We start from the raw sequence: 72,089 nt of genomic DNA, 5'->3' as shown, positions 1-72,089 counted from the left end.
ATTGATAATTGCTTCCAGAATAATCTGTGAGCAAAGTTGATCTCTAATTCTGTCAGTCGAAAGAAGTAAGCTTAGAGTTTAGTCCTTGATGTAAGCACATCGATATCCTCAGTTATCAGTATCAGATGAGTCAATAATTTAGTATCTCAATATTAGTAATGAGTTCAGTCTGCAGTAAAGCGGTATGCGAGTTTCAGTATCTAGAGTTGCGATAATTGTGTTCTGTTCTGTGCATTCATGTATGTGTTCTCATGCAGAATCTTTATGATTATTTAGTTTAGATATTATACATGCATGAGCCCTTGTATTACCTACCCCGTCTACATACTCGATACATTTTTATACTGACGCATTTGTGCTATGGTAGTATATTTGACACCATAGGTTCAGAGGCATATGATCCAATTTTTCCTCAGCAGTTTAACCCCAGTCAGCTGCAGTAGCAGTGAGTGTTCTTCCTTCAAGGATGAATTTCAGTGTACTTTTATTTCTTAAGACTTTGTTTATTTTCAATTGACGGAGTTAGTTGGGGACATGTCCCATCAACTCCACAGTTCAGACAGTTTAGAGGCTTTTCAGACGGATGTATTATTATTCAGTTTTCTGTATTATGAGTATTCATGGATGTGTTGAACCTTATGGCTAGTTTCCACATTTATTTTAGACATTGCGCAGTTACAGGTACAGTATCAGTAAAGGGTTAGTTTGTGGTCCTTCGGGGTCATAAGCATCGTGTGACATCTCGGGACGAGATCTCGGGGCGTTACACGTCACTTCTTCATTTCAAATCTCATGTACTACCTTAGCCTGATGGCATTCTTAACGGCTTATCAGAATTGTGATGACTTATCAGTGATGTCATCACACTTCTGCTCCAACTTTCTCACACTGTCTACAGTTGATGATGACTCTAATAACTTATCACAAATTTAATGACTTATCAGACAAGTCGTCAACTACACTTTCATGGCCACTTGTTCCAAGTTCACCTCTTTTGATCTTATTGTCTTTGGTTTTCTTGCATCTTTACTTTCCTTCAATATCAAAGTGGAAGCAATCAAAAATGGCAAAATTTGCTTAATACTTTACAATTATTTCTAGTTAAAAGCCTCAAATGTGTTAGCATTACCTCACACATCAGCCCGTGTTTGAGGAATGGCTCAGGAAATACATGTTCAAGTGGATGACTAGAAAACTTGGCCAATATGGAAAAGCAATGGTATGTGAGTTTTATGTTGTGTATCAGATGGAATTGAAAAGGAAAAATCCACAAGAAAACTTGTTGAGAGGTGCAAAGACGATATTAGACTTATTGATTCGAGATGTTTGGGTGAATATCTGAACTTATACAATCTCTCGAATATTACATGGGCCAGATTTTATACTTTTAGCAAACACCACAGAATTAGACTTTTGGGTAGAGGAGATTAATAAAGTGAAGGTGAAATAGATAAGTTCAGAAGATAAGCTTGTTCAATTCCGGCAATGGCTGGAATTATTTCTTTACTTTAGGAAAAGGCCCAAAGGGTAGTTGGTGGGGATGGAAATTCATCATCAATCAAGAAAAATAACCTGAACTTTTAGGCCAAGGCATGGTGGACCCTGGTTAGACACAGATTGAGCCTAAATTTTTCAAACAACATAGTGGGTCTAGATAAAGCGGGCCTGGTAACAGGCATAATGTTAGGCTACGAGATTGATATAGAAAAGTGGATAGCTCATGAGATCAGGGATGGGCCACTAGCACCGATACAGTATTGGCCTTCCCCTAGCTATTGACTTAGATATGCCTCAATGAATGAGTGCAAAAAATCTTAGATATCCATCAATTCTTGAGGTAAAAGTCCACTACATACTTGGGATTGATTCGAGATGTCACCAAACTAATCTCCAAGATGGACAAACTGGTAGATTTTACAGTTAATGATGCTTAAAGGGGCAAGGAGAAAAAGAAGACACTGAAAGAGGTGATACCCTTGCTAAGACTATCCAGTCTGAACCTCAGGCCTCAGATGTAGTAGGTATATCCAGTACTTCTAACCTACCATCTACTACGACACCACGACCATCCATAGCAAGGTCGGTTCTAGTCAGCTATGTAATGGTGTCACAATTATTTATGATTGAGAAAATGATGACGTTAAGTACTATGGAGACAAAATTAAGATTAATGGAAGAAGGAGTAAAATCATAGGTTGAGAGGAGGCTTGGAGAAGAATTAAGAATAATGCAAGATAGGTTTGATATATTCAAGCTGAGAATTACCCGGCAGCTTGAAAGGACCCAGTCCCTACTTCTAGCAGGTGTATAGGATGATTTAGTCGAGCTACAGAAATCAATAGAGAATTTTCATGAGAGTCCAATCCTCTCAATGCCGATTATTGATGAGATTTATAAAGAGACTATATTTGATAATATTTAGGCAGTTGATGATCCTACTACCATAAGTAATGTTTAAATTGAAGAGAGAGGTAGTAAGAAAAAAAGAACAAAATGAGAAAGAGAAGAACGAAAGATTAAGAGGTTGAGGCTTTGAAAAAGATGAGTGTGGAGAGCGAGTGGGTTAGAGAGATCAGGGCCCAAGAAATGGTGGAATAGGATGGTATTTGACATGACCCAAACTAAGGCATTGTCATAATGGGCATCCCAAGTCCAACAAGGACCGGAGACCACCCCCGATACCCAATCCAACCTCCAATCATATACCCTAAGCTGAATTAAATCTGAACATATAACAAGATAGAGTAATCATCAACTCTAATACTTTGGGATAGGTCAATGACCATGTCCAACCCAAAAAATTCTAACTAACAACCATAACCAAAACCAAAATAATAACCAAGTCCATATCCATAACATAATAAACTGGAAAAATCACAAATCAAAAATATTCATACGATATCAGCCTTAATACCAATACCAATGTCAAGGCTGACACCACTGCCGACACCAAGCATACCAACCCATAGTAGTCTCACAAAGCCTCTATCCAAAATCAAAACAACATCTGATTGGGACATGCCCCCGACCATAAGAAAACCAATGTCCAAGACTAATCAATGAAAACATAAGAAACTAAACCTAGAAATAGATACTTCCGATTGGGACATACCCCCGACCATAGACAAAACCAATGTCTAAGACTAATCAATGAAAACATAAAAAACTAAACCTAGAAATAGATACTTCCAAAATATAGAGGCTCAACACTTGAAGTCAACACAAGCTATTTCTAAAGTTTGATTTCTAAGTAAGAAGTGTAGTATGACCAACACCTACATCGCATGAGGATACATCATCGAATACACTTAGCGGTTGGAGCACCATTATGTAACTCAAGGATAAGGATAAATAGTTCCAACAAATCAATCAATGTATATACTAACGCAACATATACATGTACATATATTTATACCATGCCAGGATAGGGAAAAATATTAACATCAACTTTGAAATCATTAACCTGGGTTGTGTAGTATGGCAGTTTTAGAAAAAGGCACCCACGGGCTATATGGGCCTAGCTCTCCCCAAGCTGGAAGGCCCCTAATACGTGTAGCCACGCAAACCAAAGATTATCCAAATCTATATATGGCTATATAGGAGACTCGAACTTCCCAGTATAATCATGGTAACTTAAGCACTAATACATGTAGTAAGAGGGACTCAAACCTTCCTTTCATATGTTTATTTGGGGGACTCAAACAATCCGATCATAAGACACCTGCACCGGCTAGTGAGGTTTCCAATGTTAGTCCTTCGAACTCCACTTTCATAACCTGGCTACCCATCCCACTAACAAGCCTAATTTTAAAACTATCATTTCACATACACAACTACTAATCTAATTACTCAACCAAAGGTATTTCCCTGGCATCTTCATACAGCAACTACTTGCAAGTATACCACATACCATTACCATTATCTATCAACCATCTATTCATTAGACTTTACGACTCAAACCCATTATCTAACAAAGACACTTGTTCAATTCAAAGTTTAGGTAATCAAATCCATTGTCTAATAAAGACATAAATCAAGTTAATATTTAGGGATTCAAACCCATTTAACAATATAAACCACTAAGGTTACCATTTATATCATTACATATCCAAAAAGTCCATGGAAAAACTATTTACCAACCATTCATATTCATTAGTCTAATGCCTTAATTCAAAACATCATTAACGTGTGACTGGTTTATTCTTTTAGGCATTTTCACAAACACTTTGAGGGCATACTATTATCAAGGCCAAAATTAAGGTAAAAACCATCAAGTTTAGGGTAGCCCATGACCCATTTATTAAACCATCATTACCAAGAACCCACATGTGCAAACCATCGCAAAAAAAATTATATAAATACAAGTTAAACAAAGAGTAAACACTACTCAATCATATGCAACATAACCCTCAATTTTGGTTTTCAAAACCACCATTTAAGAATCATAGTCACACTTTAAAACATGAGATATTTGAGAACTAATAATGAGGGAAGAGTCACATGCCTTATTCAATAAGATTCATAAAAGAAACATGACTCTTAAGCCTCAAGATAAACACCTTTGAAGAACTATAGCTCCAATATTCAAGAGGGAGTTTAGAGAGTGTTTTGAAGTACTTGATCTTTCAATAGTGGATTATGATGGTCCAAAAAATATTTTAAGATGGGGGGACTTAAGGTTCTTAGGGTGGGAAATTTCTGAAATACCATCAGCTTAAAAGCTAAAAACTTGGCCGCAGGAGGGTACGAACCATCCCCCTAAATTGTACCCTAGGGTATGAGTGGTACCCTTATCTCATACCCTAGAGTCATATTGGACCTCCATACTAACAAACATACGACCACAATAGTCTAGTTTGTATCCTAATATATGAAAAGTACCCTCTAACACGTACCTTAGAAAGAATGCACTAAGCTAAGTTTAGCACATCATACGACCTCACCATGCACTAGGCTAAGTTTAGCACATCATACGACCTCACCATATACACCTCATACCCTAATATATGAGAGGTAAGATATTCATTCATACCTTGGGTAGAAACTAACAAAACCACACTGATTTACATATGAGAGGAGGGCCCTAACTCGTACAACATTATACTACTTGTATCCACAAGTCGTATGATATACAGAAGCTCAATGTTCAAGGATTTTCTAAGGTTCAAAACTAAGGTGTTTTAGTATGAAGAAACTGGCTAATATTGTTATGATAAGTAGTAGTACGTCACCACCACCTTAGCCATCTGTGAGTGTACTGGACAAAAATGGTGCCACTTTTGTTGAAAGAGTCTCGATGAATATTAGGACCATAGATGTTAAGTCCTGGACTCTATTTGAGGTCCTTCACACTGATTAGACTTGATTTTGCACCTAGCGCACCTAGGTATATTTTCTCCCCTTGTTTTGTATTTTTAGATGCACTGGGGATAGTTCTTAGGTATTTAGTTGGTGGTGGGGGTGTACCACATAGCCGCCATAACTTTTGGTATTCATGATTCTTTTCTCGTCAACTGCAGTTTGAATATTGAATCAGCATATTTTTGTGTTTTTATTGTGTTTTTGTGTTGTGTGATGCTCAATTAGAAAGAAATTTTGTACACAAGTCAGTAGACATGTTTTGAATAATTGTGATAAAGTTATTGAAGGTGTTTGAAAAAAGATTTGGACCCCTCCTAAAATTTTTTATGATGGTGTAATATGTGTATATGTTAGGGACTACTCTGTATCTGATAATGGCATTAGAATAGGGATGAAACAACTGCGACATATAATTGCATAACTGGATAAGTAGTAACTAGCAATGTGACCTTGTACAATATGTGTGTGAGTTGTTACTTAGTTCCCGGTGTATATGGAATCCAGAACTTGCCTAGTTGCTTTTTCATAGATTCTAGAGTGGTTGATTAGAAGATTATCATAGGCCATATTTTTTATTAGTCCACTTTAGACTAAATTGCCCAACCAAATGATATTTAAGTCCCTTGATCCTAATTTTTGATCCTTAATAGACCTATTTTTTGTTTACACTGATTCACCTTTGTATTTAGACTACAATGAACCTATTTTGGCCTTGGTCATCCTTGGACACTGTGCATCTCAACTCAGGTAAATTGCCTAAGTTGAGGGTTCATATAATAGGGATGCGTAGTATAAAGCAGGTATGAAGAAAATGTGTGAATAGAAAAGAAATTAAGTTTAGGTGTGGTAGAAAAAGAAAAGTGAGAAAACTATTAAAAATAGAAAAGATAAAGAAAAATAAAATTGTGAAAGAAAAATCCAAAAGAAAAGAATAAGAAACCATACCCAGTCCAAACAAGTAGAAAAAGGAATAAAAAGAGAGAAATAAGGGCGGAGTGAAGGAAAAGTGGAAAATAAGTGAACCGCAAAGTAATCATAGTGTCAAGGAAGATTAGTCACTAAAAAAATGCCAAAATATATCATATTAGAACCAAGACCTACGTTATAAGTCGAATAAATCCATATAAGTTATCCTAACCCTACTGTCAAAAAACTTAGGTAAAGAACATAAGGGCATACCTTTGTCACACGTATGGCAGGTTTGGTCACTACATTAAGGATTGTCTGATTCACCAGAAAGAATACAATAAATATGCTAGGCAAACCATTGATAAAGATAAAGGGAAGGGTCAAATTTAGAGACGGTTTAACAAGAAAGGTGAAGCAAATAGGATGGTAAGACAATTATTGGCAGCCTGCTGGGGTGATTCTTCTAGCGACTCAAATGATCTAGAACAAGTAGATGATGCTTACATGATGGTAATGGAAGTTAAAGTCTCAGTCATTGACTAACCGATTGCTATAATGGTTGATAGTGATGGTACGGGTGATAATCCTATTACTCTTCTTAACATTAAAGACAACCTAAAGGATTACTCTCTGACTAAATAGAGATCCCTTACATCTGTGTTGATTAACACTCTAAATAATCTAGACAAAGATAAAAAAATAAAGGATGCTATGGAAAATATGAGGAAAAGGTAATGCAGATGATCACTCTCAAGTGGATAAATTTACAAATGAGAAGGAAAGATTAAAGTAAGAATTGGTAAATAGTGAGGAAGAGATACTGGAACTGAGCATATAAGTGGCTGAGCAATAAGCCATTTGTTATACCCTTGCTAATGAAAATGATCAACTGAAGTAGAAAGTAGATGAGGCCTTAAAACAGGATGTCAAAGGTAAGGGTGAAGGAAGAAAAATTTAGTTTCAGTTGGAAGAAGAGATGAAAATTGTCAAGGATGATCTGTCAACCTCAATAGATAGAAATTTAGTTTTGAGGAAGAACTAACTGAGGTGAATACTAAACATGATAAAGCTTTCAAGTGTACTATCTATTCAAAATCCATGACTAATCCTCACAGCCAGAATGATGGTCCCAATTCCTTAGTAAAACTTGATAGGAGCAAGAATGTTGTTTCATATATAAAATATAGAGAGGAAGGCCACTCCAAATATAGGTGTTCTTCCAATAATGCAACCTTAAAGTATAAGAGAAGCTCCACAACACTTAAAAGAAGAAAGAAGAAACTGTAAAACTAGACAAAGAAAAGGTTAATCTCTTCTTTGTCACCTTTTTTGGAACACAGGATCAAATGTGTTCCCAAAGCTGACAAATGAGAAATGATAAAGGAAGGAGAATGAGGGAGCACCAACACAGTTGATCCTGATAGTTATTCAGAGCACACTAAAGAATAGTTGAAAATGCCTTTTGCTAAATAATCTTGGTGGAGACTTGCCTCCCCAATAATTAGATAAAAGATAAGAAGATTAGGTAACTGATTAGGTAATAATCAAAGGATATTTGGAATTTGCATGAATGTAGGAGACACTCATTACCCCACCTCTTCCACTTATGACTATCAATTGATAAGCAGGTATCTAGGTTGGATAATGTATTATGTGTCTAATTCAGTTTCATATCCTTTCAAATATACACCCATGACAAGTAGGAATAGTTATGAACAGAGTAGTGAGACAGCATAAGTCACAACCTTTAACATTGTCTTGGGACCAGATTCCTAATTATGTAACATTTTCAACTCTCAAATAATGACTATTTTAAATGTTTAATAATTGTACCGCATCATTCTCCTGCCCTCTCAAAAAGTTGTCACTAACCTTTAAACCCAATGGATGTGTCCATCTGATCAAGCATATCCCATTAGATTCTTTATATTGTTCGATCCTAACCATTCCGTTGTGCTATATCTTAAGTTTAAAATCAAATGAAATCTCTTCTTACCTTAAAACTCTCTCACTCTAAAAATCTCATTAATTCCATAATTGATCTACAACGTTTCTTCTCCCGTTTTTCTCTGACCTTCTTCATTTAAAAGAAAGGCATTTTGTATTTATTTTATCCCTAAGGAAAATGATAGGAGAACTAAGTCTCCCAAACCTAAGGACTGAGCTAACCAAATGAGAAACTTCCTTAGAAAGAAAAGATAGAGAGATAAAATTTATGTTTGAGGGAACTAGTGAATCTAATGATGAGTTACTTGAGTTGGACATTGTGAAACATTATATTAATACTACATTTTATGAAAGAAGAGCAGAGGATGAAGTCGAGACAAAAGGAATGGAGCTTTTGGTTATAAAAGCAAAACCAATACCCTCATCCATTGGTAAAAGAAAAAGATTATATCAAGTCATTGTCAAGAAATCAAGCTCTGGATCCTACTTGTCTAGAGAGGAAAAACTTGAGTTTCTCAACAATCAAGAAGTTCTAGGCGGCAAAACATTTGACCTTGTTGTGATTAATATGGAAAAAATGAGAGAATTTCTAAAGATGATGAAAATTCAAAATTGGGAACACTTATTCGCTTTTGGTATGTCTCATGTGTATAAGAAGGAAGTGAAGGTGGTTTATTATAAGTTGGAGATCTCTTCTGATGGCTTATACCTGAAATCATAGGTAAATAGTATGGATATAGCACTGAATGAAGCAACACTCTCAAAAATCCTCGGTGTTCCAACTATGGAATTAGGTCTGTCAATTCAGAAAAGGAATCTCTTGAGTTTTTAAAACTCTAAGGTGTTAAAGATAGCAATAATTGGACTCTTAAGGAAGATTTTTTGTTATTGCTTGATGTAATACCCCGTACTTCTACTTAGCTTGAAATCATCCCAAGTATGTTAGAAACTTAATTTGAAAGATGAATCCACTTTTATATGCATGGTATTTTTAATATTTTCACTTTTTGTCATGTGGAAAATCAAATTAGCTTTTCCACGATACCAATTTTGTCCAAATCCAGTATTAGGGTAGAAAGTTATGGCCGTTTTACAAAAAGCAGTAAAAACTACCTAGGTACGACGATGAGGGTCGACAAACTGTCGAGCTAGCGATAGACCGTCGTAGCGGAGGCAATGAGACCATATTCAACCAAAGGCCGATGGCACAGGCTGATGGACCATTGAGCTAGCGATAGACCATCGCCCAACTCATTGCAGCAGAGGCAGTGAACCCCTATTCTGCCTAGGTACGATGGTCAGGACCGACGGACCATCGACCCAGCGACGGACCATCACACCCACCATCGCATAGTTCATTCAGTTATTTTAAAGTCATTTTTAAAGGGTAATTATGTATTTTCCACTAGTTCTAACCACTGATTATTTATGACCAAGGCTCATAAGTTCTATATCCATCTACAACATCAAATTAGGGTTTTCTCTCAAAGATAATCCCCAAGAACAAGATCCAAATAATTCTTCAGGAAACTAACAAATTCCAAGTTCTTCAAGTCCAGGAACTTCTATAAACTCACAACCCAGGTATGTCATGTGTTGATTCATGGGTCCCTTTCACCCATGAAGCTCAAGAATCTCTTTTTAGATTCCAAGATTTGTGTATTTATGAATGTACATGATTTAAATTGAATTGAACTTCATATTCATGATGTTGTGGGGTTTCGATTCATGTTTGAAATTACATATTCCAATGATTAACCCTAGGATGTGGTGACTTGCATAATAATCATGATAAACCCATAAATTTGTATCCTTGATTATTATATGTGTCGATGATTGTATAACCAAAGCATGCTCCCCATGTGTTCGATTGAATGCCTATGGGGAGGAAAAGTGCCATACTAGTATAATAATATGAAATTCCCATTTATGTACAAGTTTATGCATGTCCAGTGTTTGATGAAATGTCTTAGTCAATAAGTTATGGATATATGTGTGGCCATTGTGGTGCTTTATAACTTGTACTTCATGAATTCTCCAACTTATTGTATTATGGATTGTGATGTTGGTCATGTATTCAAGAAAGTTATGCTTTATCATTTTCATGCTATCTAGTCCTGGGTGTACATGTACCCGACAATTAGCTGTGTACCTAGAGCGAGTGTCATGTTTTCAAGACTCTCAGTCGAGCAATGTTCATAGAAATTTAGTCAGTCATGTGACTCAGGAAAACTCAGTAAACTCAGTAATCTCAGAAACCTCAGAAATTTAGTAATCTCAATAGTGTTCCATCAGTCAACGAAACTCAGTTAACTCAGTCTAGTTAGTTTAGTTAATCATGTTTAGTTTCTCTCCAGATGGGAGTATAAATTAATACCAAGCGAATCTAAGGATGGGTACCCACCTATTATATGAGGGTATGATTCTTAAAAGCAATCCTTGTGTCCTAGAACTACATGACCAGCATAGGTTGAGACTATTGCATTGTAGTTTGATTCTTAAAAGCAATCCCACAATTGCAGTTTCACTATTAGGCTTCAAAATAGAACTCAGAAATCAGAACTGTCAGATACAGTCACCTATCTCAGTACGAAACTCAGATAGTTCCATAGATTCATGGACCACCCATTAGATAGGCCTAGTCTCTCATAAATTTAATCAGTATCAGTACTAATAGATCCAGAGATCACCCATCAGATAGGCCTGATCTCAGTCTCTAGTTCAGTTGATTATTCTCATTATCAGATTCAGAGATCTTCCGCTAGATAGGTCTGATGTCAAACATAATCATTTATTGTCATTGATAGTAGATACAGGGATCATCCATTAGAGAGGTTTGATCTCAGATTTAGTCAGTCAATTATAGCAAGCTCAGAACTCAGTTATTGATATGAGTAGATTCAGTTAATCAGCTTCAGTATCATTAATTTCTGAGAGCACTCCCTAGATAGGACTGTTCTCAACTTCAGTACTCAGTTATCAATATCAAAAGTTTTAGTTTTTCAGTATCTCAGTATTAGTAGTGAGTTCAGACATCAATAAAGCAGTACCCGAGTTTTAGTATTCAGATTCATGATGATTTCAGTTATGGTTTGTGCATTCATGCATATGTCCTCATTCAGTCTCTCATGATTATTTTGATAAGTACTTGTTCATACATAAGCCCTTGCATTTAGTCTTACCTCATCTTTCATACTCAGTACATTTCCACGTACTGACGCATTTGCGCTATGGTGTTTTACTTTACACCATAGGTTCAGAGGCATGAGATCCAGAGTACCCTTAGCATCTTTTTCCCAATTAATAGCAATAGACGTAGCAGTGAGTCCTCTTCATTTGAGGATGATCCTTATTTTATTATCATATCAGATCAGTTTATTTTCAGTAGACAGAGTTAGTTGGGGACATGTACCATCAACTCCACAGTTCAGACAGTCTAGAGGTTTTTTGGATAGATATATCAGTATTATGTTTTCAGTTTTGAGTAATTTAGATGTTTTGAAACTTATGGCAAGTTTTCCGTCAGTTTTCCACATTTATTATATTACGCAGAGCTTAGGTACAGATATCAGTAGAAGTTTAGCTTGTGGTCCTTCAGGATCATGAGCACCGTGTAACGACTAGGGGGTAGTCTCGAGTCATTACACCTGCACTAGGAGTAAACGCAGTCCCCTAATTCCATATGATCTTGAACTTGAGAGGACTTTCAGAAAGTGAAGAAAAATAATTAATGTAAGACATGATGGAGTTTATAATGAAGGAGTTTAGGATATTGTAGAGGAAGCTATTTCCCAAATGCTAGATAAAGAAAATCAAGGAAATAAAGTTTCTTGTCAGGCAGTTATTGTTATGCATGCTAGACAAGAAGAAGCAGATCATTTGGCTACTGATTAGGAACAAGCATGGTAAAGAAGGAATATGGGTCCCCAGCACCCCAAGCATTATATTCCCTAGTTTGATAATACAAATAATGATGTAGGTTTTGAGGATGTAGATGAAATAGGTTTTATTATTGTAACGCCCTGAGGCTACCTCCTAGTCGTCACACGGTGCTTAGGACCACAAGTAATCCCAAGCTAACCCTTGTACTGGCATAATTCATGAGCAACTGAATAAAATACATAAGTCTGAAAGAATAATGCGAAAGATAAATCTTTTCTGGATATGATTAATACAAAACTATATTGAAATGATTACAACTCTAATTCTATAAAATAAAACTGGAATTAAATATATTCAATCTACAGACTATCTATGAAGCCTCTACTAGTATTGATTATAGGTAGCCAGACCTAATGAATCCAATAGGATTTCTGCCTGTGAAAAATCCAAGTAGATCTGGGATTACTTAAGGACTGCTCATCAAGGTACTACTGATGTGAAATATTCTATATTAAACATGCTGACTACTCAGTATGAAACCTTCACCTTGAAAGAAGGAGAAACAATCAAAGAAATGTATACAAAATTCACTTCTTTCACAAATGAGCTTCTCTTCTTTGGAGAAGTGATTCTATTATATAAGCAAGTGAGAAAGATTTTAGTGTTCTATCTAAGTTCTAGGAAAGCAAAGTTGATGCTATAACTAAGGCAAGAAACATGAAGACCCTCACTATAGATGAACTGATTGGAAATCTAAAAAACCATAAGCTCAAGAAGCAGCAAGGGCTAGAGAAGAATAAAGAAAAAAAGAAAGAATCTCGAGCATTGAAGGCTTCAAAACAAAATTCAGAAGAAGAGGACACTGATGTTGAATATTTGGCAAAAAGAATTGTCAAAGCCATAAGGAAAAGTGGTCAGTTCCAAAGAAGAGGAGGCATTAGCAAAAAAGGAAGCAATGTTGAAGTGAGTCACAGATGTGGAAGTCCTGAGCATTTCATTAAGGACTGTCCTATCCAAAAAATAGATAACCAAGAATACCTCAAGACTAGAGGTGACAAAGAAAAAAATAGAGACCAGGTCCTTCAAAATTAAAGAAGGAGAGATGTAGCTGATTGTACAGTAAAGTAAGCTCTGGTAGTATTTGGAGATTCTTCTAATAAATTTGATATAGATAAAAAGTCTGGAGATATGTCTATGATAGCTTTCGAAGATAATCCAGTGATTACATATTTGCCTTCATGGAAAATACAGAAGCTTGATGAAAAATTAAAGGACTCCTAAAAGTATCTTATGATTGCACTTTAAAAGTATGAGGAGTTAGAAAGAGAACTGATCCATTTTAGGGAAGAACTTAAAAAGTCCCTACAATGGACTTCATCCTCATAGATCCTTTCTAACTTAACTGGTCAAGGAGTTAATAATCATAAAGTCCTTAGTGTCAGTATAAAACTCAATCACCTGGGTGTCAAGGCAAGGTTGTTCAATATGTTAGAAACAAAATCCACAAATCTTTATGCACTCACTGTAGAAAAGATGGACACAGAAAGGAAAACTATCAAAGTTGGAATAGAGAAAGAATGATCAATGTTAGATATATCCAGCAGGGGAATACCTATCATAAAGGTTTTACACCTTCAAATATTATGAAGAAGTTCTCATTACCTATATGGGCAAAGAAGGATTTGATCACACCTTTGTCCTCTTACTGGGAACTCAAACTCAAGTGGGTTCCTAAATCTTTCAAATTATTTTGTTTATAGGAAGGAGAAAGGGTTTGTAGTTAGAATTATGTTCTTAATATGTAATTGTTCAGGGCTATGACTTAAAGGTCTGATTGTATTCTCTCTCTTAAGACACTCTAAGGTGGAGTTGTCTTATATGGAAAAGGTAAAAAGAATCAAAAAAGTTATATGTGTGGGCTACACCTCAAACAGAAAGATGTTGATGAAGATGAGGGTCAAGGACAAATTTGATACAAAGGGGAGTTATGGCAGTTATAGTGATCCAAGAAATCGGTCACAAATATCAGCTCAAGTAGAAGAACCTCAAGAAGTCTCTAGTCAAGATTTCACAGGAACCTAATCCCAGTGGTATTAAACTTAGAAGGTCAAACTGGAAGCATATGTCTTCCTTTCCCCAAGACATTCTAACTTCACATTTAGAGATAAGAGTTCAAACAAGAGCCTAAGTGAGCTAAAAAGGGTGAAAAATACTTTGAGTGATGCTAGCTAGTTCAAAGTAATGTAGAAGGTACCTTGGATATTTAAAGGATGCTAAGTATGGGACCTGGTACTCATACCTTTTCATAGCAAATTTTGGTATGAAGTTGTGTATTGAAACTAAAAAGTTGCGTTTGAGATTGATCAAATTAATCAAACCTACTGGATGTATTAGTTTCTCTCCTCAAATTTGTCTATGATAAGAAGACAAGTATCCTTAGTAAAATAGATGCATATTGGTCTAACTCAGTATCATAGCTTAATAGGTATACACCCATGGGAAAAACTTTAGAGAAGAAAAATGTGACATCCATAAAGTTGAGGATTCACTCAAAAAAAGAGGGAACTAGTCCCATCTCTCAACTTAGTATCATGAATGTGTAATTTTTTTGTTCTGACAGAAAAAGCCACTTTCTCTCACTGTGCCAGAAATTTTTCTAATACTAAATGGAGGGACAAGTTGCCCTAAAAATTGAAATTTATAATATCTCATTCTCTCAAAACGTCTCTCACTATGCTTATCAGTCTCTAAAGTCCTGCTCTATAAAAAAACCTCTCTTATCAAAAACAAAAACAAAAAGAAATTTATCCTCAAGTAGTGCTTTTGTGTTAAGAATCTCCAAATGGACACAAATTGCCCATTCTCATCCTTTCCAAGGACTCTGATCTTAGTATAGATAAGAATCCTATCACAAATCTTATGGAAAACCAACTCTCATCAGCAACCCTTTCAAAGCCAAACACTTTCTTTACTCAACTTGTTGATGAAGATTCATCCCTTAAGACTTAAAATTTTTTTGGTAGAATGTAAATGGATGATGCCTGGGTTGCTAAAAATCTCATCTTGATGTCAAATAGACCTGTAAAGAGAAAAATTAGTCCTAAGGACAAAATGTCAGTAAGATAACTGGAATTTCAGGGAAAAGTTGGGAATTTTTACTGAGAACCAAGTTTCTAAAGGACCAGGTCCTAGAAAGAGGAAAAATACTAAAAAAGAACCCATTAGTATTTCTAAAAAAAATTAAACTAAAGAAATAAGGGAAGGTTATGTCTAAATAAGTGAAAACAGGTTTTTGAGAAATCAAAAGGTATTAACTGGAAGGATTTTAGACTCAAGACTATTAACAGAACCTGGTATGTTGAAATTAGTTGAGCGGGTAAAACATTAAGGTTGGATACATCTTATGGAAGGACCTATTCCCATAGTCTTTGATGAGGTAGTCAGGGAATTTTATTCCACACTGGAGTTTTCTAAAGGCAAAATGAAGATGACTAGTGTAGTTCAAGGGAAGAAGTTGAATATTAATGTTGCACTACTTAGGAGAATTCTGGATGTTTCCATATGTGGTGTGAGGACTATCTCAAGGAAACAACCATAAATAAAGTTTTTAGCTACTACATCAAAGGTTAAAGGTAGATCTATGGCTGCAGTGAATAAGAAATCACTCAAGAATGAGTTGCAACTGGTCTTTGATTTTGTAAACAAAGTAGTTTTTCCCAGATCACAAACAAGGTGCTTTAGCTACTAAATTATATGTCATGGAATGTCTTAGTAGTTTTGAGTTCATTAGTTTACCTATATTGATGATGGAACACATACACAAAGTTGTTCTTAGGAAAAAATGGCAAACATGGCATGCCTTATGGATACCAGTTAAATAAAGTGTTTGATCACTTTGGTATTGTCTATGAGAATAGAACTCCTGGAATTGTATTACAAATGGTTGGTATGAAGACGCTGGTCAAAACTGAGTGTGTGAAGAAGAAATCAAGTACCAAATATCACAAGGAGTTCAGCAAAAAGATAGAGGAGTTACCACTTAATATAGCTACTAAGGATGCAGGGATCAGCAAATTAAACTTAATAATTCAGCATCAAACTGATGAGGGTCCAAGTGTCACTGATGAGCTTAAAATTAAGAATACTAACCTAAGGAAAACAGTCTCTACCTTGACAGATGAAGTTCTTAGCTTGAATATCGAGATAAGGCATTTAACTAAGGAATTGTTGCACTATCATGAAACAAAATATAATAACCTAGCTCTACTTCTTTAAACCATCCTTCTAAGTCCCTCTCCTATTTAACCCTTCTTGTTTTCTTTGGCTTTTTCTTTGGAAAATTTAAATACAATGATACTTATCCTCTACATATGAATGAATCTATATTTATATGTTTCATGTATTTCCTTTTTCTATTAAAGTTGTTCTTCATGTTATTGTTGCCCCAGTGGCCATGAGTTAACTGAATTGTGCTTATTTTACTCTCGGTTTACTATTTTCACTTATTAATGATGCCAAAAGAGGGAATACTGATTTCATGTAGGATGTACTAGGTACCAAATGTGTAAATATTGAATTATAGATGTGTATGGCATATTGATAGGGGAAGTATATGATGTGCTAAATAGATGGTATGAAGGCATAGTAATAAGGGGAAATGAGTATAGTGACCATGTCCCTAAGTTGCATGATGATGAGAGCATGATAATTGAATGATATGGGAACATTCATCTTCAGTAGTGGTAATCACTCTGATTAAATGGGATAGATCTATGCAGATGCTCAAAAGAATTATGGTTTTTAACCATCGTCAAAAAGAAGGAAATTGTTATATCTTGTTTCGATGATGAGCAGCTTAAAATAAGGGAAAGGTACCTGTATCTTCAAGACTAAAGTACAGTTGGCACGTCTTTTTGGATAGTTTTGTCATCTAGTGTAATAAACTATGCAGGTATTCCTTGTACTATTTAGAACACCTACTCCAATTAAATTTTAACCCTAATCATTACTCTACTATAAGAGCTCAGTGATTCTAATCAATTGATAGTTTTTGAAAATCCTAAAAGTTGAAGAGTGAAAGAAGCAAAATCCCAACTTTCAACATTGCTCAAGTTCTAATTTCTTGTATGTGCTGAAATAGAGTGTGTTCTTTAGTCAATCTTGAGTATGTAACTGAATTACTCAGTTTATAAGAGTAATGTTCTTTATTTCTTTCTTTAAGAGTTCTTAGGTAGAGTTACCTAAGCTTAAAACTGGTTAAAATTAATTAGTGTTGAGGGAGTCTTGGTAGAGTTGTCAAGGTAAGGTTGTAGTAGACTTACTTTAAAAAGAAGGAGCCTAGAGTTAGGTTAAAGTTCCAGGCTGTAATCAAGAGATTAATTATACTGAACTTTTGAAGAGCTTGTGAGGGAAAGCCATGGTTTTTCCTCCCTTGAGCAAGGATGATTCCACATTAAATCTTTTGTACTTTAAGTTTCCTGGACTACTTTATGTTCTTGGTTAATTTACTATTTTATTTCCTGTGACTGATTTTGAGAGACTTGGCCCCTCACAGTGTGGTGCGACTCCCAAGGTTTAACATATAGAAATGGATTATATATTTTGTGTGGGTGTTGTGATCCTAAATAAAGTAATCCTAGGGTAGAGGATTTGCTCTCTAAAGTATTTCAGGGGGTGGATAGAACTTATGAAAGCCTTAAGGAGATCTGAGCAAATATTTCTAAGCTAAATTAGAAGGTGGAGTCATACTTTACCACTATTAAGCAACTTAAGAAGCATTTTGGCAAAATGTATATGGCATTAAATAAATGGCAGAAAGGTAATCTTACAAGTAATACTATCCAAAATCTAAAAAATAATAGTCATTGCATATTTGTGACTGCCAGAAGTAGAAAGATAATTACTGATCCACCTATACTCATAGGTTTTGATGATATGGTTAAGCCTGGGGTGATTGATGTTAAGAAAGTGTCTACATTTGAGAATTATTTAGTTGACGAGAATAAGTTGGAAAATCCATATCTAGTTGCTACAAAGAAGACTGTGGCTAAAAAGGGAAATACAAAGGAGGTCTCATATATTTTGGCTAACATTGAAAGACCTCTCCCACCTTTACCACAAAGGTTGAATAAGAAACCTAAAGAAGGGAAGGATAATAAGTTTTTTTTTATGTTGAAGCAATTTTCATAGAACATCTATTTGTTTGAGGCACTTGAGAAAATTCCTTGGTATGCCAAGTTTATGAAAGATCTTGTGAAGAAAAAAAGGAATGTTAGTTTTAATCCTATTGATAATTTGCACCACTATAATGCTTCCCGTTCTCTTGTGTAGAAAAAAATATCCTAGAGCTTTCATAATTCCATGACCATTGAAGTGTTTAATTTTGAAAAAGCATTGTATGACTTGGGAGCTAGCATTAATCTGATACTACTAGAAGTATTTAGACATTGGGGTTAGCAGCATCTAAATAAACTTTAATGAGACTTCTTATGGTGGAAAGCACTATAATGAATGTTGTGGGAGTTATATATAATGATTTAATGAGGGTTTAATCCTACATCTTTCCAATTAATTTTTTATCCTTTATTATGAAGTTGATTTTGAGATTCCATCAACTTAGGGAGACCATTCCTTGCAACCTAAGGATCTTTAGATGATATGGAAACTAGTTACTTGAAGTTTTAGTTTAATTTTTCGTAGATGTGTCCCAAAGATTAAGAGAATGGGTATTGTAATGACAAGACTTGATTGTATGACAAGACTTCATTCCATGGTTATTAGATTTTGTTAATTATTTGGTAAGTGGTGTAGTGCCTAAGGAGTTATCAATTTAATAGCAGAAGAATGTTATGCATGTTATACAAAAAATTTCCTAGATAAGGCATACTTTCTTAGGATTTGTATGGATGGGATGATTCGTAGATGTGTCCCAAAGATTAAGAGAATGGGTATTGTAATGACAAGACTTGATTGTATGACAAGACTCGATTCCATGGTTATTAGATTTTGTTAATTATTTGGTTAGTGGTCTAGTGCCTAAGGAGTTATCTTTTTAATAGCAAAAGAACGTTATTCATGTTGTGCAAAAAATTTCCTGGATAAGGCATACTTTCTTAGGATTTGTGTGTATGGGATGATTCGTAGATGTGTCCCAAAGATTAAGAGGATGAGTATTGTAATGGCATGTCATTCATCCCCAGTTTGAGTCATTATAGTGGTGTGTGAATAGCTCATAAGATTTTGAAATGTAGGTACTATTGGCCTATCATTCACCATGATGATAATGACTTTGAAAGATCTTATGACCAATTCCAAAGACAAATGAACATCTCATGAAGGCATGAGCTACCATTAACCCTGATTCTATAAGTTAAGCTATTTAACTTTTGGGGTATTGATTTCATAGGTCCATTTGTGAGCTCATATTGTATGAACTACATATTGGTTGTTTTTTATTATGTCTTAAAGTAGGTGAAGGCAGTTGCAATTCAAAACAATGAAGGGAAGAGTGTGACAATATTTCTAGAAAGGAATGTGTTTTCCAAATTCAGTATGCCAAGAGACATGACTTTTTATGGGAGTTCTCACTTTTGTAATCATCTATTCAAGGCCTTGGTTAAAAATATAGTGTGAATCATAAGGTGGAAATATTTTTCCATCCTTAATCAAGAGGGAAAGTTGATCTTTCCAATCGGGAGACCATGTCCATTTTAGCAAAGATTGTGAATGCCAATAGAATGGACTGGGTTAGAAAGTTAGATAATTTATTATGGGCTTAACAAACATCATTTAGGACTCCTATTGGTTCTTCTCCATATCAAATCCTGTATGGCAAAGCATGCCACTTGTAGTTGAACTTGAGCATAAAGCATTGTAGGCACTTAAAAGGTTAAATCTGGCATGGAGTGATGTGGCAAAGTTGAGGCTTGAGAAATGGAATAGGATGGATGAACTTCATCTTAAAGCATATGAAATTTTATACTTTTATAAAGAGAATATGAAATCAACATGAAAAAAATTAAGAAAAAAGAGTTTAATGCTAGCGATATGGTCTTTTTATTTGATTCTAAGCTTCTCTTATTTCCTGGAAAGTTGAAGTCAAAATGGAGGTGACCTTATATAGTTGTGACAGTGTTTCCTTATGGTACCATTGAGTTTGAAAATACTGAGGGCAAGAAGTTTAAAGTGGTTTGCCAATGATGAAATAGTATCCCGGTGATGTTGACAAGGTAAAGGTCAAGGTGATATGTTAGTTTTGTCTTGATGAAGTCTAAGTAATCAAGACACCTGAGTCAAAATCAAGAAAATTGAGTTATGTTGTGATGATAAATTAGCTGCTACATTAGAAGTAACCTATTGATTAGTTTGGTGAAGTCTGAGTAACCAAATTAGCCACATTATACCGCGATGTTAAAGGCGTTGCTTTAGATGTAATCAAAGGATTTTGTTTTTTAATTAAATTTTAGTGTATAGAACAAGTTAAAGTGTGATTAAGCGTGTAGGTGATTATGAACTCAAAAAAACAAGAAGAATTTATGGTGCACAGTCCTAACAGCCATCCCAATGAATCGTAGCCTATGGAAATTACTCATAAGATGATTCATAGCCACTGGGAGTAGAAATTACAATATTATAATCTTGCAGAATCCCAACCCCATGACTCTCAGAATAAGTGACAGTGATTTATTGGGTCTCATAATGGAACACCGCCTTAAGCCATAGGGATCGAAGAGGACAACCAAGGTAAGTATATTAACTTGTATGCTACTGGTTCATGGCATGGATCATAGCTAGTGGCAATGAGTTGTAGGGTCCGTCATAGTCATTAGGTAAAAGTTGGTTATAAATTTTTAATAATACAACCCAACCTGACCAATTATTCTATCTAAAATCTAACCATATCGATTCTACTATGATAGCACACCCAGGGGAAAAGAAACATGGCAACAGAAACCCTCGAAAGATAGTACAATCCCACCAATATAACAAACTTAGTGCAGTTAAGTTTTTACTATTTTGAAATTTATTTTCAAGTTTTAATGGACACCCCTCCTAAAAACCTCAGTTAGACTGTGTGTTGTATTTATGATTATCTACGGCCTTATTGGATCTCATTATAGATATAATAATTATGGCTTAAACAATGCATGAACTAGATAGGTAATGGCTGATGGTGTGACCCTGTTCTATATGAGTGTGAGAGGCTTACCTAGTTTGGTAGTATATGTTCAATCTAGAACGTGACCAGTTAGTATTGCCTAGGTTATAGGATAGTTGGTTAGGAAAGCATTATAGCCCATTTTTTAATAGGCCATTGTAGCCATAATGCACCACTTAAAAAAATTAAGCTGCCTTAATCCAAAGTTTGAGCCTAAATTGACCTATATCTTCTATTAGTCTATCCCCTTCTATTTCTACTTACAATGATCATGTTATGGCCCTAGTCCTTCCTCGGATAATCTGTACCTCTACTTAGTGAAACTGCCTAAATTAAGGATAGCTATCATACTGATGTACAGCATAAAATGGGTATGAAGAAGAAGTTGATACAAAAGAGAAAAATGATATGGGTATGGTAAGAAAAAACATGAAAAGGAAGTGAGGAATAAAAAAAAGAAATAAGGAATAAAAAGAAAAGCATATTTGAAATCTAAAGAAAAGCAAAGAATAATAAGGGAGAGAAAAATAAACAAAGTTGAAGTAGAGCCAAGAGAAGTGTAGTGCCAAGGAGGGTTACGTCACTGTATCCATAGTTACCATACCCATCCCCAAGCCTATATTATTTGCCGGTAAATATCCTATAGTGATCCTAATCCAATCGTTCAAAACACTAAGCCATAGAAAATAAAGGAAAGCCTATTGTATTTCGCGCACATTATTAGAACTTCATTGTGAGAGTAAGTTCCTTGATCTAATACCTATTTATATTTGTATATATATACTGTAAGCATGTAGAATTTCTTTGTTATAAGGGCACACGTGTTGTAATATTGGTTGCTATTTGTTTGGGTAATGTCATTTGCATATATACTTGATTTTTTGTTCATAATGTAATCACATCTATTTGTCCTTTTGTGCTATGGTAATGGGTTGCTTGTTTACACATAGTGGTTTTTGAGTTCTTGTGTAGGAGGGTCGTTGAAAATTTATGCTAAGAAGAATTGGATTGACTACGGTAGGTTGTACATGTTTCTCTTAGTTAAGCATCGATGTTGTTGTGTTATTTCATTTCCTTGAGGACCTGCAAGCATTCTAAGTTGAGGGTGTTTACATTCCATGGTTTTATGGAATTTTGATGATTAAAATAAGGAAAATATGTTAATCCTTAGGCTTATTTATACGTATATGATGTGTTTGTGATAGTTTTGTAGGGAAATAGATCTTAGGGGTAACTGAATGAAAAATAATATAAAATTAACCATGTAAAGGAAGTAAATCTTGCCCAAGACTTGTTGGTTCGTGATATAAGTTGTGGCCTGAATCGCTGCGCTAATAGTGAAGAACTTCTGGAAGTTTAAAGATTAAGTGTTGACTACAACTATGGGGTATGAGCCATTATAAGAGGCGATGGGACATAGGGTGACCCATGCTAATATCATGGTCTAAGATTTCCATAAAGGTGTAACCTCTTCCTAGTGGCAATGACTACTCCATATGAGTTGTTGCCTCAACTCGTCCTGACCACATTTCCTCAAAGTTCTAAAAATTGCAAAAGTTGACCCATATGGAAACGGATCACCCGAAGAGCTGTTGGGTGTTCATACAAGTACTAGAGATGTATCCAGCATTCATGAAGACTAGGCAATGAATTTTCATTAACACGTAATAAGGTGGAGTTAGACACTATGACTCATTGCCAAGTTGGTCACCACTGCCGACCTAGTTTTGTAATTTTATTTAGGTCATGATTTGTTTTGTATCTTTTTCTTAAATAATTTTTTTAATGAATGTTGTTACTAAGCCACCATTTATTATAAAATGGGACAAAAAAATACTTACGACCCAATTTTCTAGGCCCAATAGAAATATTAGGTAAACAAAAATCCAACTAAAGAAGTAAAAACCAACTAAAAACACCAAGAAAATCTAAAAAGGGAAAGAAAATTTACAATCCTCCACAAGTTTCCAAGTCAGATTCCAATTTCTCCACCCTCCAAGATCCAACTTGGAGTTGAGAGTTGTTGTTGATCAATTCCTATTGTGAAGATATGTTGGGCATCTTCTTACTGATGAACCATAGACGGCCTTCCTCAAGGTAATGTTGTGATGCCGATCTGATCTAAGAACAAGCAGGCATAGATTTAAGGCATTAAAAATCATATTTTGAGCAAAACCAACAGACCTAGGTCGATTACACCTAACACACCAAATTATTCTCACTAATATCGTGGAATTGAGTTTGGAGAAAACTTTTTTGACTTCTCATAGGTGTATTATCATTTCTGATCTCCATACCATTAAATTCATTAGAAATGTAGGAATATCAGAGTTACCTAACTTTCTACGTTAATCTATGACTATTGGAGTTACCTAACTTTATAAGTTAACCCCTAAGATATACGAATCTTCCTCAATAGGTTGATCCCCCACCAAAAGTTGATACCATTGTTTGAAGAAAATTTCATAAATCCGGGGACTTTAATTTTTAAGAAAAGGGGTAACTAATTTAACACTACACCCAACCATTCTATGATTAATTGCTTTCTTGTGTATCTTTAGTATCCCATCATTTTTATTGGCCCTGAAAACTTGTGATTACATTACATTTGTATATTGTTTGTATTACCACTTAGGGTTAATTTAGAATTTTGGTATTTCCTGGTTTTGACAGTAGGAGTTAATGATTTCTAGTAATAAAACCCTTCTTTCCTCACTTGCTAATTGGTGTATGCTTTGAAAACTTGTTGTACCTAAAAATGAACAGCTAGGTTAGTTAAAAAAATCTGCCATTTGGTTGATTTCTCTTTAAACATGCTCCACAGACACATTCTCATCCACTATTATATTTTTAATCCTTTGAATATCTAGAGAAATTCTCTAAGGAACCTTCAATATCCCATCTAAGACCTTCTTCATAAACAATGAGATGATTTATATAACAACAGGGACAAAAATTTTATCAGTGCAAAACTTTAGTCCTTTAATTGCCCTGACTTCAGCAAGCAGGCTAATTCCCTTATTAATTATTTTTGTTTATACATATCTCAAATAACCATTCCAATCTCAAATGCAAAAACCTATTGCACTATCTTTGGGGTTCCCTTTAGAAGCTCTACCGCAATTGCATTTAAAAGTACCAACTATTGGTTTCTCCTACTTCACCCCCTAGCACTTATCATAGGATAATAATTTCCTAGAAACTAACTAATAAATGCCACTACTTGAAGATGTTTAAGAATACCTTATTTTTTCAAAGTAATACATGTATTTATTAATCTCCATTATCCGTGTATTGTAGGACATCTTTTCCCCTCGGAATATAGCATTTCTCCTGATCCAAATGTTCCAAAGGATAAAAGCAGGTAGGGCATTATAAACTAACTTAGCCTTAGTAGAAATGTCCAACCTCCACTATTTTTTAATAACAAACATGAGTTGTAGCAATGGTATAGAGTTTTAGAGGGTAACATAAAAGTGTTTCATACCCTCACATCAGTAGGGTAGTTAAGAAAGAGATGGTTGTAAGTTTCTTGAACTCCTTGATTAAAGTAGTAGAAATTCATATATTCCACCCACCCACCCACCCCCAGTTTTTAATTGCCTAAAGTTTTCACCAAATCATTCTCTACTCTACTTAGACAAGGTTACCTTGGATTTCTTCTTCTTTTGTTTCAACCTAATAAACACATCTGATTCCTCCGATGTATTCTAGTGTTCCTATAAAACATTTAAGAAACCCTTATGCTCAATCCAAAACTTTAAAAATTTAAAAATTTTATATATTTTAGACTATTGTTCCCCATAAGATATCAATAAAGGAGCATAATTTGAGCCTTTTCTAGTAATTAGATCTACTTCTTGGTATCCAAACAAATCCTAAGAAGAATGATTTGAAATTATTTTGTCAAGTCTCTTTATAATACAGAAAGCATTCACTCTACCATTCCACTATGTAAAAGGATTCCCTTTAATGTTTATCTCTTGTAACTTACAGGAGTTCTAAAAAAAAAAAAAGCAAAGTCCTCATACTCAGAAGGGTAAGCAGGAAATCCTTCTAATTTCTCCTCATCATGCATAATAACATTGAAATCACCACCCACAAGCCATAGTAAGTTGATGTTATAAGCTGGGCCATAAATATTATCCCAAATCTATAATTTGTCCAAGAAAAAGCATTTAGCATACACAATAGTCACTAAAATTGTTTTGTTCAGGTCTGCTAGGTCCAACATCATAATAATTTTCTATTGATAATTTTCCATAATATTTATAGTAATTTCATTATTTACAAAGAGCCAAATTTTCCCATTTTGATTACAAGTACCATGCTTCACTTCAAGCCTTATTTTGAATTTTTGAATATGTCTTGATTGTTGAAAGGTTCCACCAAAGAAATAAAATAAAATTTATGGTAATTGTGGAGAATTTGAACTCTATGGAAGGTTTGTTGCGTATTAACTAACCTTATATTCCATACCAATGTTTTCAACATCATTTAACACTTTGTTTAGTTACCCTTATAAGGCACATTCTTGATGTTCAAGCCTCAAAAACCTTCCCTTTGGATCTTTTTCCTATGTTACTTGAGATATCTACTTCTCTGTATATTTGATCTAGGTTAGAGTTTTTTTTATCTCTTTCTTATCTTTCATAGCTAGAACATCTAAGATATCTTTATCTTTAGTTCTTTCCATCTTTGAGTTATTATCCCCTTTGTGAGAGACAATATCATGGAGCTTTTGGTGGGTAAAAATTTTTTGTCATAAGTGGCTAATGGTACAGATTCAACACTAACCACTAATGCTTTTTAATCCCTTTTTTGCTAGTAACCTGTTGAACTAGCACTTTTATAGGTTCCAAATCCTGACCAATGTATGCAATAATGTTATTATCATTGAGGCCTTATACTATAAGCCTTTTTCTTCATCACTATTGCCTTACCCTAAGTCTTCAGCTTTTTCTCTTCTATCTTTTAAAGTCACACATATTGTTGATTTAGCAGTTTTGAAAGTTGTATCTACCCATTCTCTTGTGAATACAGTTCTATAATTATGATATTCGGTATTATCATTCATGTCTACCTTGTTTGCATTAATTTTTTCCTACATTTTCTTTCCTTCTATTTCTATAGTTTCTTGTACTTTTTTACCACCTTGAGAATGACTTTTACTGTTCTATGTAGGATTATTTTGCTGGTCTAGCTTTTCCTTATTTGCTTGGGCATCCACACTAGGTTTCCTTGAAGGTATGTTCTTAACAGTATCATTTATTTGCTTACCATCCTCCTCAGAGACAACCTCGAAGGCTGAAATCTAATTATTAGATCATGCACCTCCATTTGTACTTTGAACATTCTTTCCAAATTTTGTTTTCCTTTTTTCTTTGCCATTTTAGTCTAATCATCTGGGTTACTAACAATATTACCACTTGTTAACCTCCTTGGAAAGCTACCAATTGTCTAATTTTGTTGTTGCTACTACGATTTTCCTTTCCTACCTGGTCCCTGCATCTTATTATTTGCTTTTACATTATGACCCTCTTTCTTCTTGTTATTCTCTTGCCTGATTATTTCTAATTCAGGATTAATTACTATGTACTCATATCTATTATTCCCTTGTAACTAAAAATCATTATAATACTTTATAGGATAATCATATTAAATGTTCACCTTAATTATTCTCACTACATTTGCAGCTTCATCTTCTACATCCATTCTAATAAGATCTGGAAACTTGTCCATCAAATAAACTAAAACTTTAACCTTGGAAAAACTAGGTCCAATTTTATTGATTGTTTCCATATCTATATGAATAGTGGTTCCTACAGCCGAAGCTAAAGATGATAAAACCTCTTTGTAAAGAAATTAGGTAACAGATTTAGGAAAGAAATTCAAGCCATTGCGGCTGTGGTTTATTCTTCAACTGTAAACTTGGAGTGATATGATTTGTTTTGCATTTATAATTACTTTTATTTGGTTTTATGTTTTAGTCTACATTCTATTACCACTTTTGAGTACATATACTTGTTCTTGAGAGTTGTAAATTTATATTTTGAGAGTTTTAATTCACAGTTAAGATTTGTTGTTTTCATCTTCTTCTTGTAAGTGCATAATAACCTTTTCTTACCAAAATTATTAGTATGTTCTTACAATTATGAGCGGATAAACCCCTACAACTGAATTTGTGGAAACCATGATGAATTAAGAAAGTAGGGCTTGAAGTACAAGGTGATTCTTGAAAGGTATTTCTGCGTGTTTATTGTTCTCTTCTGTTTGATTGTTTTTTAACACTGGACAACATTAGAAAATGCCTTATATTTATGTGCTTTGGAATAAGGGTTAATGTATGGAAAAAAGAAACAAAAAATCGAAACATTGAGGTATCAACCTTCACTTAATAGCTTGAGTTGTAGATGCGGAAAAGCTAATCTGGGATCCAAGATAAGGGTTATAGTTCAAAACTTATGAGACAATGTAGAAGCATAATTGAAGATAGTCATCTAATAGAGGCTTAAGGTCATTTAGATGAACTAAACATATTGATTCCTCATGCCAAACTGAAAGAGATAACTAATACAAAGAACCTATAAAGTTATGATGTTTTTGGGAACACGGTCCTAGTGTCTCTCATCTACTGATCACAAACTTGAAGAAATTTTCAATTGTTACTTGTTAAAAAAATAGTTTACAACCCCCTCCCCCAAAATACAAAAATACTTACAAATAGCTTAGATAACAGCATTGACCGAGCTTCTATCCTATTTTGAGTGTGATCGACCCAACTTTTGTTGAGTTCTATATTTGATATAGCAACTACTTTATACGTTCAAGCGACATCAAGATGCACTCAACTTTTATAATCAGATATGGGCCTTTAAGTGGGATACGTTGATGGAGCCATACTCTCTTCTATCGACTGGTTCAATCCTTAAACTACTATTTGTATTAGAGGGGAGAAGGTACAAGTGGATTCTACTACTATTAATAACAGATAGTGTCATAACCCGAACCAGGACTGTGATAACGCTCACCTATACTATTGAAATTGGTAGAGGATGGTCGTTGTCAATAGCTCAACTTATGTTGAGGTCAAATCCATGAGGAGTGAAATTAAATTAGACCCTCCCTAATCACCTAATACCTCAATTAGGCATCCCTATTTCTAGAAAGATTCCCAAGATATGGTTAATTCCCTAATCACCTCTATGTCTAAAACGGTGAGACATAGCAAACTACATCTATTATTGTCCCCTATTGCCTAGTCACCCATATCACTCTTTCAAGGATGATATGGGTTTCGAAAGTTCACCCATTCCCTCTTTCAAAGATGATGTGAGCTTTCAAGAAATTAGGGCTTTCTCCCACAGTTCTATTTTAGCCATTTGGGATTTTCACCCACAATCCCCAACCTATTTTATCCAGTAATAGTGAAGCCCATTATAAACAAACCAGAATCTACACAAATACATCACAACCCACACATAATTGCACCTTTGTTCAACCTAATCCCAATACAAGAAAATTTAGCTACTCATGAAGTAAAGTGAAAGAAATATACCAAAGGGTTCATTCAAAGCATCCATCCTTCAACTTCACTAAATTCAAAGAATGAAATTCAAATACAATTGTTTCCCATATTAAGGTTTGTAAACTTCAAATTCAATTGTTACCCAAAGTGTAGAATACCAAAATGAGAAAGGCTTTTAGCTTCATAAGGGAATTGAGGTCGGCAGTATAAAATTACAAAACTACCCTTGGGTATATTCTCATATTATTATGATCATTGAATCCTATCCGCAATTGCGGCTTTGACATAGCTTGACTAGCTGCGATCGCGGCCCTCAGACCGCGATCGCGGTAACTAAGGGTGATTTTCTACTTCAAGTCTTCCATCTGGTCTTCTCTTCTCTATTTTGATCTTTTTTTAGCTCAAATCTATATCTTTCCTTCTCTTCACTTGTATGCCTACAAAATATGGAAATTAGTGTATTAAACAACAAATTGTCTCATTCATATGTTTAAATCATAGTAGTGTACATGAATGTTGAGTACAAATAAGTGGTAAATTCACCACTCTTCAACACCCCCAACTTAAATCTTTCCTTATCCTCAAGCAACACTATCTCTTACTATGAGACAATGCACTTTTGTGCCCAATTTATATGACTCGATGATCACAATGACTTCAACTTGATTACTACGAAAAGTAGCTATTCAAACATGGGCAAAGCAATTCTCACGACACCCTTAACATAAAATACAATTTTCAAGGAAGCAAAAGACTTTAAAGAACAAAATGCAACAATCACTAACTCTCAAGAAGTGATCACCTTTTTTATCTCAACTCCACTATACTCAATTTGCTTTATTTTTTGAAAGGTGACAATATCACCCACCTTAATTAGTTCACATGCCTCCTCACAAGAATAAAAATCCCATACACCAAATTATCAAATATGTAACAAGGGATTTGAGTGCAAAACTCTCTATCACATAAGGACTCTTAATGCTAACAAGTAACATACCATAGGCTTGCCCCTATTTTCAATCACCACTACAATGAATACAGTTGGATGGAAATCTCGAAGGGCTTTTTGAGCTTGTAAGTTAGGTTTGGGGAAGGGTAGGATATCATTTAGGAACAAAGTGGGTTTACCCTCCTTGAACATCTACATCACACTATTCCATCCAATTTTTTACCATGGGATAGTTCTTTTGTTTACACATGTGCCTGCTTTTATTACTTTGATCTACCCAACTTTTGAAAGCATTTTCTTTTCATCACTTTTCCTTGAACAATTTATGCATTTCTTTCCTTTGTTGAGTCCTTTATTTTTCCTATTTATTTATTCTCATTACTTAGCTCTTAGGTACTCACAATTTTGTGGCCCAATTTTACTTCTTCCAATCTTTACCACTCCCAACTTGGGCTTTTAGCCTCAAGTTATATTTTCAAGTTCAAGGAGGGTAGGGTTCAAAAGAGAGACAAAAGTCAAATGGCTCACAACTTACATGTGGTTGCCAAATAAAGGTTCAAAGGCTCAAATTAGGTGACTAGGGATAACATTTATGCAAGGGTAGGCTTTTTAGCTAGAGTGGATTTCCAAGTACACAAAGCTGGCCTAGGATTATTTCACCAATCAATAATAATCAAAATTATCCTTGATAGACTAATGGGGCAAGTTCTAGATGGTACAAGTATACATGATATTTAGAAAAATAAGCTCACCGATCATGGCATGCAAATTCCCCAAGGGGGCTCAATTGCCCCTCCCTATAGAGACAAAAAATAGAGTATCTACCAATTTTTACAAGCCAAAATTTGGAGTCACAAAAAGAGTAAAAGTGACGCTACAAGGTTGCTCACGTTTGTACTCTTGATTTTTGAAAACTTTTGGATGAAGGGGGGTTTGCTTTGTATTTCCACCTTGCACAATTCGCTAATTATGGTACCAACCCAAGACTTTTACTTATATTTTGGATTTCATATGGGAAAACCATATGGCTACTAAGACTTCACCATCAATACAAGTGCGATCCCATATCAAATCCAAAATGCCACAGGTACTCAGACTTTATAGCCCTGATTCTATGGGTACTCAAACTTCCCTGGCATTCATGGCTCAAAACCCAATCATGAAGATTTTTCCGTAGTAATGTCATCACTCAATTTATCATAGAGAAAAGCTTGTCCAATATCACCACAAGTAAAATAAAGATAAAGTAAAAATCTAAAAACAAAAACAACTAATCCATGGAAATCTGGGCACCATTAGAGAGCCCAAATATTACAACCCAATGGAAAAAGTAAAAATCATCCAAAAGAACATAAAAACATCAATAATACATGACCAAATAAAATCAATGCAGAGACAAGCACCCCCAACTAAAAAGCTAGCAATGACTTCACTACATAAACAATCAAGCATAAAGAGAGATAAGGGTGCTCCATGAAATTGCATCAAGATCTACTCACGCTCTCAGACACTGCATCATTACTTGTATCCTCAGGATCAGACCACTCGGATGGGGCCTCATCATCACTTTCCACTTGGGAGAAAAGAAGTCTATCTTGGGGTTAGGACCTTCTAAGGCCCTTTACCCCTATCCATATTTTGCTAAAAAATTAATCTTTCTTCTTCTCCCTTCTTACCATCTTCTCATGTGAAACTCAGAGCTCTTGGTGAGACTCCACCAAGGATGAGTAGGCCCTCTCAATACTAGCAATGATAGCTCTCTATTTCTGGCTATCTTGCTGATACTTCTCATAATCAGAGCGGGACACATATGTGTGGAAAGTGGTGGAGGGCTCTCCCAGCCGTGGGGAAAAACCAAAGCGATCTCCCTAATAGATACAATATCAACACCAATATCCTCAAGAGGCCCGACTGCACAATTGCCTATAAGACTCAGGCTCCTAACATATCAATTTTCCTAAGTTGATCTTTCACTTCTTGGTTTTTCCTGGTGTGCACTCACCTCAAATTTTTAGAGGATAGATGGGGGTGCCAAGGTGCACCCAAGTATCTCTAGGGTACTCATCAACCCCAGCTCACGTACAAAACTAAGTAATCAAAGAGGGGAAAAGGAGGTGAATACCACCATAGTTCATGATTAATTTCATGTCTGAAACCTAAAGCTGACCGACACTCAAAGAAATGTCATCTAAAATGCAAGAAACCATCCGAGCTTGCAAATCTAGAACTATTGTCAAGTGGGTGCAAGGGGAAACTTGGCTATATATGTATTTAACCGAATTCGAGCCTCGACAGTGAAGCCATTCATAGATATTTTCCTCTTGATATTCACCCAAGAGACCTCATTTTATGGGCATAGTCTTTCTTCCAACTAGCTTCCCGACTTACACCCTTTTGCTTCGAACTAATCCATCCTTGCATTTGGGAGACCATAGATGTCATTAATTTGCTCTGCCCTAAAGTCTACCTCCTTTCCCCAAACCTGATAATCTTGATGGTTGAGTATGAGAAATATACTATACTAGGGTTAGCATAGAACTCCCAGACATAGTGCTTATTTTCCTTGGAAGGATCTAGGGCGAAGCACCGCTATCTATTGGCCATAAGTCCGTCATGAAATGCCAGATTCTTTTCCAACACTTTCTCCAAGCATATTCCTCTCTCTAGGAGTAGCTTTGTTCTCAAAAGAACACCATAATATAGTGTGTGGCACTCGGAGGCCATGAATTGGAATTAGTCTTAGTCTTTCATGATATGATGCTGAAAAACATGAGAACAACACAAAAACAATAAACATCGACATTTACATGCATAAGATATGCCATGTTATTCACTAAAGCTCATGGGATAGTTATTTGGTTGTGTTTGGAAAAGAATTTGAATTGCAGAATTTTTGGCCCAGGCTATATTTCAGCCTCAGATGTAGTTGTCAAGCCTTCTCCAGAATGTCCCTTTTTTGCCATGGCTTTGACAGTTTAAGCGACAGTCCATCAAGCCATTGACGGTCCATCAACATTCTCGACAACCTCCCTCAACTTTATCAAATTCTATTTTCCTGCATTTTTGTTCCTGCATACTTCAACAAACACATCAAATTGCACCAAAAAGGAACAAGCAACTCTAACTATACTTATGACAACACATTGTGGGTTGCCTCATACTAGCGCATGATTTACTATCGTGGCATGACTTAGTTATCTCGATTACTCATACTTCGTCAAGATAAACTATACCTAAGAATTTAACTGAGTCCATTGGACTAGTATATAGCTTGACTCATTGCCCGTTGACTTTGAAGACACTTCCATCTTCATTTTCAAGTTCGACTACTCCATATGAGTAGACCTGAGTAACTTTAAATTGTCCAAACTACTTAGACCTAAGTTTACCTGGGAAGAGCTTCAGTCTGGAGTTGAAGAGTAATAAACAATCACCTTTCTGGAAATCCTATTTTTTAATCCTCCGATTGTGGTTTTTCTTCATTCTTTCTTTGTACAGGTCTGCTCTTTCATATGACCTGAGATGGAATTCATCCATCTTATTCAGCTGCCCCAGTCTTAGTTCAGTTGTCTCCTTCCAATTCAGGTTTTACCGCTTGAGTGCCCACAAAGACTTATACTCTTGCTCAATTGGAAAATGACATGATTTTCCATAGACCAGCTGATACAAAGACATCCCAATGGGTGTCTTGAAAGCTGTTCGATATGCCCACAAGGTATAATAGAGCTTTTGTGACCAATCTTGTCTACTTGCATTCACCGTTTTGGCTAGAATTTCCTTTATCTCCCAGTTTGAAATCTCCACTTGCCCATTGGTCAGTGGGTGGTATGGGGTTGCTACTTTATACTATTTCACCCTATATTTTTCCAATGCATCTCGAAATACTTTTTCGTAGAAATGGGATCCTCCATCGCTTATAATAGTGTGTGGTACTCCAAAGTAAGAGAAGATATTCTTCTTAATAAAGGCAACCACTCTCTTGCCTTCATTGTCAGCAAAGGTGATGGCTTCCACCCATTTGGACACTACTCCAAAGTAAGAGAAGATATTCTTCTTAAGAAAGGTAACCACTCTCTTGCCTTTGTTATCAGCAAAGGCGATGGCTTTCACCCATTTGGACACATAGTGCATAGCAACCAGGACATACTTTAGCCCACAAAGGCGATGGCTTTCACCCATTTGGACACATAGTGCATAAAAACCAGGACATACTTTAGCCCACAAGATCTTACAAAGGGCCCCATGAAATCAATACCCTAGATGTTAAACAATTTGACCTCCATCATTTTTGTCATAGGCATATCATGGTGTTTCGAGATTGACCCTTGTCTCTGACACTTGTCGCATCTTCTTACGAACTCATATGCATCCTTGAATAAGGTTGGACAATAATAGCCACTCTGCAACACTTTCCTTGCAGTACAATCACCTGGGAAAGCATGGCAGTCTTCCAGAATATTCTTCATGCCAACTTCTGGGATGCATCTTCTGATGATATTATCAGTACAATGCCTAAATAGATATGGCTCATCCCAGAAGTACCTTTTGGCATCATGGAGGAACTTCCTTTTCTGATGAAAGGAAAGATCCTCAGGAATAAGATCACTTACCACATAGCTGGTAAAGTCTGCGTACCAAGGCACCCCTTCAAGCACAGTGGAAAGAATTTGGTCATCACTGAATGCATCATCAATTTCACATTTATCTGTGACTGCGTGATTTCCCTCTATCCTGGCTAGGTGGTCTGCAACCTAATTTTCATATCCTTTTCTGTCTTTGACCTCAAATTCAAACTCTTGCAGAAGCAGCACCCATCTGATTAACCTTGGTTTACCATCCTTCTTTGCTATCAAGTATCTCAAGAAAGCGTGATCTATATGAACCACTACCTTGGTTCCTAATAAGTAAGCATGGAACTTCCCAAATGTATAGATAACCGCGAGAAGTTCCTGCTCAGTAACAGTGTAATTCTTTTGTACCCCATTCAATGCCTTGCTCGCATAGTAGATGGGGTGAAATAATTTATCTTTCTTCTAGCCAAGCACAGCCCCAAGTTCCACTCCACTCACATCGTATATGATTTCAAATGGCATGGACCAGTCTGGAGCAACAATAACTGGGGCAGCTACCAGTTTCTCTTTAAGGCATTCAAATGCCTTCCTGTAATCATCATCAAATACAAACTTAGGCTTCATTTGTTTGCACTTAATAGAGGTCTAAATATGAATGGTTCAGACATCAGACCATTAAGTGCAATTGTTTTTTATTAAGATTTTAGCTCTTAATAGGTCTGAATAGGTCTTAATCATTCAGATCTAGAACCAAGTCTTAGTAGCTTTGAACAGATATTCTAGTGTTGGATAATATTCACCACTTTATTCATAATCAACAGTCACCACAACTAACATCTCTGCCACTGCCACCATTGTCAACCACCACCATCAACCACCTCTACCATCACAACCACCATCGACAACAAATATCGCTACCAACTACTATTGTCAACCACTACCATACCTACTACCCCAATTATTCTAGTTATATTCACCACCACCACCATTGTCATTAGTAACACCACCACTTTAACAACTACCATCGCTACAATTTATCTCTACTAACAACCATCTCCACCATCATAATAAACAACATCTTCAACTAGCACCAACACATCATTAACCATCATGAATTTATGTTTTGACCAATACAATCAACACCTCAAACTACTAACATCAAGCAATGTCACACCACCACCATCAATCATCACCATCATAAAAGTCACTACAATACCAACTATCACAACTATCTCCACCAATATTATTAATCACTAACATCAACCATTTTCACCGCAACCGTCATTATAAACCATCTTCACTATCACTAACAAACATAAATGTTTTTTCTCAATCAATAATAATTTTTTCTATTCAATTACATACTTTTCTAATATAATTAATTTTTTATTTGAATTATATTTTTTATTATATATATATAAATAAATAAATTTTACACATTCAGATGTTGAAAATAAATAGTCTTAATCATTCACTTTTCAGATCTAGAGATAATATCTTAATCATTCAGATATTTATTCAGATTCAGACATCTAAATCTTAAAAAAACAAGTGCACCCTTAGCCTCCCTCTCCAACAATTTGCATAGTGGATCTGCAATTTTGGAGAAGTCTTTAATAAATCAATGGTAGAATCCTGGATAACCCAGGAAACTATGCACTCCCTTTACTGAGATAGGATGAGTAATTTCTCTATCACCTCTACCTTCCTCGGTTAACCTCAATCCCATTTGATAAAATTCAATGTCCAGGCATAATGCCCTCCTTCAAGATGAAGTGGCATTTCTCCTAATTTAGCACGAGATTGAATTCCGCGTATCTCTTTAGCACTATGCTCAAATTCACCAAACATAACTCAAATGAATCACCCATTATAGAAAAATCATCCATGAATACCTCTAAGGTGTCCTCCACTATGTTGGAGAAGATAGACATCATGCACCGTCGGAATGTGGCGGGTGCATTACATAAATCAAACGGCATTCGCTTGAATGTAAATGTTCCATACGGGTATATAAATGTTGTTTTCTCCTGATCTTCCAGGGCAATGAAAATCTGATTATATCTCGAATGCCCATCTAAGAATCAATACCAACCCCTTCTTGCCAAGTGATCAAGCACTTGATCCATGAACGGCATTGGGAAGTGATCCTTCAATAACCACGAGTTTAACTTCCTATAGTACATACACACCTTCTATCCAGTCACTGGTCTAAGCAAAATCACTTTATTCTTCTCATTAGCAACTACAGTCATGCCTCTTTTTTTATGCACATATTTCACTGGACTCACCCACTTGTCGTCGGAGATAGGGTATGCTAACCCTGCGTCAAGACATTTGATAATCTCTTTTTTAACCACTTCTTATATCAGTGGGTTTAATCTATGTTGATGCTTAATAGTTGGTGTGCATTCTTCCTCTAGCTAAATTTTGTGGGTGCAGATACCCAGAGAAATGCCAATAATATCAGCAATCGTCCACCCTATAGCCCTTTTGTATCTCCTAAGCACAAAGATGAAGGCTCTTATCTGCTGCTCACCTAAGTTTGCTGCAATGATCATAGGTAAGGTATTTCCACTACCTAGAAACATATACCATAGATGGCCTGGCAGCTCCTTCAACTCTAACACTGATGGCTCTTTAATAGATGTCTTAGCCGGTGGTGTTGGACAATTTTTGAGATCCAAATCCAGCTTCTTGGAAGCATATAAATATGATCCCATTCCTATTAGAGCATAAAATATCTCCTCATATTCTTTAATACCTTCACTATTAAAGTTCATCAACACCGCAGCCAAAGTTTCAATAGCAAATTTCTCCTCAATCGGTACCTCTTGCTCATTTTCATAATATACATCGACAATGGTGTATACACTTATCTTTTTGTGTTGCGTCATCAACTGGAAAACATCAAATATAACTACCTCATCATTAAGCCTAAACTGCAGCTCATTTGCCCGTAAGTCAATCAACACACTCCCAGTTGTAAGTAAAGATCTAACCAAGATTATGGGTACCTCAAAGTCTACCTCGTAATCCAGGATCACAAAGTCGGTAGGGAAAATAAAATTGGCCAATTTCACAAGCACATCATATAATACACCAATTAGTTGCTTCACAGATCTGTCTGCCATCACAAGTCTTATGTTAGTAGGCATAGGATCTCCTAAACCTAACTTCTTATAAACTTCCAGTGGCATTAGATTAATACTTTCCCTAATATCACACAAGGCCTTCACAAATTCCAGAGATCCAATAGTACACAAGAAAGTAAATTCTCCAGGATCCGCTTTCTTTTGCACTAAGGATCTTGTATAAATAGCACTACAATGGTGAAGATTGTCCACCGGTTTGTAGCTCACCATCCTCTTCTTTGTGACAAGATCCTTCATAAATTTAGAGTAGCTAGACATTTGTTCCAGTGCCTCCACCAAAGGCACATTTATAGTTAACTATTTTAGCATTACCATGAACTTGCTAAATTTCTCGTCATCTACCTTTTTCTTTAATCGATGAGAAAATGAAGGAAGTGGCTTTAGTATAACCTTAACCACTGCTTCTCCATCCTTTTCTTTATTTTATCTAATGCATCAGCCCCCTAATTGTTAGATGTAATGCCACCATTATCCATCTTCTTAGACTTCACTGAATGATCTTCTTCTGCCTCCTCATCCTACTCAACCACATCATCAATTACAGGTTTGCTCACAGAAGGGCCCGATAATACTTTGGCACTGTGGGTAGTAATTTCCATACAAGAACTATCATTCCAAGGGTTTTGCACTGTATCATTCTACAATGTACCACTTTTTCTCTAATTAAATGTCGCTGAAAGTTGGTCCATCTGCTTCTCCATCTATTTTATGGAGATTGAATGTGATTAAACTAACTGGCTCATAGATGATAAGTCACTCTACATCATTGTTACACCAGCATCAGTCAACTCCACCCCTTTTAGTAACTTTTCTATCATGTCCTCCATGGAAATCTTACCCAAACTAGTAGAAGTATTATCATGGTTTCCAGGAGGTACATATAATTCACTCCTATCGTTCTTATTTTTCTAGCTCCCTTGGTCACTATCTCTGTAACCAACTTTATCATAGTAGTTCCAACCTTGATTCCCTTGGCTATTGCCTCAGAAACCCCCCTGATTATTCAGATAGTTAACCTCCTCCTCAAAATTAGATTTATCTCCCCTACTTTATACTCACACAGCCTTCACCTTTTCTGTCTTTCACCGATAGCAAATGCTAAGTAAGCAAGTCCATATGGGTATTCATATGGGCCATGTCTTGATCTCATTTTTCTTCTCTCCTATATTGTTCAGCTTTCATACCACTAGATGCAGTGGGACTTGCTACCACATAATCCTTAGTATGCTAAGATCTACTTGTCTTAGTCAATCTCTCTTGCATATCTGCAGCCTTAGTGAAAGAAAGCTCCATGAATTATCCCCTGTAGCATTGCCCACAGTTGGCTTAGTTATGGAGTTTAAAGATCTATAGAATGTCTTCATCAAATGCTCATCAATCATCTTGTGATTAGGGCACTTTGTCAACTTCTTCTTCAATCTCATCCAGGTCTCATAGAGTGCTTCATTAGATAACTGTCTAAAGTTGCTAATCTTATCTCTTAACTATAACATCCTAGAAGGCAAAAAGAACCTTTCTAGGAAAGGTTTTTTCAATTGCCTTTTGTTTATTATAGAATTGGGAGCTAACTCATTCAACCATATTGTTGCATCCCCAAACAGAGACAACGAGAATAACCGTAGACAAATTCTATTTTGTCCAACTCTAGGATTGTCGAAAGACTTGCAAATATTGATAAAGTTCACCAGATTCATATTTGAATCATGCCCTAGAAGTCCAGAAAACAACCTTTTGAGGTTTAGTAGCTATATCATAGTACTTGTGATATTGAACTTTACTCTTAGTGCTAATGGTGGTGGAATAATTGCTCTTATAGCACTATCCTCATCCAAATCAATTTCATCTTCCTTATCAGCTGCAAACTGCACATCTGATTGGCGGTTTGCTCTTTCTCTAACTGGTCGATTCTTGTTCATTGGCGTAGCTACATTCTTAGTACACCTTCTATTTGCAGTCTTAATCAGATCATCATCTCCCAGGTCCTCCTCAACTAGTTTAGGATCATGGTCTAGTTGACCATCATTTTTTTTATTCAATTGAGCTCTAGCTAAGGCGGCTAGTCTATCTGATTCTTGCTGATCTTTCATTCTGCCAATTAATTAAGGTTTTGGATGATATGGTAATAATGGTTCTCCTGACCTCCTCATACGTAGAATGAAAAATAAAGATCCTATAATGAACAAAAATAACAAATAAAAGGAAAATTAGGAAACTTGACCAAATGTCAATTAACTCTCATAAACTTAATTGACAACCGTATTCCCTGGCAACAGTTCTAAAATTTGATACGCCCAAATTACAACTCTCGTTAGAAAGCGTAAGCAGTCATCGTCAAATATAGAACTAAACTAGGTTGGGGTCGAATCCCACAGGGAATACTATGTAAACTAAGTGTTATGATTATTAATGGACAGTTGATCGAAGATTTCAAAATAAAAGGGGGTTTGTTTGTTAACACTGAAGAATGCTTGTAGAAAATCGTGTTCCAACTAATGAGTATACTTGCAAGGTTTGATTCAATGAGAATGGAGAAACTAAGATTATGTTCACCAATATGTTATGGCAATCAAGGTTGTGAGTTATCTTGAATTCATATGTAACAAATTTCAATTGTAAGAATTACTGAACTCTAAAGTTCATCTATTCGTTTTTAAACCTTAATAGATGATTACCCTTTAATTCTCTCAAACTTAAAGAATATATTGACATATTCAATTGATTTCTCAAGTGGGTTGATCATATTATGGCATCAAACCTTATCCCAAGGGTTAAAGCCTATGAGATCCTTGTAAATCTCCTCTTTTCTTAACACAAACATTTTTACTCAAACAAGTGGCGTTCTTGGGATCACCCTTCAAGTTTGCAACCAAGAAAGATCATAATAATGAAGAGGATTTTATACAATTGTATTTAGTTACAGAACTCAGGAAATCTCACAACCTTAAACAACCAATCACAATCAAGGCTCCCATAACCTTAGTTATGGGAGCTTTAGAGACACATCATAGAAGGAGAAAAAGATTCGATTGTATTTCTCATAGATAATTTAGGAAATTACTTACAAAAAAATCCAAAGGATTGTTCTTGATCTCCTAAGAAGAATAATGAATAAAAATGTTAAGATCTACAATACCAGCTATTTCTTAGAGAATAATAAACTACAAATTGCTCAAAAGTTGAAAAAGAGATAAAAGATAGATGAAAGATACCTAATCTAAACCTAGACTGGATATTTATATGTTTTCAGGTACTTGGGATTCAAAATTCAAACTTCAATATTGCTGCGTCATATTTGATGGCCAAGTTGACGGCCCGTCAGTGTCCTGATGGTCCGTCACTTGGACCATCGCAGAGGATCCCAAATGCTTCATTTTGTTTAAAGAGTGATGATCAAGTTGATGGACCATCAGTGGTCTAACGGTCCGCCACTTGGACCATAGCTTGATCAGTTGAGGGACCACTTTTGTTTTATACTAACGACTAGGTTTTTGGCCCGTCAGAGGTCTCACAGTCCATCACTTAGACCGTTACTTGGGTCATCCATTCTTTCCATTCTGCTTGGTTTTTACGAACACTCTGATGGTCCGTCACATGGTTGATAGCCCGTCAGTTTGGCCGTCATTTCCCTTTTTGTTTCTATATTTTCCATTTTTCAAAATTATTTCTTCAGCTAAGTCCTTAATCCTAAAAACATTAAAACACAGCATTAAATACACCATCGGTTGCTTAAAACTGCATAATTACCCCTTGGAAAAGATGTATAATGCTCCGTTCAAAGTTGGAACATCATATACCTAGACAACTAGTGGAATTTCAAGGCATACTCTTTGATCGACATCTTCCTTTGTTTAAGATTAACAAACTCCTCTATGCTTCCCTCAACTCCTTAGGAAAGAAGTGGTCAAAAAAGTTATTAGAGAAAGTCTCCCACAATGATGACTCCTCAATATCACGTCTTTCCCTATTTTATTTCTCGTACCACTGGTATGCCACATCTTTAAGCTTATTAGCTGCAAAATCCACCCCTTCCACATTTTTGGCATGCATAATCCTTAATATCTTTTCCATCTCATCCAAAAAACCTTGAGGATCCTTCTCTACCTTAACACTAGTAAAGTTTGGAGGACACATCTTCATGAACTAGCCAACCTTTATGGCCTCAGACGAAGTAATACCAGGTGCACCATGCTCATCCTAAGAAGCTACCAACTGAGCAATCATATGGATCGACTGACGAAACTCCACATTCATTACAATAAACTAAGAAGGACTAGAAGAAACAAGTGAAACTCTAGAAATATTAGTGACTAGACCCCTAGACCAAGTATGAATCCCCTAAGTAAACCGTGTCCCATTAATATCATCCCTAGTTGGGACAAAGGAGTTTTTGTGAACTTCAGATCATCGAGGCATAATCTAAAAAATGAACAAACGAAATTAGAGAAGATTCCAGGGCTCAAACCTCAAGCTTGAAAATATAACACAAAGAAAAGAAATATTTCCTAAATGCCTCATAATCTATCCCTTATGAGTGTGGCATGCTAAACACCTTTAAAAAAGACTCTACTCGACATGGGTTTGTGGACTCCCAATTGACCATAAACCTAAAGCTCTGATACTAACTTGACACGACCCAAACCAGGGGCTTGTCGTAATGGTCACCCTAAGACCAACCAGTACCAAGTACCACCATTGTTACCCAACCAAACCTCCAAATATGCATACCCTGAGTCGGATGAATTTTGAACTTATAATAAGGTAGCATTTAGTATAATTCCAAACTCTCTGATAGGTCTATAACTGTGACCAACCCAAACAAGTCCAACCATCTATTACTAATTAACAACCATCACCAAACCAATATAAAAACCAAGTTCCTATTTATAACATAACATAAAAAGATAGAATAATCATAAATTCAGTCAAACGGTATCATCCCTAACACCAATGTCAATACTAAGGCGGACACCAATACTGACACTGCTCATTCAAAACCATAGTAGTTCCACAAAGCCTCTAACCAAAAGACAAATAATATCCGGTTTGGACATGCCCCCAACCATAGGCAAAAATAATATCCATAAAATAACCAAAGTATGAAAATATGTCCATTATATCAAATTGACCCTTTCGAAGTATGGAAGCTCACAAGTTTAATCCAATAGTTTATCCCTAATTTGATCACTAAGTAGATGGAGTAGAATGGCCGGTTCCTGAATCACGTGGGGATACACTCACCCGAAGATGGGTTAGCGGGTGAACGCTAGAAAGTACTCAGGATAAGGATAAAATAATGTCAACCTGTAAAACCAAGTAAACCAACCATATGCATTCACAGCCATACATACATATAGATATAACCATGCTGGGAATGGGAACCAAGTTTAGCACGCATTTGAAACCATTAACCTAGGTATATGTAGCTTAACCATCATAATTCACCCACGAGCTATATGTGTCCAGTGTCACTCCCTGGATAGGCCCCGATGCATGTAACCGTATAAACTGGAGATACCATAAGAGTAGGGAATTCCCATGTACCCTTCATTCTCCATGATACATATATATAAGTGCTAGGGGATTCCCATGTACCCCTCAAGTATATGGTCCCCATGACCGATCCTCATGTCAGCAAACATGAGTTTTTAGTGTCCTTCTATTGCACTCACACCTTCATGATTAGATATCATACCCCGCCATCATTTCCCAATTAAAACCATTACCATACAACCAAACCACCAATTCTATTTATAATTAACCAAGTTTATAAGTAGTGGTATCGCCATACCGACTATAGCTTGCAAGCAAGGTCCTTAGCCATCCTTTTTAAGAAGAAGGTATTCCCATGTACCCATTGATTACATTATTAAGTTAAAATAGGGGAATCCCATGTACCCTACAAATGATCATTATTATGCTTGCTTAGGGGATTCCTTTGTACCCCACAAGGCTTTTACTTAGACCAACCATAACCACTAAGACCTTACCATTTAACCATTCCAAATCATTTAAACTATTTATACCATTTAGGGGTCATTTGGTAGAGTGTATTGAAAAATATAATGCATGTATTAGTTAATGTGTACTACTAGTACCTTGTTTGGTACATCTTTTTTCCTATGTATAACTAATGCAAGCATTAGTTATACACTCTGTTGTGTATTGAAATGTGTATTAGTAATACACTTCATATCCTATGTATTAGTAATATAAAGACTTTTAACACATACATTAACTTATTCAATGACCTTAACACCCCTCAATTTCTCTCTCAAAATATTTCACAATTTCTTTTCCCGCCATTTTAATTTTCAACAGTAAATCTTCTCAAAATATTTCACAATTTCTTTTCCCACCATTTTAATTTACAACAATGAATAGTTGTTTTAAATAACCGCAACATATTTTTTCTTTTCTTCAATAGTCTTTAAAAAGATTAAGAAAAATTCTTGTGACTATTCCTTAATTTTACATCTTGTATTGTATTTTTGTTTCGACTATGTTAATCGGTTGGCGTAACATTTCATGCGCAAAGACGAAGGTCTTGCAATTAATCCTAAATCTCTATATACTACTTCAACAATACTAATTATGCTTGAGATGACAAAAGAATTTTGTTGCAAAAAAAGTGTACAAAGTCAAAGAAGGGTATTTTTGTAAACAAACATTTCTTTTATAGAAATTATGTAAGAGATATTATTTCTTATACATCAAACCAAACAATGTATAGGAAATAATATATGCATAACTAATACAAGCTTAACTAATACTAGCATTACCAATGCAAGCATTACTAATATACTATATTTCTCGTTGTTCCTATACACTCTATCAAACGACCCCTTTGGTTCCATTACCAAGTTATACCATGCATAGTTCAATGAAAGTCCAACAATTTAGCCAAAAAACAATCTCATGGGCATTTTATCAAATATGTTGGGGGGATAGTATTTCCAAAGCCAAAGCCAAAACCATGCACCAATTAACCATTCCCTTGCAACAAATTGTTGAAACCACCATAATAATATGAAAACCATAAGTAAAAGGCATGCGAAAACCATAACCAACCATAGCAACAAAAATCCCCCAACATATATTTGAAAACCCAAAATCATACAACATTTATGCCATGAAAACATTTCATAAAACATGCCTTTAGTTGGAACTATCAATGAGGGACGAGTAGCATGCCTTAGATTATGAAGATGACGAAGAGAAATCACCCTTGTAAGCCCTAAATTGATCCTATTGATGAAACCTTATCCTTCTCTGACCCAAGAGACTTGAGAGAATTTTTGAGTGTTTAAGAGAGTTTGATTGATTCCAAAAAGGTTAATTAAGACCCAAAAGGTGTTTTAATTCATGGGGTCATAATAGGTTAAGAGGGGAATGTCCAAATTACCCCCAACTTAAACTACTTAAAATTCCCGCAGGATGGTATGACCACCCCATGCCAATTGTACCCTTCCATATGAGTGGTACCCATCACTCAAATCCTAGGCCTTCCCTTGGACCCCAACCCTATCAAACATACATCCAGTCAATCCAAACCATACCTAACTATACGATTAGTACCATGAAATCATACCCTAGGAAGAATAGAATCACCTAGACTAAACTTAGGGCAACATACGATTAACACCTTACCATTAGTTCCCTAACATATGACTTGTATGTTCCAACCATACCATGGAAAGAAACCATCCAACCCATAATGGTCACCATATGACCAAGACCAACCAAACCACACCCAACATAAGAAAAGTACAAAAAGTCATATGATGTCCAGAAGCCAAAAACTGAGAAATTTTCTAAGGGTCAAAACTCAGGGTGTTTTATTCTCCTCCACTAGGATCATTCATCCTCGAATGACGGACAAGGTAGTACAAGCACTAATTGCACCCCGACATAACCATTCTAACCTTTAACTAAGTTATAAAATAGAGATGAAAGGAAATCAACCTTTCTTTAACAAGTTAGAAAATAAAGATGTGATCAAGAACACATATCTTTCATATGAATATCCAGAGCAGAAAATAAATACGGATACTTGGACTTCATGTCCTCTTCTGCTTCCCAAGTAATTTCTTCCACTATGTGGTTTAGTCATAGAACCTTAACCGAAGCTATATCCTTGGTCACACTGATGAACCTTTCAAGCCAAGATCTCAATCGGGATATCTTTATAAGACAGAGAATTTAAGATACCCAATCCTTCCAAAGGAATAATCGATGAAGGATCACCTATATACTTTCTCAACATAGAGACATGGAATACCAAATGAATGGTTTTCAAACTAGAAGGCAACTCTAATTCATACACCACATTACCAACCCTTCTCAAAACCATATAAGGACTTACATATCGGGGATTGAGCTTCCTTTTTTTCCAAAATGCATTACTCTATTTATAGGAGACACTTTTAGGAACACCCTATCCCCAACCTCAAACTCTAAATCCCTATGTCTTATATTCGCATAGGACTTTTGGCAACTTAAAAAGGCCTTAAGCCAATCCCAAATCACCTTCACCCTCTCTATAGCCTGATAAACCAAATCCAGGCAAAACATATCTACCACATCAAGCTCAAATAGCCTAATGGGAGATCTACACCTCCTACTATACAATGCATCAAAAGGGGCCATCTCAATGCTAGAATGATAGCTATTGTTGTAAGAAAACTCTACAAGAGGTAGATGCTTATTCTCTACCTAATTACCACCATAATCAATCACACATGCATCAAGCATATATTTTAATATTTGAATACTCCTTTATACTTATCCATCTATCTACGGGTAAAAAGCAGTACTCAAACTAACCTTAGTACCTAACCCCTTCAGGAACGATTGCCAAAATTGAGATAAAAACTTCATACCATGATCAGAGATAATCAAAAAGGGTACCCTTTGCAGCTTCACAATATCATGAAGATACAACCTCACATAATAATCAGTCAAAAATTTAGTCCTCACTAGCAAGAAGTGAGCCGACTTTGCAATCCTACCCACAACGACCCAAATTAAATCAAGTTGGTTTCAAGATCGAGGAAGACCTGTAAAAAAATCCATGTTGATTACTTCCTATTTCCATTCAGGCAATTCAATTTAATAATACAAGCCTCCAAGCCTCATGTTCTCAACTTTCACTTATTGGCACACTAAACACTTGGGCACAAAATCAGCCACATCCCTCTTTATACAATTCCACCAATACATCTACTAGAGATCATGATACATTTTCTTCGAACTGGGATGAACAACATAGCTCGATTCATGCACATCAGCTAATACCTTTTCTCGCAAACCATCAATATAAGGAATACATAACTTCCTTTGGTACCATAATGTACCATCACCACTGATCTCAAATAACATTACCCTTTGCCCACCTACATAACGCTTTAATTTTCATTAAGATAGGATATAGCATTTGCTTCCCCTTAATCTCTACACTAAGAGACTGAAACATCCGAGAATGTGGCCTTGCAAAAATGTTTGGTTCATTAGTAGTGGTCATGATATGTATGTTGTGTTATATACTTGTAGTGTGTTGTTTCTAACTTGAGTAAAGATTTATTTGGTGTATGTTGAATTAATAACTTGTATCTATACTTACCTATCAAAGTGGGAGAGAATTAAGACACCTAGACCTTGGACTATTTGGAAAACAACAACCTTTTTGTGTCTCTAGAGTAGATACGATTTGGGTGCTTAAGTCGTACCCTAGGTAACAAATTGGACCATTCTCCCCCTTTCCTTTCATATCCTAGACATTATTTTAGGGTAATGTACTTTACTACATACGACAAGGAAATTCTTTGGTCGTAACCAATGCATACGAGTTGTATGCTACTCAACTGTATAGAGTAAAGTCTCAAACTGTGTGGACTATTTTGGTCATGGTGAAGCTCACAATTGGGGCATGAGTCATACCCTTGGTTATGACACAAGGGTTCCCTTTCATACCTACAACAATGTGGTTGACCTAGGAGGATCCCAAGGTATGATTTAGGGCACCAGTCTTACCTTAGGTCATGATTGCCAAGTGAACCATAAGGGGGAGTCGTACCCCTACACGTGTGGGCTTTTAAACTTTTAACTAATAACCTTTTTGTAATTTCCCATTCTCAAAACCCTAAACCCTCTCACTATATAAGGCATTTTAGTCTCCTAAATCCTTATTTATAAGACTCAAACATTCCTAAACACTCTAAAGGCTCTTGGTAAAAAGATTAGAGGCTAGGGTTTAGAGGTGCTTATCTAGTGGCAAGAAGGAGTGAAGATTATTAATATGACATCTTGTTTAAGGCATCTATATCTTCTCCTTTCTAAATAACTCTAAACCCATGTATTTCACACTTGAATTAGTAAGTGTACATGGTCGTTTTGGATCAAATGAAAAGGGTTTTGTTACCTAACAATGAATAATGATGATTCATGCTTGTACTTATGTTGATTCATGAATTTGATGGTAGATTGTATATGAGGGTGCTTGTTGTATGTTTTTTAACCTGAGGGTTTTAAGTAACCCTAGTCTTGATGATTTCTACCATGAAAATAAACTTGTCAAAGGTATGAACACCAGGTGTTTGTGAAAATGTCTAAGTAAAATGACTAGTTGTATGATTGACAATGTGTTAAGCTAGGGAAAAGGCCTAAATAGGTATGAATAATTGTTAAATGATATTGTGAAAGTATTATGAGTCATGTATTGTGAAATGCATAACCTTATTGGTTAATGGTTAATGAGGGGGTGAAACCCTAGGTAAGATAATGAGCTTAAGTTGTGTATTGAACCAAGTGGGGTAAAAATGCTATTAAACATTACTAATGAAAGTTGAATAGCTTGTATAGGTCATGATGACCAGAACTTGAATTGTGTGATGAAATGAGTTAAGGCATTGGCCTATTGAATGGTAGAGCAATGAAGGCACCTATGAGGGCCATATTATCATGTAAAGGGTTGGATTTAGTGAAGTATGTTAAAGCCCTTATGTGTGGAATTAAATGCATATGAATGCTTGGTAAATGGTTGGTAAGGTCCTTGTTGGCCATATGTCACTGTTCCTAAAGTATAAACTTAAATTATGTTTGAATAAAAGGTGTGTATCATATTAATAAGTATGAATGATTGTTGGTAGGTGTCTTGATGACCATAAAAGAACTTGAATTGTGTTATGAAATAAGGCCTTGGGCCTAACCATTTGATTAATTGCCAAATGGGTCAGTAGAGATCATGTGATGGTCTATGGTGTTGATGTATAACCTTAATGGCTTGAATGCCTCGAGATGGATTAAGTTCATATGTGACAAATTGAATGGGTGCTAGTATGTGTGTAGCGATGTATTAGTTTGTGTTCTATGGTGTTGATGTATAACCTTGATGGCTTGAATGCCTCAAGATGGATTGAGTTCATATGTGACAAATTAAATGGGTGCTAGTATGTGTGTAGTGATGTATTAGTTTGTGTTCCAATTCCACTTACCATATAAAGCGTGTTGGTTTATGGTCCTACTCTGGTTACCATATAAGGCGTGTTGGTTTATGGTCCAAGTTCGCTTACCATATAAGGCATGTTGGTTTGTGTCCCAAGTCCGCTTACCATATAAGGTGTGTTGGTTTGTGGTCCAAGTCCGCTTACCATATAAGGCATGTTGGTTTGTGGTTCAAGTCTGCTTACCATATAAGGCGTGTTGGTTTGTGGTCCAAGTTCGCTTACCATATAAGTCATGTTGGTTTGTGGTTCAAGTCCGCTTACCATGCAAGGTGTGTTGGTTTATGGTTCACGTCCTCTTACCATAAAGGATGTGTCAGGTCAAGGCTCATGTCCCCTTTCCTATTATAGCGTAAAGGATTTTATGTGTCTAAAATATAAGGGTGGAGGGTTAGTAGTCCTTCACCCTATGTCTCATGAATTAATGTATCATAAATGCATGTTACAATTTGTTTTATGATTTGACTTGTTATGTCTTTATATGTATATGTGTCTTCAATATGCCGCTTCTTATGTAAATGTGATCACCTATGATGGATTGGCATGGATTTGAACAAATGTACTATTTTATCCTTATCCTTGAGTTACATGCTAGCGTTCCAACTGCTAATCATCCTCGGACGCTATGTCCCCACACGACGTAGGTCCTGGAGCTTCTTCTTCTCTTATGATCCGAGAAGATGTCCACATGCACTCCATACAAACAGTGCCAGCAAATTTTCAATCCAAACACCATAGCTAATAATTCCAGATCATGAGTTGGATAATTTCTTTCATGTACCTTCAACTTCCTAGAAGCATAGGCAATCACCTTACCATGCTACATCAAAACATAGCCAAGTCCCACCCGAGATGCATCACAGTAAACCACAAACCCCTCTTTGCCTTCAGGCAAGGTCCAAACTAGAGCCAAAGTTAGCTTATCCTTCAGCTACTCAAAACTACCTTCACAAGTATCTGACCAAGAGAACTTTACCATATTTTGAGTCAACTTAGTCAATGAAACTGCTATCGTCAAAAATCTCTCCCCAAACCTCCTATAGTACCCAGTCAAACCCAAGAAGCTCTAAATATCGGTTGGAGTCGTGGATTCAGCCCACTTCTTAACCTCTTCCACCTTTTGTGGATTCACCATGATCCCCGTACAAGAAACATTGGTGCACCCCATAGGGAACACACTAAGATGGATGAACCCCTTATCTAAAAGATCCTTAAGTTGCTCTTTAATTCTCTCAACTCAGCCGGAGCAATTATGTAAGGAGGAATAGATATTGGATGAGTTTCTAGAACCAAATAAATCCCACAATCAATCTTCCTATATGGAGGAACACTAGGAAGATCATCCGAAAAGACCTCAGGAAACTCATTCATCCCCAGAACTGAATGTAAAGAAGGAACTTTCGAGTTAGTGTCTTTAAGCAACCTTAACAACAGGATAATTTCAAAGCAAATGGCCTGGATGACCACATTTTAAGCTCCTATCCCTCCCTTCATAACAGAAACCCCAATGCAACCGACCACAGAACCTACAAGGAGGACATGATAAAGCTGATTGAGCCCTACTATCCTAATATTGTTTACCCTGTGCCCTAAAGTTATCGCCACCCTACTAACGCCTGTCACCCAACTTCTTTGGGTAAGGAGCACTAGCTGTAGAGAAAGAACTATAACTCCCCTACTTTTTCTTTGGCCGTTTATCACCATCCTTACCACTTTGATATTGTCCAACCTGCTCAGAGAACCTAAACTTCTTACCCTGCCATTCCCCTACCTCAGCTAGCTTCCTTTTTTCCTTCTTCACCTGTTGAATATAAACTACCAATCTAGATATATCTATGTCCTTGATCAGCAATACAATCTTGCTTTCAAGGATCAACTCACGGGGCATTCCTAAAGCAAACTTTCCCATCCTGGCCCTCATATTAGACACCAATTCTGGAGCATACTTCGACAACTGGTAAAACTTCAAGGGATACTCCTAGACCAACATCTTTCCCTATTTTAGATTAAAAATTCCTCCACCTTTGCCTCCCTCAACTCCCAAGGAAAAAAGCAGTCTAGAATTCATTAGAGAAAGTCTTCCACAGAGATGACACCTCAACATCATCCCTTACCAAATCCCATTACTCGTACCATTGGTACGCCACATCTTTAGCTGATAGGCAACAAAATTCACCCCTTCCACATTTATGGCCTACATAACCCTAAAGATATTTTCTATCTCATCTAGAAAACCCTGAGGATCCTCCTCCACCTCAACACTAGTAAAATTTAGAGGACTCAACCTCATAAACTGGTTAACCCTTGTGGTCTCAGAAGATGCAATACCAAATGCACCATGCTCATCTTGAGAAGCTACCAACTTAGCAATCACATAGATCAACTGATAAAACTCTGCGTTCATTACATCTGCCTAAGGAGCCTGGGAGGAGTAGAAGAAATTGTTGGAACTCTAAAAATATCATGGACTATACCTCTAGACCGAGTATAGATCCTATGAGAAGAGCGTGTCCCATCAATATCATCCCCAGTTGGGATAATGGAGTTTTCAAAAACTTTAGATCATCGAGGCATAATCTGAAAATCAAACAAATGGAATTAGAGGAGATTCCAAGACTTAGACTCCAATCTTGAATATAGAACACAAAGAGAAAGGAACATTCCTAAATGTTTTGTAGCCTCTCTCTTATGAGTGTGGCACACTACACACCCTTAAAAGAGACTCTACTCGACATGGATTTATGGACTCCTAATTGACCATGAACCTAAAGCTCTGATACAAACTTGACACAACCCAAAATGGGGCCTTGCTGTAATGGGAATCCCAAGTCCAACAAGGAGCGAGGACCACCGACGTTACCCAACCTAACCTCCAAACACATACACTCAGTCACATGAATTTTGAATATATAACAAGATAGAGTTTTGCACAATTCCAGATTCTCAGATGGGTTATAATCATGACCAACACAACCAAGTCCAACCATCTAATAATCAACTAATAGCCATACCAAAATAATAACCAAGTACGAGTCCATAACATAAAAAGATGGAACAATTATAAATACAGTGAAACAGTATCAGCCCCAATACCAATGACAATACTAAGGCTGACATCACTACTGAAACTGCCCATACCAACCCATAGTAGTCCCACAAAACCTCTAACCAAAAGTAAAACAATATTTGATTAGGACTTGCCCTCAACTATACCCAAAACCAATATTTATGAAATACCAAAGTATGTAAAAACATCCATGACATGAAATGGAGCCTTCTAGAATTTTGAAGCTCACCACTTTAATCTAACTGAGCTGATCCCAAATCTGTTCACTAAGAAGGACGAGTAGAATGGTTGGTTCCTGCATCACGTGGGGATATAGCCACCCAAAGATAGGTTAGTAGGTGAGTGCTAGCAAACACTCAAGATTAGGATAAAATAATGCAAACCTTTAAAACCAAGTAACTAACCATATGTGTTCATAACCATACATACACATATATAACCATACTGGGAAAGAGAATCGGATTAACATGCCTTTAAAACCATTAACCTAAGTATGTATAGCTTAACCATCCTAGACCACCCACAGGCTATATGGGTTCAGTGTAACCCCCTAAACAGGCCTCAATATATGTAGTTGCATGAATCGGAGATACCATAGGAGTAGGGGTTTCCTGAGTACCCTTCGCTCTCCATGATACATATGAACAAGTGTACTTAGGGGATTCCTATGTACCCCGTAAGTATCATCTATGGTCTCCATGACCAATCCTTATGTCGACTAACATAAGTGTCTAGTATCTATTTATTGGACTTACACCTGTACGGTTAGCTATCACACCCCGCCATTATTGCCTAATTAAAACCATTACCATACAACCAAACTACCAATTCTATTTATTATTAACCAAGGCTATAAGTAGTGGAATCGTCATACCGACTATAGCTTGCAACCAATTTTCTTATCCATTCTTTTTAAGAAGAAGGGATTCTCATGTACGCATAGATTACATTATTGACTTTACTTGGGGGAATCCCATGTACCCCATAAGTGATCATAATTATACTTGCATGGGAGATTTCCTTGTACCCTACAAGTCTTTTAATTAGACCAACCATAACCACCAAGACCTTACCATTAAACCATTCCAAACCATTTATACTATTTAGGATTCCATTACTAAGTTATACCATGTATAGTTCAATGAAAGTATAATAATTTAGCCAGAAACATTCTCATAGGTATTTTATCAAACATATCGGGGGCATAGTGTTTTCAAAGAAAAAACATATACCAATTAACCGTTCTCGTGCAGCCAATTTTTCAAACCACCATAATAATATGAAAATCATAAGTAAAAGACATGGGAAAACCATAACCAACCATTGAAACCAAAACCCCATCATATATTTTAAAATCCAAAACTATACAATATTTATTCCATAAAAACAATATATAAATCATGCCTTTAGTTGGAACTAACAATGAGGGAGGAGTAACATGCCTTAGATTACAAAGATGACTGAGAGAAAACCCCTTGTAAGCCCCAAATTGATCCTATTAATGAAAACCTAGCCTTCCTTAACCCAAGAGCCTTGAGAGAATTTAAGAGTTTAAGAGAGTTTGACTGGTTGAAAATAGGTTAATAAAACCCCAAAAAGGTGTTTTAAGTCATGGGGTCATAATAGGTTAAGAGGGGAAATGTCCAGATTACCCCTAACTTAAACTGCTTAAAATTCCCACAGGATGGTACGACCACCCCATACTAATCATACCCTTTCATATGAGTGGTACCCATCTCTCTTGCCCTAGGCCTCTCCTTGGACCCCAACACTATCCAACATACGACCACCCAAGCCAAGCCATGCCCAACCATACAATTAGTACTATGAAATTGTACCCTAGGTATAATAGAATCACCTAACCTAAACTTAGGACAACATATGATTGACACCTTACCATTCATACCCAAACATATGACTTGTATGTTCCAACCGTACCTTGGATAGAAACCATCCAACCCATACTGGTCATTATATGACCAAGACCAACCAAACTATACCCCATTAAATGAGAAGTACCCCAAGTCGTATGATCTCCAGAAGCCAAAAACTAAGAAATTCTCTAAGGGTCAAAACCCATAGGGTTTTACTCTATTGTGGCTAGAAGAGTTTATTGGGGTTGTGTGATGTTGGTCTATGTTAGAGAGACCTTGGTAGATCTGATAAACTTGGATATGTTAGATTTTGATGTGATTTTAGGGATGGATTGGCAGTATTTATGCTATACATCTCTTGATTATCGAACCCGAAGAATTAGTTTCCATTTCTCTATGGTCGAAGCTCATGAGTTGCATTACATTATTTATCCTAGTTTAATGAAAATGTATCATGATATTAAGGAGATTTATTGGTGAAATAGTAAAAAGTGAGATGTGGACAATTTTGTGGCTAAGTGCATAATGTGTCAGCAAATGAAGGTGGACCACTTGAGGCCTAGTGGGTTAACTCAAGAGATGGAGCTGCTTGTATGGAAGTTGGAGATAATTAATATGAATTTTGTTACCGGTATTTTGCGATCTCGCTAGTAGTTTGACTTGATTTAGGTCAATGTGGATAGGATGACTAAAGTGTTCACTTCTTGCTAGTGAGGACTAATTACTCTTCTAAAGATTATGTCAGGTTGTTCATTGAGGAGATCATGAAGTTGCATAGTACTTTAGTTTCCATCTTATTTGATTGGGATACCCAGTTCTCATCTCACTTTTGGAGGTCATTCCAGGTGAGGCATTGGTACTAAGGTATCCCTTAGTACTACTTTACACCCACAGATAGATGGGTAAACGGAAAGGACAATTTAGATTTTGGAAGATATGCTTCAGGCTTGTGTATTTAATTCTAGTGGTAGTTTGGTTGACCAATTGCCTCTTATATAATTTGCTTACAACAATAGCTATCACTCTAGCATTGGTATGGCTCTATTCGAGGATCTACAATATAAAAGGTGTAGGTCTACTATTGGGTTATTTGAGGTTGGTGAGAATAAGTTGTTTGGACCTAATTTAGTTCACCAGGCCATGGAGAAGGTGAAGGTGATTTGGGATAGACTTAAGGCTACCCAAAGTCGTTAAAAGTCCTATGCGAAAGTAAGGATAAGGGATTTAGAGTTCAGTATTGGTGATTGGGTGTTCTTAAATGTGTCTCACTTGAAGGAAAAGATGTGGTCTGGTAATAAGGGAAAGCTATATCCCCATTATGTTGGTTCATACTTGGTTTTGAAGAGGGTTGGTAATATTGCATATGAATTGGAGTTGCCTCCCGCTTGAGCTCCATTCATCTAGTGTTTCATGTTTCAATGTTGAGAAAGTAAATGAGTGATCCTTCAATGGCTGTTCCTTTATAAGAGGTGGGTATTTTAGATTCCTTGTCTTATCAGGAAGTCCCACTTGAGATTTTGGATCGGCAAGTTTGTCGTTTGTGAACTAGGGATGTGGCATCGATAAAGGTTCTTTGGTGGAACCAAAGAGTTGAGGAAGCTATGTGGGAAGCCAAGGAGGACATAAAGTCCAAGTATTCATTCTTGTTCCCCATTTTGGATAGTCGTGCTTGAGGTATTCATATTTCTTAACATCTTTATTTTCTGTCTTTGTTAAAGTTAATTGTGATTGTGTGAAGTCAAATTGTGCTAATAAATGCCTTGTCATGTTATTTGAGAACGAATGATCCTAATGGGGGGAGTATGTATTGCCCCAGATTTTTGGTCCTTGAAAATTTTTGAAATTGTATCCTCACTGTCCTGATTATGACTCCCTTGATGAGTTGTAGGAAGTTTTGATGGGTCGTAGCGACTCAGTCGGAACTTAATCGAAACAAGTGGCTTAGTATTCTGCTCTGAGTACAAGTGGCTCTCAACTAGTCATCAATACTTTTTACGAGTTGTAAGGGCCAAGTCGTAAGGTGTCTAAAGAGTTTGGCCCAATACATTGTCTTTATTATGACTTGAGGCCATGAGTCATAAAGACTCATGATGAGTCGCTGTCCCTGATGAGTGGTGAATTTACCACTTATTTGCACTCAACATTCGTGCATATTACCATATTTTGAATAAGTAAATGAGATATAATTGTGATTAAATGCACTAATATCCACATTATGCAGGCACATATGTAATGGGATGATAATATGTGGATACGAGATAAATAAGATCAAAATAAGGAAAGAAGTGAAATTTGAAGACCTGGAGCAGAACATAGCATCAGTTACCATGATCGCGGTTTGAGGACTGTAATCGTGGGCAATCAAGAAGGCCAACATACCAAGATCACGTGGTTTTGACTGCAGTTGCGGTAGCCGCAAACTTGGACAACTCTCATGATCGTGACCTAGCGGAAAATGCAATCCAATGGAAGAAACATAAATACAGGCATGATAGTGCCCAAGCGCACACGCAATTGTACATGGTCTACAAGTAATATAGTGGCCTTAAAGAAAGCCGAATATAGATACCACAGGGACTTGTTCTAACAACTATCAACTTTTAGTTCTCTTATTAAGATTAACTTGATGCAAAGTAACCACAAAGAGTTTGTAATTGTTAAACTATAAATAAAGTGATCAATGCATAAAATAAAAGACCTGAGACAATCAATAGAGTAAAGCCCAGGGTTAAAGTACGTCAAACAATCATACTATGCTAGTGAACTCCATTCGTTGAATCGCTTATCTTGGTTGTTGATTCGTAGGGTTTATCATATGATCATGGTCTCCTGGTCTCTAATCTTTCACTTAACTTGGACATTACAACTACATCATTGAGCGGGGATGCAATAATCAAATTTGTTGCATAAAGATATCATCCTATTCTGGGTACATCCCTGTCCTAGATGCTAATTCAAATCCCTTATTTCATAAAGGAATATGAACCATATTATGTTTATCCCCTTGGTCTATCTTCCAATTCCACCTCTTGGGATCATAAGGTCGATAATATGTGTATTCTAAGGTTAACTACTTCTTAAAATAATTATAACAAGGATAAACAAACAACCACATACGATAAGCAAACCAAACGAAATCAATTAAAAATGATAGTAGTCATGTTCTTGGCTTTAACCCCAAAAAGGAGGTGTTTAGCCACTAATAGTCATAACCGTAATCAATATTCTTGAATACGTAATTAAAACGATTAAAGAGCTAAATTAAAGAATGTAAAACTTAATAGATAAGTTGCAGCAACCTCCTATATTGTTCCAAGACGTCACAAGCTGACTATAATTTGTTTAATGTAATGTATTTATAGTTGGAGGAAAGCCTAAGTAGAGTTGGAGTGTAGGATTTCATGTGCTTTTAAGCACCAGACTAAAGCAAGTGGCGCAGGATGATTACCTGTAATACCCCGCACTATCTTAAGTCAAATCTAATATCAAGAAGAGTTAGTGATGACTTCCTAAATGATTAATGTTTAAATCAAATAGAATTTGCCCAATTTAAACTTTTTATCACGTGGAAAATTGAATTAGCTTTCAAACAATACCAATTTCGGTCAAATTTGGTATCAGAGTAAAAAGTTATAGACGTTTTATAGAGAACTGTAGGAACCGCCCAGAAGCGACAGTCAGATCGACGGACCGTCGAGATAGCGACGGACCATCGCCCAAGACGTCGTGACTAAGGTAGTGAACTCATATTTTGGTCAAGTGCGACCGTCAAGACCGATGAATCGTCGAGCTAGCGATGGACCATCACCCAAACCATTGTAAACGAGGCAAGAAGTTTAGGTTTTGGCCAAGTACAATAGGATGGACCGACGGACCGTCAACCTAGCGACAGACCATCGCCCAAACCATCGCCACTTTCGATCAGCAATTTTAAGCCATTTGTAAAAGAGTATTTGGGTCTTCTTCCACCCGTTTTAACCCCAAATTATACCAGACCAGAGCTCATAACTTCATTATTCATCCACAACACCAAATTAGGGTTTCTCTCAAAGATCAATCCCCAAGAACAAGAAAACCTAGGTGTCTAATCCTAAGTCAAGAATTCAAGCTTTCCTTCACCAATCTTCAAGAAATCATCCACCCAGGTATGTCAAGTATTGATTCATGGGTCCCTTTCACCCATGGAGCTCAAGAATCTCTTTTCAAAATTAAAGATTTGTGTATTTATGAATGTTCATGATTTAGTTGAATTAAAATTCATGTCCATGTTGTTGTGGGATTTTGATTAATGTTTTAAATTACATGTTCCAATGATTGATCCTAGTATGTGATGATTTGCATAATATTCATGATAAACCCTTCAAATTGAAAATTTAACTATGCAACCATGATAATTAGATGCATTGATGATGGTATAACCAAAGTATGCTCCCCATGTGTTTGATTAAATGCCTATGTGGAGGAAAAAGTTTCATTATGGTATGATAGTGTGAAATCCCCATTCATATATAAGTTAATGCATGGAAAGTGTTTGATAAAAGATCTTAGTCAATGAATTATGAATATATGTATAACCATTGTTGTGTTTTCAAACTTGTGCCATGAATTACTTTTATGCTATCGAGTCCTGGGGGTATTTATACCCGACAATTTAGCTGTGTGCCTAGAGCCAGTGTAAGTTTTCAAGATACTATTAGTCAAGCCATGTTCAATAGAATTCAGTCAGTCTCAAGACTCAGGAAAACTCAATAATCTCAGTACTCTTAGTAATCTTAATCAGTTATCATATCTCAGAAATATTTCTCCAGTCAACGAAACTCAGTAAACTCAGTCCAGTCAATTCAACATAATTAATTCAGTGTCTAATCATATGGGAATAGTATTCAGCACCGATTAAGCCCAAGGATAGGGACTCACCTACGAGTAGAGGGTGTGATTCTTACAAGCAATCCTTATGCTCCAAAACTACGTAGCCAGCGTAGGTTGAGACATCTAACCTGTTAGATGAGGGTTGATGAGGTGACTTAACCTGTTAAATGAGGGTCCCACTGTTCTCCTTAGAGTACCTGTTAGATAAGGGATTACTCACAATTTGTCCTTACCAGTGGTGCGGTATTGACACCCTTCCAATTGGGGTTATAAATTGGACCCCAACTCAGTTATATTATCTCATTTAGGGCATGTCGGTTAGATGACTACTTCCCACAATTATAGTCTCAGTCTGAGTCTCAATCTCAGTAATAGAACTCAGATAGTTCTACAAAATTCAAGACTGTCAGATACAGTCACCAGCTCAGTATGGAACTCAGCTAGTTCCATCAGAAATAGGACTGTCAAACACAGTCATTCAGACAATAGTATATTAGTTATACAAAACTTATGTTATCAGTATTTAGATTCAGTAATGTCATGATCTTAGTTACAGTTCATGTATTTATGTATGTATTCTCACGTTCATGTTATTCAGTCAGTTAGTATTGTTCATGCATATAAATCCCTTGCATTTAGCCTACCTCACTTATATACCAATATATTCAATTGTACTAACATATCTACTCTATGGTGTTTTATACCATAGGTTCAGAAGCACGAGAGCTAGAGCAGCCTTAGTAGATCAGACGTTCAACAGACAGACTAGCGGTGAGCCATCATCATTCGAGGATGTTATTATTTGATTATTTCATTCTTTCAGTACTAAGTTTATTTCAGCAGTTGGAGTTAGTTGGGGACATGTCCCATCAACTCCTCATTCAGACAGTTTAGAGGCTTCCAGACTATAGCATGTTCAGATAGTTATTTCAGTTTTATTTTGGTGCTGATATACCGTATTTCCAGATGTTATGTTCTATTAGATATTTGAACCTTATGTCCTTTCAGCCTTTTTCTACATTTATACAGTATATTATGCAGTGCCCAGTTATCAATATCAGTCATGGGTTAGCTTATGGTCCTTCGAGGTCATGAGCACTGTATAGCACTCTGAGTACCAGATTCGGGGCATTACATTACCACCAAGATTAAATGGGCGTCGCGGTCACTACACCACAACTACAAAGCAGGCGATGCGGGAACTACTGCACCGCTACAAGGTAGGCAACGCGGGCATAACGCATAAGCTTACTAGAAATTGCATCCAATATTTTGTCTAAGTGTTCAACGTCCCTCTTGCCTTGTGATGTTATTTTGCCTTCAATTCAAGCACGTTCCACATCAAATTATCATCAAATTTAACTCATTAAGAATATTACCACAAAAAACACTAACCTTTAGATTTTAACAAAACACAACACAACGTCAAGAACTACAAGCTAGAAACTTAAACGAAGCACTAGTCTTGACCATATTAGACTTTAACTTATTGTTGACTCTTTTATTATTTTAATTGAACTATGAACACTCTAAACAAGTTGTTCCATACATAATTACCCAATAAAACCAATCGGAAATTATTTGACACATTAGAATACATTGAGAACAACTAGAACGACAACTAGCTCAAGCTAGTAAAACTAGTTTTCTCGTCTAGACTCTAAATGATCAATTTGAACCCAAACTTATTTGAAAACACTTTTATACATTGTAACCACATACTTAAACACTTATATTCTTATTATATAATCATGAACACATAAAGCACACGAATTATCCTCAAAATAAGGCAAAATAAGCTAGAATAGCAATACTAGAGTGCATAAATACACCCATCATCAACGCACCTAATCCCAAATGTCCTCATATAAACTCAAACCCTATCCCTTTGAAATCATCTATCAATTCCCAATTATTAATACTTTGCTACTCCTTAATTCCCATTTTTGGAGGACAAAATATTATATTAATTTTGGGTGAAGAATTCATTGGAGTAGCTCCCAAATGAAGGATTAGCTAACTCCCATTGAAGATTTATGGATGTTCAAATTTTGAAGTAATATTCACTTAGTCTTTCATAAATATAATCAATGGAGATTATTGGATACATATTGATTACTATTTTTATGTGTAGCTAGTTCTTCCTCTTAGGATTATGCTAGATTAGGGTGTAATTATGTGTGGGATGTGATTTACTTGTGCATTTACTAGTTTTTGATGTTGGGTTCTATTATTGTTTGATTAAAGTGGTTGGGATTTATGGTTGAAAGCCTCAAATACCTAAAAATGGGTTTATGGGTGAAAATCCCAAGCTCTTGAAAGCCTAAACCATCCTTGAGAGAGGGGTTTGGGCAAATATTTAGAACCCACATCATTCTTGAAAGAGAGATGTGGGAACCAAGGAAATAATAGATAATTATTGGGTTTAGTTTGCTAATTTTCACTATCTTAGACATAAGTGTGATTATGTGGTTGACTATACTTAGGACAGCATTCTATAAATAAGGGTGTCTAATTGAGGTATTAGGCGGTTTCAATTGATGCACTTGTTAGGTACTCGAAAGGGTCAAAAGTGACACCCTTGAGATTTTGTTGATCAACTAGCCTCAAGGATTTCCAACCTAGCCTACCACATCAATATCATTTAGAATTTGCATCAAGTCATCACACTCTCATGCATTATTTGCCCCTAAAAAGGCATAATTCCAAGATCCGCTCTTAGTTGATTAAACTCTAATCATTCATAACCCCAAATTAATACTAAAACATCCCAAAAAAAGAAATTTTAGTTGTGACACCTTTCAAACCCCCCTATTTTTACATTATTCTACTCTAGGTTTGAATTTTAGCGAGTATCTATTATTTAGATCTAACTTGATCACCATTTGCATTGTTCCTCATGGATTCAACCCCGACTTAAAGTTGGGTAAATATATTGACGATGACCACCTGGTACTTAAATTGAAGTGTAAGTTGAGCATTATCAGTCCCAATCGTAGGGTGTCTAGTATATCAAAACTCTGGACCAAAATAAGTTATTTTTTAAATGAATTCACCAAAGTAATATGTTTTCTTAAAACTTTACCAAACTAGTATGAACATTGTTCCCAATAACATATTATTCTTTAAAAAAGCTAACAGACCAAAAAAGTAGTGGATGATGTTAAAATAGGAATCATTACTGTTAGTAACATTTTTGACATAAAATGTTATGATCAGTAATGTTTTTGGCATAAAACATTATTGTGAGTAACGAAACTCTGCAACTCTGCCACATCAGAATCTTTGTATAAATCTGATGTTAAATTCGTTACTGCCAATTATGTTTTAGCTTTAAAACGTTACTCTGAGTAAAAATACTATCAAATTAACTCAAAACTCTATGGCATCAGAGTTTTGAGTTGCTCAGAGTAATGTTTTGAAGCTAAAACATAACTGACAGTAATGAATTTAACATCAGATTTATATAAAGATTCTAATGTGAAAGAGTTGCAGAGTCTTGTTACTCACAGCAATGTTTTGTGTCAAAAATGTTACTGCCTATAACGTTTTATGTCAAAAACATTACTGACAGTAACGATTCCTATTTTAACGTCATCCATAGCTTTTTTGGGTCCGTTAACTTTTTTAAAGCAGAATACGTTACTGGGAACAAAATTTATACTAGTTTGTTAAAGTTTCACAAAACATATTAATTTGGTGAATTCATTTTAAAAAATGACTTATTTTGGTCTAGATTTTTTGATGTCTTGAGTATGAGAAGTAGTTACGAGTCATTAAGTGTGGTTATGATTCGGTGATGTGAATCATAGATAGACCAGTACGGGGCCTTAGTGGTTCTGTCTTGACTATGACTCCTTGTGATGAGTTATAATGTATCCTTATAAGTCGTATAGACCTGCAGTCACTGACGACTATATTTCATCTTTTTAATTTGAGGGAACTTTGGAAAATTCCCTCCTTGTCCAATTAAAACCCCACGTCCATAAAGCACTTAAGGGGGTGATATTCCATCCTGAACGTACTCAAACACTTCCTAAGCTTTGTCAAATTCTCTCAAGCACCCATACTTAGGGTTTCCAAGAAGTAGGATATCCAAGGGCTTAAGGATGGAATTCCTTCTGTGAAACTTGGTATTTCAGGCATGTTACTCTTCCCTTGCATGTTCATAATGTCTAAGCAACTCATACTAGATGTCTGAATTATAACTAACAGTCTGAAAAGCCTCTACTACTAAGAACTAGAGATCCATTGGGCCAAACCCCCAACTGACTCAAACTGAACTGAGATCAATTATTCAAATACTACAAAAGCTGAATATCTGAATAAATCAGTCCTTGAACCATGAGGGCTCACCAACTGTCGGGATGTAGAAAAAGATGCCCAAAATCACTCACGTTGTTGAGACAAAGCACCTGAACCTATATTATTAAATAATGTAGCACATAGACGTATATGTGGATCATTACTTTGAATGTACTGAGCATGTGGGGGTGAATGCATAGGTAAAACAATATATCAATGTTCATCAAAAACCATAAAGGAATGCATGCTAGAAGTAATGACTCACATTGGCTTGAACAACAGAAAGCTAAAAAATCATCAATCATAAATAACAAAAGCATACTGTATAAATATTGTGACCCATAACGCTTAGTTCTAAAAGTTATACTTGTATTATATCTTTAAAACTTTTCTATTTTTCTTTACTAGTAGGAAATTCTTGTAAAAAAATCTATTCTGCAAGGATTACTCTTTTCTGTAGGGAGGTTCTTCTAACTGACATACAGTATGTGAACTATCATAGTGTCCAACGTCTAGTTCCTCTTGCCAAAGAGTATAAACTGAGCTAAGTGATCATATCTGTAATTGTCATCGATATAGGAATAGAACTAACTGTACCTATGTTGGCTCATAGTTCTAGGAAAGTAGGATGCGCTAAACCTACACTTTTTGCTCGGTGCTAAATACTACTCCCTTTAATTTGTTTGCTCATTATAGGAAATCCACTTTAAATATCATAAGGATTTGTGCTGAAAGTTAATCATGCGCCTGTTTGATTAAAACTAAAATTTAAGCTATAAGTGGATTCCATATCTTTAGCTAAAGATAAAAAGATCAAATCTTTATTCAAAGTTGATTATATACAAATCATGAGATGCTTAAAAGCATAATTTTCTTGGATTATCAACATCAAAGCTAGGGAACTATAACCCATACTTCAAACTCAAGGAAAATTATCATGAATTATGGTCAATATCCAAAATCATACGGTTTTTTGCCCAATTCTAGTCATGATAAGGTAATTCAATTCTTCATATATGTAAAACAAGACAAATGTATGGGCATGTGAAAAAAATAAAGATACAAATCATCATTCAAATCTCTTGTAATAGTAAAATCTTCAAATAAAAATCTTTAGGTATGAACCCTAAATTGAAATTCATGTATATTTATGTAAAATCATGTAAAAACATAATTAAAGCAAGTTTTGGGCACAAGGGTGAAAGGATTATCCTTTTTCATAAACCCCATATACCTTAATTGATAAACTAGATTAATAAGCTTGATTTTGAGTTCCTATTGGTGCTCTTGAGGATTGATTCTTGAAATTCTTGAATTGGGAACCTTGAATTTTGAACTATCTTGGAAAAAGAATGGTTGGAATTTGGGGGATTATTGAAGTTGAATATTGAAGCCTAGGGTTTTCTTTGAGATGAATTTGATGAATAATGAGCATATTTTGCTCAATAATACACTTAATCATCTGTTTTAACAATTTAGGGATGAAGGCAAAAGACTAAACAGCCCTTGGGATTTAAAATCCGTAATTGGCTACCGAGGTCATCGCAATACCCACTATGACGTGGTGGAATTGCAGTGACTCACTAGAAAAGGGACATTGCTGATTTGGGTGTCACCTCGACACGGTGCAATTGTGGTGACCCTCTGGATCCTTGACAAATAACGAAATATCCTCCACCGCGATACGGTGGCCTTCCCACCGCTATACTCACCGCGACACGGCCTTATCGCGGTGAGCTGCTGCCTTGCAATTCCAACTATGATCCAACCCTCATCCAAAAATTCCAAAACTTACTCGAGACATACCATTAACTCCCTTGAATATAATTTAACTCAAAATCATCACCCCTTTCATGGGTGAAACAAAAATTTTAGGTGAAACCTTCAAATAAACTAAGTCATCGACTTCAATCCAAGATCTCTTCTCCTCACGTTTTTATAAGATTTCTAATGGCTCTGAGCTATTCTCAACCTTTCTCGAATCAACTGTACTTTCTCCATAGCTTCTAACACCATATCTGGGGCCTATCAACGCAGCCTCACCTATTTCAAAACAACCAATAGGTGATCTACATCTCCTTCTATAAAGATCTTTAAACAGGGCCATCTGAATGCTAGCATAGTAACTCTTATTGTAGGCAAACTCAATCAATGAAAAATGCTCATCCCAACTACCCATGAAATCAAGAACATATGCCCTCAACATATCTTTTAGGGTTTGAATGGTCCTCTCTACCTGACCATCTATTTAAGGATAAAAAGCTGAACTAAGATGAACTTGGGTTCTAAGACTCTTCTAAAAGGCTTTCCATAAGTGAGAGGTAAACATAGTACCCCTATCTAAAATGATAGATAAGGAACTCCATGCAATCTAACCAACTCTCTAATATACAGCTTAGCATAATCTTCAACTGAATAGGACATATGAACTAGCAGGAAATGGGTTGACTTGGTTAACTGTCTATAATAACCCATATCGAATTGTGCTGATGGTGTAAATGGGGTAACCCGATTACAAAATCCATGTTCACCTCTTCCCACTTCTAAGTGGGAATACTAAACTATTGCAAGGTGCCACCAGGACTTTGGTGCTCCACCTTAACCTGTTGATAAACAAAACACTTATCTACAAGCTCTGTAATATCTTTCTTCATACTACTCCACCAATAGATTTCCCACAAATATTGGTACATCTTAGTAGCACTATGGTACACCATACGCTTCAGCCATAATCCGTTGTCTCAAATCATCAACGCACAGCATACATAATCTACTCTGGTATCTTAACACACCATCTCTCTCTTTGGGGAAAACCTTAACCTTCTGATCTCTGACCGACTCCTTTAACTTAACTAGGATGGGATCCTTATTTTGTTTCTCCTTTACCTCGAAAACTAAAGAAGATTCTTCACTACTCTGGACCCAAACATTACCCTTAGCCAAATCAACCAAACGAACACCCAATATGGCCAATTGATGAACTTCTTAAACTAGGTCCTTTTTATCACTCTCTATATGAGCAACACTACCCATAGACAGTCTATTAAGGGCGTCTCCACAACATTGGCCTTACCCGAATGATACAAAACACTCATGTCATAATCTTTCAGCAATTCTAACCACCTTTTATGATAGAGATTTAACTCTCTCTAGGTAAACACACACTACAAAATTATGTGGTCTGTAAACACATCAACATACACCCCATAAAGATAGTGCCTCCAGATATTTAAAGCAAACACAACAGCAGCTAATTCAAGATTGTGAATAGGTTAGTTCTTTTCATGAGGCTTAAGTTGTCTAGAGGCATAGGTAATGAACTTACCTCTCTGTATTAAAACACAACCCAAACTTACTCTAGAAGCATCACAATAGACAACGAATCCATCTATACCATCAGGTAACGCTAAGACTATGGCTCAAGTGAGTTGAGACTATGGCTCAAGTGAGTTGAGTCTTCAACTCCTAAAAACTCTTCTCACAAGAATCTAACCACTGAAACTTAACTTTCTTTTGAGTTAATCTGGTCATGGGAGAGCAATGGACTAAAACCCCTAAACAAACTATCTATAATAGCCAGCTAAACCTAAGAAACTTTTGATGTCTGATAGAGATATAGGTCTAGGCCAATTTCTCACTACTTTGGTCTTATAGGGATCGACTCTAATTCCATCACCAGAAATAATATGACTGATGAATGCCACTGACCTTAGCCAAAATTCACACTTGTTGAAATTGGAAAACAACTGGTGATCTCTAAGAGTTTGTAACATAATACTAAGATGGTTTGCATGGTCACCCTCACTACGGGAATAGACAAGGATATCATCGATAAAGACTATGACAAATATGTCTAGGTACTGTTTGAACACTCTATTCATCAAGTCTATGAAGGCTGTTGGGGCATTTGTTAGTCTGAAGGACATGAATAGGAATTCAAAATGACCATAACGGGTTCTAAAAGCTATCTTGGGAATATTACATTCCCTTACTCTGAGCTGATAATAGCCGGATGTAAGGTTTATCTTTTGAGAAATAACTTGCACCTTGGAGTTGATCAAATAAGTCATCGATTCTAGGGAGAGGATATTTATTTTTAACTGTGACCTTATTCAGCTGACGATAGTCAATGCACATTCATAGAGAACCATCTTTCTTACACACGAATAGGATGAGAGCGCTTCATGGAGAAACACTGAGCCTTATGAAACCCTTATCTAAGAGGTCTTTGAGTTGCTCTTTCAACTCTTTAAGCTTGGCAAAATCCATACAATATGGATAAATAGAGATGGGCTGAGTATCAGGAAGAAGATCAATTCCAAATTCTATTTCCCTATTGGGAGAAACCCCTAGCAATTCTTTAGGAAAAACTTTCGAAAACTCATTTACTACACGAACTGACTGAATAGTTAAAGCCTCAAACTTAGCATCTTTGACTCAAACTAAATGATAGATGCACCCTTTTGATATCAACTTTTTGGCCTTAATATAGGATATGAAATAACTCTTGGGAGATACTGAATTTACTTCCCACTTAAAGACTGGATCATCAGGAAACTAAAACTTCACTACTTGGGTGCGACAATCTATAGATGCATAACAAAAATAGAGCCAATCTATACCAAGAATAAGATCAAAGTCAAACATGTCTAATTCTATCAAAGATATTGACATGATCTTATGAAGAACAGTGATAGGACAGTTTCTATAGATCCGTTTGGCAACAATTGACTCACCTACTGAGGTAGAAATGAAGAAGGGCTTAGAAATATTTTCAAGATCTACTCCCAAATTTACCGTAACTAACAGAGTCACATAAGAGAAATTTAACCCAGGGTCCAACAGCACATAAACATAAATATGAAAGACACGAAGCATACCATTAACAACATCGGGTGAACGCTCCTTCTCCTAGTAGGATGGTAAAGCATAGAATAGATTCTGAAGCTGATCATCATCGGTATTATATGATACGCCCTGAGGAGGATCTGGGTGGCCTATGGGAGCTGGTGCACTAGTAGCCTGAGTCTGGGATGAATATATCTGCTCTCTTGCTTTGCATATGGGAACTTTTTAATTCTGTGACCCAACTTTCCAAATCCAAAGCAACTTTTTTGTCCCAACGAGCACTCCCCAAGGTGATTCTTACCACATCTAGCACATATAGGATGAATGGACCTTCCACCCATACTATTCTGAGATCTAGACATAGAAGTCTTACCCCATTACTCCTGCTTGGTTTTGGGCGCAGGAGTACTGGCTGAAGATGGCGCCGGCAAAGGCAGGAAGCTCTAAAAATGCAAACAATCTCCTGCTATAAATCTTGATTGACCATACTCATACTACCCAGCTCAAGCCTTCTTATTTCTTTTATCTCTTCCCTTTAAATTTTCTGCCTCAATCTGTTGGGCATGAGTCATCAATCTAGCAAGATCCATATCTCAAATAAGCATGGTAGTCCTACACTCCTTGACTACCAATCGAAATACTCTGGTAACAAACTTACTCAAACTAAATCTAGTGTCAGCTATCAACTCAGAAGCATACTTGGACAACTGGTTGAACTTGAGGCAGTACTCTTTCACTAACATTGATCCCTGCCTCAGGTTCATGAACTCCTCAAACTTTGTTTCCTGTAACCCACGCAGAAAAAACCTGTCTAGAAACACATCTTGAGACACCTGCCAACTCATGGGAGTTGCATTCTTACCCCTACCTTTCTTCTACATAACAACCAAATCATAAGCTATATCTTTTAACCTATAAGAATTTAATTCTACACTCTCTTCTTCAGTAACATGCATAACTTGGGTGATATTTTTCACCTCATCAAGATACAACTGCGGGTCCTCACCTACCTTTGACCCAAAGAACTCGGGCGGATTCATCCTCATAAAGTCACAAAGTTTGGCTACAGCTAAATCACCCTCTTGTTGATTCAGGACTGTAGCCTAATGATTGGCTTGAACATTGGTAGTCATGACTTAGGCCAACACCTGAAAGATAGCCCAAAAATCGACATGAAACACATTCTCATTTAGAGGATCATCAACAGGCTAGTGTGGCTGGTTATCATTTTTATGGGCATTAGCTCTGTGAGGAGACATATTCTATCATGAAAAAGCACGATTTAAAAGCAGATAGAGATAGCTGTAAGCATGATGGGTTATGAACAAAAAGAGATGATTTCCTAAAACATCTTGTAGCCTCTTGCTCATAAATGTGGCATCCTTCAAACCCATGATCAAGACTCTACATGATGCGGGGACTCTCTGAACCTTAGGCTCTAATATCAAGTTTGTAACGCCCTAAAAATGGGTCCAGAGATATCACACAGTGCTCAAGGCTATGAGTAGTCCCAAGCTAACCCTATAAACCTTCTGCTGAGTCTAAAACTCATATCAAAGTAACTTAAAACAAGTAAGAATACTAAAATACTAAATTATCTAAACTGAGTTGAAATAACCTAAACATAATATCTGAACAACTTATACTGGAAGTCTAAATTATAACTAACAGTTCGACAAGCCTTCACTACTAAGAACTAGAGATCCATTGGGACTAACCCCCAACTGAATCAAACTGAACTGAGATCAATTATTCAAATACTATGAAAATTGAAAATCTAAATAAATGGATCCTCAAACCATGAGGTCTCACCAACTATTGAGATGTATAAACTTAGCTAAGTGATTATATTTTTAACTGTCATCCATATAGAAATGGAACTAACTATACCTACGTTGGCTCATAGTTCTAGGAAGTAGGATGTGCTAAACCCACACTTTCCGCTCGGTGCTAAATACTACACCCTTCAATATGTATGCTCATTCTGTAGGAAATCCACTTTAAATATAATAAGGATTTGTGCTGAAAGTTAATCATGCATTTGTTTGTTTAAAACTTAAATTTAAGTTATAAGTAGATTCCATATCTTTAGCTAATGATCAAAAGATCAAATCTTTATTCAAAGCTTATTATAAACATATCATGGGATGCTTAAAAGCATAATTTTCTTGGATTATCAACATCAAGGCAAGTGAATTATAACCCATACTTCAAACTCAAGGGAAATTATCATGAATCATGGTCAATAGCCAAAATCATAGAGTTTTTGCCCAATTCTACTCATGATAAGGTAATTCAATTCTTCATACATGTAAAACAAGCCAAACATATGGGCATGTAAAAAAATAAAGATACAAATCATCATTCAAATCTCTTGTAATAGCAAAATCTTCAAATAAAAATCATTGGGTATAAACCTTAAATTGAAATTCATGTATATTTATATAAATTCATGTAAATACATAATTAAAGCAAGTTTTTGGAATAAGGGTGCAAGGATTACCCTTGTTCATAAACCCCATTTACCTTAATTGATGAACTAAATAAAGAAGCTTGATTTTGGGTTCCTATTAGTGCTCTTGAGGATTGATTCTTGAAATTCTTGAATTAGGAACCTTGAATTTTGAACTATCTTGGAAAAAGAATGGTGGAATTTAGGGAATCTTGTATTATTTTTCTCAATAATACACTTAATCATCTATTTTCACGATTTAGGGATATGGGTAAAAGACTAAACTACCCTTGGGATTTAAAATTCATAACTGGGTTGCCGATTGAGGCTTCACCGCTATGCGGTGAGTGGGTCATCACGATACGCACCGCGATGTAATGGAATTGCAATGTCTCACTAAAAAAGGTCTATTCTAATTTGGGCATCACCGCGACGTAGTGCAATTGCGGTGACCCTCAAGATCCTTGACAAATGTTGAAATGGCCTCCACCGTAATACAGCAGCCTTTTCACCACTTTACTCATCGTGACGCGGTCTAATCGCGGTGAGATGCTACCTTACAATTCCAAATGTGATCCAAACCTTGTCCAAAAATTCTAAAACTTACCCGAGAAATGCTATTTACACCCCTTAATATAATTCAACTCAAAATCATCACCTCGAAGCCCGAAAGGTCAACTTAAAATTTTTTTGAAACTTAAAAAGAGTCAAAAATGACTAAGTCCCTCGGCTCTTAGCTTTATTTCCAGGTTCTATGTGATATAGGCATACACTAAGGGCTGAACTGAGCTAGGAATGTTTGGGGTATTACATAGATAAAAGGGGAAGAGGGTCAATTTGACATAATTAGTAAAACAAACCTACAGGAATGTAGGTATTGCTAATTTGTAGGAAGGTCTGTATGTGCTACTGTGGGTCTTTATGTGAAAATACAGTAAACTTCCTAGCAGAATTCAAGAATTGCACTATATTTTGCTTTATTTCAAATCGACCACATGACTATGGCTTACGAATGCTATTAGTAGCATAGTTCACAACTGGGATTGCCACCTCACGAACGGGTTTGTAGCTGCTTAAGCAGGAGCAACTATAATAACTAGAGTTGGAACATATTTAGCATTTGGATCAACTGGATTAACAAGATTTGGATCTCTTTGTTCAGTTGGCATTTGGATCAACTAGATCAACAAGATTTGGATCTCTTTGTTCAGCTATTTAAACCTGCTGAATTGGATACTGAACTTTTCGCCTCTACTAAAGTACTAGTTCTACTTCTGACTAAGGCTCTACCAACTCTCTATCTCTCGTCAGTCCTGTATTCAGCTAGTACTATAAATAGTCAGCCGCTAAGATCAAGTCGTTAACACTTTACTATCAAAAAAAAAAATTTAGCAAATTACTAATTATACTAGTCCTCAACAACGGCGCCTAGAACTTGTTGTGTTCTATCATACATAAAAATGCACGCGATCATATAAGTAATAAAATGACTAAGTGATGTTTTGGTTTTTGACGGAACATTTTACATCTTTTTCAAAGGATAATTATATGTTTACAAGCAACTATTATTGTATTTGATACTGGCTTTTAGTGTTTTCAGGTTAAGGATTAGCTGGAGAAGAAACTTGGAAAAGTAGATGAAAAAGGCTACTGATGGTCAAACTAGCGGACCATCAGCCAAGTGACGGATCATCAGGGTGACCGCCAAAGTGACGGA

The 72,089-nt window shown here is 36.1% G+C and overlaps 1 long non-coding RNA gene across 1 annotated transcript; it reads left to right on the top strand.

Moving 5' to 3' along the window:
• Window positions 1-23,197: 23,197 nt before the first annotated feature.
• On the top strand, window positions 23,198-56,634 carry LOC107853462. Its single transcript, XR_001669769.2, has 3 exons — window positions 23,198-23,353; window positions 26,441-26,503; window positions 56,120-56,634. It is a non-coding gene; the product is annotated as an uncharacterized LOC107853462 (long non-coding RNA).
• The last annotated feature ends 15,455 nt before the right edge of the window (window positions 56,635-72,089 follow it).

This window comes from Capsicum annuum, chromosome 6 (assembly GCF_002878395.1).
Source record: "Capsicum annuum cultivar UCD-10X-F1 chromosome 6, UCD10Xv1.1, whole genome shotgun sequence".
Taxonomy (NCBI): Eukaryota; Viridiplantae; Streptophyta; class Magnoliopsida; order Solanales; family Solanaceae; genus Capsicum; species Capsicum annuum.
This window is presented reverse-complemented; position numbering and strand designations above follow the sequence as displayed.